Here is a 72,089-nt window from a genome sequence, read left to right as displayed (position 1 = left end):
AGTTGTTACTCGAAAGTATAAAAATGGACAATGGAGCGACAACATGACAATTTCATACATAGCAAATAATTTCTTTTAACTTCAGCCCACAACTCCAGCTTTGTTTGTTTGTTTGTTTCTTTAAACTGATTTAAAACTCTCTTGTGTGAAGTTTCAGCGAAATCCAACTGAGGTGCCCTGATTTCAAATACTGGTTGAGTTGTTTTCTGACTGTATGACCTGAGATGGTTCATTCAACCTCTTTTAAATTAAATTTTTCTCATCTCTGAAAGGAACTCGAATGAGTTCTGCAAAGGATCATGATGCAGTCTAAATGAGATAAAGTAGTAAAAGTGCTTGATGCAATAACTTAGTGATAAATCATATTATTTTTTACTAGCTTGCACAAGGTAATAATGAGCTACCCATAACATTTTTGCTAAATTTATTTTTCATATCTTAAATGGGAACAGCTTGCAGAATATGAAGCTGCTTTGGGGGGACTTCTTTCCTCCCTATGCTTTTATGTGCCTGCCTTTTTCTTCTTTCCTTTTCTTTCTTTCTTTCTTTCTTTCTTTCTTTCTTTCTTTCTTTCTTTCTTTCTTTCTTCTTTCATTTTCTTTCTTTCTTTCTTTCTTTCTTTCTTTCTTTCTTTCTTTCTTTCTTTCCTCTTCCTTTCTTCTTTCTTTCTCTCGCTCTTCATCCTCTGATTTCATCTTTTTGCACAAACACACAAACACTCATTCTTGGTCGTGCATACCCTCTTGGTGAAACAGACTCTACCCCTCCTACCAATCTTTATTTCTCTCTTTCCATCTCCGCCCGACACATAGGCATACACACACTCACTCACATCCACCCGCACCCACATTCAAGCATGGTGAAGAGACCCAACGATAGAATGACAGTTTCAGCTTACATTTTAGTCTTGGACTAGTCTTCAGCTGATAGAAAGAAGGTTCTGGTCCCCAGCCCTTGTGTATAAACAAGCCCATAGGAATTTCAAGTGAAAAAGACTCTCTGTCTTTGAACATCCAACAATTAGGATGATCTACTTCCTGGGACTGGCAGCAAGAGCAGTTTCACCTGGAAACTTGGAAATGCAGAACCTCAGGTGCTATGTCTCCTCTGTGGAATCAGAAGCTGCAAGTGGGTCCAGCAATGTGTCTTTGAACCATTCCCCCAGGTGACTAAGCATTGTAAAGTTTGAGAACTTCTGGGCTAGATTATGGCTCATCTTGCTGAAAAATGGATTTGTCAAAATGGTGACCACAATCAATGACTTATTAATTATACAATAGAGCCCTCTCGGTTGCTAATTTCTATGAGAAACTGATGAGGAGTCACATTACATTTGGTTTACCAAAACATGCAAAAAATTTAGGACAAATCCAATTAGAGGTTTTTGCTTACACAGATTGCCAAGAAAGAAACAAACATAAAGCAAACAAACGGGCAAAAGTCATTTAACTCTTTTGGCATTCAATCCAGGAAAAACAATCAAAGGAGCAAAAACTTTTTATCCTCATATTACACATTTAGTGGATTCCAACATGTACAATCATCTTTGGAAATGAAATTTTGTATAATGAGTTTTTTTTTAGACTGTTTCTTTTGAATTGAACTCCAGTCCTTAATATTCTTTCAGTAAGAACAGATGGCTCAGACTCTACACATGTACTGCACTCTTCCCAGGAAAATAGAATGTAAGCTCCATGAAGACAGAATTTTCTCTCCTCTTGTCCACTGATGTACCCCACGCACCTAAGACAGGGCTTGGCATAAGGCAGGTGGTTCGTAACTCTTCATTGAATGAGTGGTTGAAAAACTGTATTTGCATAAATTGTTTTTGTATAAATTATCTCTTGTTTTTCCACTATCCAGAAAGCTGGATTCGTGGGCTTTCCACCAGTGTCGTCCTCAGAAGGGGGACGACATGCACAGTTTCATACTCTCCTGTTACCATCTTTAAATTCTGAATAATTTATTTTTGAAAATGCGTATTGTTAAGTGAAGTTCTGTGAGATCACGGATTAGGAGCATGGCAGGCGACATTATGCGGGTATGATGCCCACTTCTATGTGCCATTCCATTGCAGTACGGTGCTCACCATGGAAGTCCCATGGACACATGAAGTGTGGGGGTTCAGCAAGACGCAAAGTACGAAGTGTATTACCTCCATCACTGATGGAGCGGGGCCCTGACAGATCTGAGAGGCCATGGTTTGTTTCTATTAAAACCCAAACTCTTCTATCAGAGAGGAGGCCGTGACGTTCTAGAAATGCAGACCATCAGGGGATGCCGTCATATCTGTTCTTACTGGTATTGCTTCCCTACCTTAGCCAACTACTTATGATGTGCAAATCATGGCATAGAAGGAAAAGGAAAATAAGGTGACCTCTGGTTTTCCCTTCAGTTCTTTCCTGTTCACCAGTGAACTGCAGGTAGTGAATATTGGTGGGATGGACATGGGTCAAACGGTGAGATAAAACCAGTTGAGTTATTTGTGTTGTGCTTCCACGGTTCTGCGTGTATGAACTACAAAACAAAGATCGTAAAATTTTGGTGATTCCGCGTACGACTTCAACGCGCTTATATTTTCATCTAGAACTGGCATTGTACAATATATGGATGACGAGAAAAATATATGCGACTCGTTTAAAATTGCAATTTTATCTTCTTAGAATAACACTCAATGGCAAATAAAAACCACCGCGCAAGTTGAGAGTGCATGGAGGAAAAGAAAAAAGTTATATTTTAATACTTTTTTTTTAAATTTTATTTATTTATGATAGTCACACACAGAGAGAGAGGCAGAGACATAGGCAGAGGGAGAAGCAGGCTCCATGCACCGGGAGCCCGACGTGGGATTCGATCCCGGGTCTCCAGGATTGCGCCCTGGGCCAAAGGCAGGCGCTAAACCGCTGCGCCACCCAGGGATCCCTATATTTTAATACTTTTAATAAAACTTTCTCCTCTTTGAACAAGGGATGACGCCTTATTATGTTTCAAACTATATTGTCGGTCCTGACTATCCATAAGGCTTACAAACAGATCCACTCAATCAGTACAACTTTCTAAACAAGCCAGGCTTTTCCTTAGTTTTTCATTTTTTTTACACGTGTGATTTCTGCTGTCTGAAAGGCCAGTGTGGGAAACACCCAGCCGTGGAGCCAAAAAGACTTGAGTTTTTATATCCTGACTGCTATTTTTAGGTATATGGCTCAACCTCTATCTCCCTATAGCTTTTACCTCCTTGACTATGAATGGGGGCTTGCTAATACCTACGCCTCAGAGTAATAAAATAAGATACTTTATGGGAAGTTAAAATGAGACAATGGGTATAGAAGTCCTCCTGTAAATGCTTCCAGGGCCAGGCAAGTCGTGCAATGGGTTTGGCATCTTAGCTTCAGCCCATAAGCACTATCGAGAGCCACGGAGCAACTAAAGTGGCAAGCCGTGCCCAAAGTAATTCCGATTTTACAGAATGCTCGAGGCATTGTGTTGGACTCTGTAATGCTTCTGCTGCACGGAAAATGTAAAACACGGACAAACCCTGGGGCTGGCAACCCTGCGGACCAAATGGAACTCTCTCGCACTCCTCGTGCAAATGTAAGATTGCCTAACCACACTGGAAAACAGATAGTTTCCCTAAAATGTCAAGAAATATGTTCACACGAAATAAATTCAAGCAGATATCCGTACAAGGGTCTGCGCACGACGTTCACAGCAGCCTTGCTCGCCATAACCCGTAACTGCAGTCGCCTCAATGTGCTGGCGACGCGTTTCCTCGATTTGAAAAAAAGGGAACAAGCCACCGATAGAGACGCACCAGGGTTAAATCTTACAGTCATTACCGATGACAGAGCCCAATATCAAAGATTGCATATTATGTGATTCCAGGTATGCAAAATCCCAGAAAGACAGATCAGCCGGACTCACCTGTGGTGACAAAATCCAGAGGCGAAGCCGTGGAGGGCGAGCGGCCGGCCAAGGGCACGAGGCAGCCTCGTGGGGACCTGAAAATGATCCCCGGACGTCCTGGTTCCGGGGCTCTGTATGGAGGCGTTTATGTCCAAGCTCAGCAGATTTAGGTTTGCCGTGTGTGCGGCCTGTGTTATGTGACCCCAACCTCAGTGGAACCCAAGGAACTGAACTGACTGAGGCCGTGGGAGGACCGAGGACTCGCCCAGGGCCCCGCTGCTGCCCAGCCGGGAGCAGAGCAAGGCCGCCGACCCTCTGCGCCCCAGGAACACGCGAGAAGGCTGTCGCAGGGGAGAGGCACACAAGCTGCACGTGTAGCAGGTGTCTGGTGCAGGTGGCAGCTACAGCCCGCCGGCGGCTGGCAAATGAGCGCAGGGGCCCTTCACGGCCCGTCTCAGGATGGCACCTCCCCTGCGACACCTCCATATGCAACGACTTCTGCAAGAGCGGCCCAGGCCTTCTCCCGACCCACCTCCTCACCTCTCTGCCTCCCCAGGGGCTGGGCCCTGGCATCCCGCTGTCCCTCTGGCCGCCGCACAGGTGTTGCCCTCACGTCCTGGGCGGGAGCCCGGCCCGACCTGCTACCCTCACCAGGCCCGAGGCAGAAGCCCTGGACTGCGACCCCTTAGGTCACCAAAGGGCAGAGTAAGGGTACCCTCTTCTCAAGGTGGCTGGGGGGTGACAGAGAGTATGCGAAGCACCGGGCAGAGGTCCTGGCACAGGGTAGACCGAATTCAGTGGATGCTGCTCTCAGGTTTTCTTTCACTGATGGGCGGAGAAAATCCGAGACCGCAGGGCCAGGCAGGGCCAGGCCGCAGGTCCGACAGTGCTTTAGTGGGGGGCACCCCGGCTGAGGTTCAAGGCTCGGAGAGGAAGCCCGACTCAGGGAGGGGAAGGCGGTGGGTTTTTTATGCCTGTGCAAGTTAAGAAGAAAAAACGGGGTGGTTAGGGACGTGTGGTTTTAGGTGATAGGGTGAGGCAGGGTGCACGGTCTTGCTTTTGGCCGATGCTGGTGTTCCTCTTCTCTTAGGCGGGTCTCGGTAGGTTTGTGACTTGGTGGGTTTTAGGGACTTATCCGGGTGACGTCTGGGGGAAGGGTGGCCCCACGCATCAGCCTGAGGTCGTCCGTTTTGGAGAGGCCCTGCCTCCGCCTGCCAACAGTTACTCCCTCGCGGCCATCAGCAGCATCAGGACCTCGGATGTCCCCGGCTGGCGCCCGCCCTCACCCATGCACGCGTCCCTCCTGGGCGCACCGGGCGCCTGGCTCCCGCCGTCCCAGCACCTGCACACAGGGGCTCTGTGGGCCCAGCAGGGGGGCTGGGTCAGCACCCCCACCCCGTCTCATTCCCCAGGTTCCCACAGCGGGGTCTCCGTTGTGCTGACCTCCACCAGTGCCCAGGAACGGTGTCTTTCTTTCCACGCTTTTCGACTGGCGTAGTCAAGCTTCACCTCCTCGTGTGAGGCTCTCTGCCAAGAAGAAGGCACCAGAGAGCGGTTGAGCTGATTTATGAAGACGTCGCAAAGGTGAGGGCCCCACGGAGGTGCTGGGGGCAGGAGGCCAGGTCGCCGGGTGCTGCACGTCTAGGAGACGCCCTGCAGGCCCCTCGGTGCACCCACGGGACACAAGCGCCGGCCCGGGGAGGAGGAGCAGAGCGCGTGGGTCCTGCCCTAGGCCCTCCGGAGGGCAGAGGGGTTCACCTTCAGGAAACTGGCTCTGCCTCACGAAATGGCATTTCCAAGACCCGACAAATCCAAGTTAGGCGAGGAAAGCGGTGTGGTCCGAGGGCAGCAGCAGTGGGTGCCACGTACCCAGAGCGGGAGTAACCTAGGTCTGGTGGTGCCTCCCCAGAGAAGGGTCAGGGTTTCAGCATTATTTTACTTAGACGTGGGTGCCTTTCAGAGACCAATTCATTCAGGGACTTCATCATATCTTTGTCGAAGTCGTCAAAGCAACACGGGCCTACGGCAAGACACTCGGGAGTCTGCTGTTGAGCATAAAGAGGATCCTCACTCAGAAACGGCCCCTGTTGAAGCTGTGGTGTGTGACGTGCGTTCCTCCAGTTTTCTGTAAATTTATGATTTATGTAACAAAGTAGAAATCACCCAGGGAGCTCTCGGAACTCGCATTTTCCATACCTGGGAGAGAGAATCCTTTCTGCGCCCACCCGTTTCTCCTTTCACCGCCCTCGCTCGGCCCTCGCGGAGCGGCCTTCGACTTCCAGGGCGGCCCTGTGGACACCAGGTGTTGGCTTGGACATAGGTTTTGGCTGGAGGAGGGGACACGTTCGAAAGGGGATTCTGGAAGATGAAGCCAGGGAAAAGCTGGGCCGCGTGTAGGAAGAGAACGCAAGAGAAAGGGAGCTTTAAAAACGCGTCGTTAAGCGGTATGACTAATCTTCACGGTGTTTGAGAAAAATATGGAAAATATTTGAGTCATCGAAAAATCTTTTTTTTTTTTTTTTTTTTTGGGGGGGGGGTTTCCAGACTGTGTTTCCTTGAGTTGTAGTCAGGGTTTATAACAGTTTCTGAGGCAGAACTGAGTGTCAGAGCCACAGCTCATTAATGATATAAAAGCAGATATCAGTGTGAATACAGAAATCAGCACAAGCGCAGGCATAGGCGTGAACATAGGATCTAGGGGAGATACATAGACAGATATAAGCATCACTATTAACACCAGTAAAGCTTGGATGGGGAAAGGTGGAAAATTGAGAGGGATTTGAAACCAAAACATATTATTTTAAAGGAGCCTTTCTCAGTAAACATAAAATGAACATGGTTCCATATCAATAAATCCTTCAGCGAAGTTTCTCTTTTTTCATTAAAGAATCAGACATCCACCTAAACCAGCACAACTGAAAAGGATCCTATTAAAATGTGTGGGAAAATAAGGGAGTAGAAACACAAAGGTCTTTTGTTAGGAGGCCCAAGCCTCGTGGAGGTTGAAATCGGAGAACCGCCTGGATTCCCAGAAGCTGGGGGTTCGCACCTGGAGCCGTGGGAGGTGGCACCGGCAGGTACGGTTCGGGACGAGGAATCGTCTTCCCCTTGCTTACTCTGGTCAACCGTACAACATACCCTCGTTTCTAATTTGAATTTCTAAGAGGTGGTGTGTGTGGGGGGGAGCGGCTAGCATAGGACCTGATTGGGCTGGGTGTTAACTGGCACCTCTCAGGTGTAAGTCACGGCCCCGGGCTGGCGGGCGAGGAGGGTACGGTCCCAGGATATCTGCATCGTTCAGAAACCTTCGTTGCCATTGAAATTAGAAAGGAGAAAAAGAGATTTCCCAGCTCACTTATATTAGGAGTTCTGGACAAAGGACAGGTATGCTGAGCGTACGCGGTCAGGTGATACCACCAGGGATGGTTTTCACTTCCCAGTTCTGCATTTACCCGACTTCCCACTGTCCCTTGTGGCTTTTCCCCTCGGGTGACAGAAAGGGGGGCCCCAGAAGTATCAGACTTTCAGCTAATGGGGGGAAGGTCCACTTAACGGGAAGAGGTCGCCTCTTCTCCCCTAACTGTGGCCGAGTTCCCACGCTCACGTCATTCAGTTTGATGGGGCAGGTTCACACCGCGACATCAGTCAACGGGGCTTGAGCAGCGAGGTGATCACGTTGGCCAAGCTGCCACCGTACACATGGGTGAGCCTCACCCACGCCAGCCTGCTTCAACGTTGGGGAGCTGCAGCTCACAGATGCTGGGCAGGCATCAGCAACAGGAGGGAAGCAGGTGCACCTGCCAGGTGTAGGGACAGCCTGATGAGGAGCCGTTGACAGAGGTGCGGACGGTACTCAGAAGTAACACATGGTGCTGTGGCGTCTGCGAGCACTCACGGGCCGCCCCTACTCCTTGTAGGTCCGAAGAGGCAAGAAAGAGGCAATTCCAGAACTGGGAGAAAGCTTTAAAAATAGGCTTGCCTTTAAGAGAGGGATACACCCCTCCACGAGGCCCTAACCGGAAACATCGGAGTGAGTACTGGACCCATCTCTCCGTATGTTCCTTCTGGGGTCTCGGTTTGTCTCCCCGGGTGACCGTGGGCCACCGGGCAAGGATGCCCATCGTCGTGGGCTTTGATTTATGTCTTTGTAGGAAGTTGAACAAGATAATCTCCCAGAGATAAACAAGCCTGAGAGTTTGATACACGAGACTTCAGACTTCTCTGCTCCTACAAAGTCCACATCTGCAGACACACACGCGTGGGTGTACCTACATTTACTTGCGTAAATAAACACGTAGCACATACGCAAAATCACATATATGAGCCCATGTATGTGCGTGTCGCACTGAGAAGGTGATTTTGTGGGTCTAGTTCTCCAGGCTGCTGTTGATGTGATCATGTTTGGGTATCTTTCCAAGTCCATAAATTTATATTTCCGTAATTATTTTATTAGGCGTAGAGCAACTTTATAACCTCATCAGAACGCATTATGCCGTATTTTCGTTGAGATTTTTAGTTTATTTCTGCATTTCTGCTGTGACACGCACAGTAACAATATATTTCCTTTTTTTTAAGATTTTATTTATTTATTTATTTATTTATTTATTTATTTATTTATTTATCTATTTATTTATTTATTTATGATAGACATAGAGAGAGAGAGAGAGAGAGAGGCAGAGACATAGGAGGAGCGAGAAGCAGGCCCCATGCCGGGAGCCCGACGTGGGACTCAATCCTGGGACTCCAGGGTCGCGCCCTGGGCCAAAGGCAGGCGCTAAATGGCTGAGCCACCCAGGGATCCCCAACCATATATTTCCATGCACACAAGTGCATGGAACTCCTGGGGCAGTGGAGCCCTGGCTTCACAGATTTTTATGGCGTTGTCTTTCCTAATTAACCTCCAGTATTCGATTTTATATATTTTAAAGAGGGAGATAGTACGCTCCCTACTTCTTTGAAAAACCTAAATGACACCCGTCGGAATTAGTTTCCTAGGGTTGCCCTAACAAATCACCACAAACCTGATGGCCTCCACGAGTTTTTCACCGATTTGAGGCCGGAGGTCCGCAATGGTAACAAATTTTTAAATGCAGTATTACTGTTGACCACAGGCAAGTGTTTTCAGCAGATCTCTGGAGCTTCCCCATCTTGCTCACCTTAACCCTTACACCCATTGATCGGCAGCCCACCTTTTCTCACTCACCTGCCCCTGGCAACTGCCCTTCCATTCTTAGGTTCTACGAATTTGACTCTTGTAGATTCCTCATAGGAACACAATCCTGCAGTATTTGTCTTCCATGATGGACTTGCTTGTGCTTTCTAAATGATTATTTCCCATTATTAATTAGGATTTAAATATATTTTAAATAGTAGATCTAAATAAATAAATAAATAAATAAATAAATAAATAAATAGTAGGTCTATGTTGTAAATTTAATTCAAAGAATTTTCTATCCTTTAGATTTTTTTTTTTAAAACATATTGACTTCTGTCACACGAAATTTCTATTTTCTGGATAATAAAGCCTGTCAATTTTCTTGATAGATTTTGGCGTTCACTACATGCTTTCAAAACCTCAGGTTTATAAAAATACTCTCCTGTTGCTCATATGAATGATTTTTGCCTCTAAACTAAATCTTGAGAGCACTAATTTATTCGGAATTTAGTTTTTGTGTATGCTGTGTAGAAACGAGTTGGCACTTTCTTCAGTAGGGACAGCATTTTGTCCCCAAAATTATTGATTATTATATTATTTTCTCACTGTTTTGAAGCATTTTTATTTCACAAAATTTTCATTATAGATTTCTCTGTTTCTGGATTATTGAATTAACTCCTAAGATTCATTTATCTATTTCTGTGTACAACTCATTTAATATTAGTTTCTCTATAGTATATAATAAATTCTAGCAGCATAATTGGTCATATTTTTCAATATTTTCTTGGCCGCTCTCTTTTTCTTTGCCTTTTATTTTATTTTATTTTATTTTATTTTATTTATTTTTTTGATATTTTTTATTGGAGTTCAATTTGCCAACATAGAGCATAACACCCAGTGCTCATCCCATCCAGTGCCCCCCTCAGTGCCCGTCACCCAGTCACCCCATCCCCCCACCCATCTCCCCTTCCACTATCTCTTGTTCGTTTTCCAGAGTTAGGAGTCTCTCCTGTTCTATCTCCCTCACTGATATTTCCCACTCATTTTTTCTCCTTTCCCCTTCATTCCCTTTCACTATTTTTTATATTCCCCAAATGAATGAGACCATAGAATGTTTGTCCTTCTCTGATTGACTTATTTCACTCAGCATCATACCCTCCAGTTCCATCCACGGTCGAAGCAAATGGTGGGTATTTGTCATTTCTAATGGCTGAGGAATATTCCACTGTATATATAGACCACATCTCCTTTATCCATTCATCTGTCGATGGACACCGAGGCTCCACTCTCTTATACTCACTCTTCTGACTGACATTTGAAATTTTTTACAAAATCATCAAAAGATGGAATTCAGATTTAAATTGAGTTAAATATGCAACTATTTTAATGGAGTGATAATCATCTCATTCCAGAGGATAATATAATTCCCCAAATCTTAAAATCTTAAAATATTTTAGTAAATTTTATAGATTTCTTAACATTGTTCTTACATAGATTTATATTGAATGTGTATCTTCATATTTTATGATTTTAGCTTAGCTTACTTTGTTTTGTATTTTAGCTTTTGAATTTGGTTTGTTTCCTGATTTTTGTTCTGATTTGTCTTCATAAACATAAATAAAATAATGTGATTTTGCTTCTTTTCCTTCTATCCAGTCACTCGATTGATTTTTTTTAAATTTGTGGTTAAAATATAAGGTAATGATAGTAATTATGATGGGTATATTAATGACTAATATGGTTAATAGCCTTATTATTAACTAATAACTGATTAAGTATCAGACATTTTGCTAATCACTTTACAAAGGTTATTAGATTGAATCCTCACGGCACTCATAAGTGAGGGAGGTCAACATCTTTTTCCCAGATGACAATTTGAAGCTTACAAGGGTTAAGGATTTACCCAAATCTTCCAGGTAATAACTCTGTCCCAGAATCAGAACTAGAGTCTGCCTTTGACTTCTGGGGTCGTATGGCTAATCATAAGGCTATAGTGCTATCTCTTTAGCTAGAAACTCAAAACCAGTGCCGAATAACAGACGCGTAGTGGTGATGGCCAGCATTCCTATTTGATCATAAAATTCAATGCAAGGTAGTAATATACTTACAATAACATTTGCTGTTGTCAAATATACATTCTTCCTCTATTTTTAAAGGCATTTTTGTTTTATTTATATTTTATTTAATATTTTTAAAAAGAGTAACCAAAGTAGGATGCTTTTAACTTATTTATCTATTGACACAATCACAGATTAAAACATTAGAAACACCAGGTGTTTCCTAAAGTTTATCACCTCACATGTTTTAAATAAACTGTACTTCCATTTGGTGCATCATATTAATATTTCTCTGAATTCTATGTGTGTATTCATCATATTTTTCTTCATTTGTATTTTCAGAATAGCTCTTTCATTGTTTAATTTTTCAATGTCATATTGGCCACATTTTGGTATGAAATTATGCAAGTTTAAAAAAATAAAAAAATAAAAAATAAAAATAAAAAAAGAAATTATGCAAGTTTAGTAAGATATCCATATTTGTCTGTGCTCTGAAATAATTTTATCACATATATATTTCTAGTCTCAAAAGGTTTGATAAAGTTTACCCATGTATTCACCTTAGTTGGTAGATATTTTAGGATTAGGCCTCAAAAGTCTTTATAATTTTTCTATAGATATTTAATCTTTTCATGCATTTTAGTTCTGAATTTATTTTGGAAATTTATAGTATCTTGCAACATTATCCTCTTCATTAAATTACTTGCATTTACTTTCATAAACTCTTACACAAAATTATTTATGGTATTTATTTTATTGGAATTTTTGTTTTATCGCTTTTTACTTTTTAAATATTTTTAGATGTATTTATTGCAGAGAGAGAGAATCTCAAGCAGACTCTTTACTGAGCACTGAGCCTGATCCAGGACTCGATCTCATGACCCTGAGATCATGACCTGAGCCAAAGTCAGATGCTTCAACCACTGAGCCACCCAAGGGCCTCTCACTTTGATTATTTTCAATGTCATAAACATTTCTTTCTTTTTTTCGAGATTATAATGACCTATTTGATTTGGCCAGCTTTTTATTTTACTAGTATTTCCTTCTTGGTATTTTTGGAGATAAAAGTTGTTGCTTAGATTTCCTTATTAATTCTTATCCTTTCTTACTTTAAAGTTTTCATAAATTTAATATTAACCCACTCCTTCATAATCTTTTTTATATATTAATAAAATTATTTAAAGCTTTAAGTTTTCTTCTGACTATAGTTTTAGATGCATTCCATATGCTTTTATATGGACCAATCTACTTTTTGTTAATCTCTAAATAATTTGGAATTATAGTTTTATTTTATGTATTTTTATTATTTAAATTATTTTTTTTGTGGAAAGTTTAAAATGTCTTTATTATTTTTTACAAGACTTTGTACTTTTTGGCTTTTAGCCCAAAATATGGCTTCTTCATTTTCCATCTTGGGGAATTTGTTAAGATTTATTGTACAGCCAGTTGCATGTTGCTTTTTCATTTGTTTATGTACCTTACTGATTCTTGGTCACATTTTATTGGATATAAAATCTGATAAATAGGAATTAAGTCACCCTTGTCAATTTTGTCATATAATCTTATATATGCTCATGGTTTTAAAATTTACCTCATCTGTTAAATTATGACTATCACTGTAAGGGTTTTGTTTTGTTTTGTTTAAGATTTTTATTTATTTGAGAGAGAAAGAGAGAGAGAGAGAACAAGCAGGGGTGAAGGGATGAGAGAGGGAGAAACAGGCTCCCCATCGAGCAGGGAGCCTCACTGGGGCTCGATCCCAGGACCCTGGGGTCATGACATGAGCCAAAGTTGGATACTTAACCATCTGAGGCACCCAGGTGCCCCCAACTTTTTTGTTCCAACTGTAAGTTTTACTTTACTAATTTTCTTTACCCTGATTTTAAGTACCAAATGTTCATAGATGACTTACATTCTTTATGGGTTTTCCTCCATTTTTTAAAATGCAACATATTCATCTCTATGCTGATTAAGGCTTTAATCCTTCAATTTTACTTTACTGATACTATCATTAACTCTGGTATTTTATTTCTGTGTTTCTATTTACTTACCATATCACCTCTCTCTCTCTCTCTCTCTCTCTCTCTCTTTACTTACAAGCATCATGTGGCATTTTATTTTAGATACATCTCTTGTAAACCATATATATCGCTAGATTATTACCCTAATTTGAGTGGATTCCTCAATTTTAGTATAAAAAACTCAATTCTGGAATGTTCATCTTATAATTTAATTCTAAGGAAATCATCAAGCATAAGGGAGCTTCATAGATACTATATTAAAAACTCTTTTTATAGATATTTGAATGTTACCTCCCTCATTTTTATATTTTGATTACTTTCGGCAATCTTGCATCAAATGCCTTAAGACCCATACAGTAATAAAAGGCAGTGTATGGATCCTTATAACCTTTTTCTTGTGCCATCACAGTCTGTCTCCATAGAAATATTTGTTTTCTATTAGGAAAAAACTCCACATAATATTTGGATGTCTTCCTCTAAAGAACTATTTAAATATAGTCACCCTCAAAACTGCACCAGGATTGTAAATGTTAAGGAAGATTTCCACACAGAAATAAATGCCACCCCATGTTCAGTCTTTCCCTCCAGCTTTACTTCCTGGTGAGCTGAAATGTGCTTCAAGGAAACTTTCATTTTCTCTAACTTCGACAAGATCAGATCAGGAGAGGGAAACAAAATGATGTAAATGGGAAAGAAAAACGTGTCCATACAGCAGGAAAATAAGAGTGTTCAGGACTCAGAGTAATCCTTGGCAACATGCATTGGCCTCTGTGATTTTACTGATGTGGAAATGAAGTCTGGACGAGGGTGGACAGCTTGTCTGAAGTTACGTTGTTTCAGTAAGATCAGTAAGGCCAGAGCCAGGAAGAGACGAACTTGGCATAGGAAAGAGATTCACAGGTTTCTCGTGGGTGGGGCGCGTGTTCACACACCAACCCGAAGACAGACGTACCTGGCATTGAATCCCGTCTCTTTATTTATTAGTGGTGAAAACTTGGTAAGGACACTGCACTTCTAAACCTGAGTCTTCTCCAAAAATGAGTCGGACGGGCTCCGTTATCACGCATGACCGTGTTCCAAGGGGCACACGAGCTGCAGGCACCGAGTGTCTAGCAGCGTGTGGGTCACCTAACCACTTCCCGACGAATGCCCCTTTCCTTCCCTCTCTCGTTGACTGACTTGCTTCCTACTGGCTTCCCAAGGGTTAGGTCAACTGGTAGGAGCAAGGCCTGCATGCCAGCGTCGGGATCCAAGGCACCACGGCTGGGCACAGCTGAGGCTCTGGAATGATGACACCGTGAACTTGGAAAGTGGGCTGACCACGATGAGGAGACGTTAGAGAGTTAAGGACTGTGCTTCTCAACCAGTTTCTAGGAAACACTTTCACTTTTCCCCCGCAGGCGTGTAGCTCAAAGATAACTTTCCATTTTTCATAACTCCCAGAAAAGCCTAGGGGTACCAGTGGGAACCATCAAAAAGAATTAAATTGTTATGTTTCCCAGGGCTGGTGTGTGTGTGTGGGGGGGGGGGGGGAGTTGGGAAATGAAGGAAAAAGTCTACACCAAAGTCTGTTTCGTGCAATCCTGCCGTAGCATCATTTTCAAACAATCACTTAAGGTCTCATTAGTACGACCTGGGAATAGAGTCTGGCATTGCCGGTGCCTAACCCTCAGGTTAGACATCCACGGATGCTTAGCGGCCGTTGCTCTGTGAAACACATCTGGGTTCTTAATTAATAATTCGCTAAGTTGGAGACGATTTCGCTATTGCTTGAACACGCCTGATGGAAAGCACAGACATAATGCTCATAAAATGCTGGGGGAAAAAAGTAATTGAAAGTAAGATTATAAATTACTCTTGGCTTTAGGCTCCCCTCGAGCTATGGAAAGCAAAAGGCAATTATTTATCTTTGGAGATGGTATTAGTGCCCCACCCCCCAGTATCTAATCAATGCTTGTTATTCTTCCCTGCCTGGCTCTCTCGTTGGTTAGGGAAGTTAAAAGGAGATCGTAGTTTGCTCACCCACATTTCTTCATTTCTTTCTTTTTAAAAATTCTTCTAACCATCGCCGTCGTTCAGCACACCAGGGCTTGCGGATATCCCGCAAAACAGTTCAATACTTGTAATTAGTGGCCTTGTTTTCAGTCTCTGTCACAAACGAGACTTGATTTATTCACGCCCCTGTTCCATCAAACGACTGATGAATAAGAGGCATCTGCATTAACCGTTTTACAAGACATTCGGAAAATCCGGCCAGGCCCATAGGGGCGGTTGCGTGGAAACGCGCAGACAGTTGGCACTGCACATTTTGCAGTCATGTTTGGGGTTTTGCTTCTGCGGCCTGAACAGGCATTTGTTTCGTGGGCCTGCTCCTCCCCGTCCAGCCTGAGGCTGGGTGAGCCGAGAGCGCGCTCTCTGCAGGTAGGCACTGCCTCAGAGAAGGCCTCTGGGTACAGCCTCACTGGTATCTGTCAAGGTTTGGCAGCAAACGGAATCCACTCCAAGTGCTCAAACCAACAGAAGGACATCCTCTAGGGGATGTCGGAGAAGGGACTATTTTTAGGAGTGAGGTCAGGGTTCAAGAAACAGGATGGAGAGACAGCAAGAGACCAGCAAGAGGTAGAAGCTGTTAACAACCATTAGGGCTTAAGGGATAATAGGGAAGAAAACTACGAGTCCGGAGCCGTGAGCACGGGGCCCTCAGGGAAGCGCCAGCGGTTACAGCTGTGACTGCGGACCATGCAGCTCCTCCCCGGGAGGGATTTGGGAAGAGGAGGGAAATCCTGTGCCGCCTCCCTCCCTGCCCTCCCGTCCCTGCTGGTGGATGTCACGGGTCACAGCCAACGAGAGGTCGGAGGGTGACCCCGGGGTCAATCAGCCACGCCACCTCTACCCACCCTGGCCCTGGCAGGCTGCTGGTGTGGGGATTGGCCTAACGGGAAAGTCGTGGCTAATCGGATCACTGAGCCGGACAATTGGCCAGAAGCAATGCAATTCCCTCTGGAAGGAGTGGGAAAGGGTGAAGAGGAGGAAGACGGGAGGGGGCCGGTATTTGAATGGATTTTTATTTTTCCGATTTTTTTAACAAGAAGAACGTGGGGCAACCTTGAGTCATACAGACCCGTACACCCACTGCCTCAATCTTCCCTGGTCAACGCGACTCACACGGCTCGTCGCTCCCCGTCCCGGAGCCTTCGGTGGCCCAGTCTGCCCTGGAGGCCTCCCTGCGTCCGGGCCCGGGGACCGCTCCCTTTCTCCCTAAGCCGCTCCTTCTCCCCATACCATTTCAAGAAGCACCCCGTGCTGGGGGGCGCCGGGAGCCTTGCCCTTTCTTTCTGGGCCTAGGCAGGGCTCTTTGCTCCAGATCTGCTCCTTCCCAGCCCGTCTCACATCGAGCCACTTTCATCATTCAGTGGGATAACGTGGCGGCGAGGAGAATGGACAAAACAGCCAAAGGTAGACGCTCTCCATAAATGTACCTGTAGGGTCTCTGGCCGTCTAGGCCTCCCGAGACATTTATCTATTCATCAGGGGTAATCCCTCTGTGGCGAGGTTGTCATGTGGACCAAATACGATAATTTTTAGATAACGTGTCAGATTCTTAGCAGGGGACCTGGCGCAGAGTAAGGCCCCAACATCTGGTAGCCACGGTCCCTCCCCAACCGGTGTGTGGGGTGTGTCCTTCCTGCCGCAGCCACATCTCCTTCTCTTCCTTGTCAAGTCATCCCCTGAAGAGTGAGATGCAGGCTAGGGAGGGTCACTGCATTAACCGTGGCTCAGTCAAAATGTTCTGTGACTTTTTCTCTTTTTCTTTCTTTCTTTCTTTCTTTCTTTCTTTCTTTCTTTCTTTCTTTCTTCTTTCTTTCTTTCTTCTTTCTTTCTTTCTTTCTTTCTTTCTTTCTTTCTTTCTTTCTTTTCTTTTCTTTTTTTTAATAAAGACAGATGGATGTATCAGAAGTTCTGTGCTTAGTATTGTATTAGATCTTTACTTAGGAAACCAGCTTAAAGTTCAAAACAAACTCACTTTTCTTCATTGTCCGTTAACCTTTGACAAACTGCAAACCCCACAGTTTCTATAGGCGTGAACGTGGCCAGTCAGGCCATTACCCAGGCCTGTTAAAATATGGCCTTACAGGCAGCTTCCTGTGTGCACTCACCCCAGCCAGAAATTCTTTTGATAGAACTTATCATGCATTATTTATGTTTCTCTGAACCTCTAATGCAAATTTATGGAATATAATGGAAACATCCTGTACATCACAGTGTTCCCCATCCTTCTACGTCTGCCACAAGAGACTTACAAAATTACTTCTGTGGACTAATCCTATATAAACTATCATAGCTCAGCTGTAATTCCTGGGAACATTTCAATTCTTAGCTATTCCTTCATCGTGCAGATTTTATTTCTTCTTTCACTGTCCAAAGTATTTATTGCCCATCTCATCACAGCACATGTAAAAGAACATATCCCCCTGGGAGCAGGAAAAGTGTGGTACATTACCAGTTTCCTTTCATTTAGTGAAGCTTATAATGGGAGGGAGAGGTTCAAGAAATTTTGTCTATGGTCTATATAATCTGTAAATCCCCTTGGCTTTATGTGGGTTGGGAATCTTGTCGTTCTAACCACGACAGCCAGGTGACATGAAGGAAGAGTTGGGGACAAACTTGATTGTAAGTATATCCAACCCAACCATCTTCAAATTCAGATTTACTGATATCAAGAGCATACCCAGAGTTAGGCTTATCTCAATCTTTAAATTTGTGGTTGAGAAAGGGATTTAGGCAGGAGATAATCTCAGGAACACTTTATTTGTCAATTTTTTTTTCCAGCAGATTTTATCAGTTGTCCATCCATCTGACCTTTATTAAGACCCGCAAACGGCACTGCATTTATCAGAAACAAGACGTACTTTATACATTAAAGACAAAGGTAGGGAGTCAAAGAGACCCATGAGGAATAATGTGTTGGTTCTTCACCAAGATAGAAGTCATTTTGTACAATCAGGCAATCTGTTACATCTACACGGAACATGTGAATTATTGATGGTCCCATTCATCATTTCATTTCTTTGTGGCAGCCACGTAGGTCTTCCTTGTTACATGCTTTTGTTGGCTTTAAAATTAAGTGCATTTCTCTGACTGAGGACACATAAGAGCAAATAGAAAGTTAATATGTTTTCTAAAGTCTACAACAAGGCACCATATGTTGCAGGCAAAAGTCAAGAAAGGAAATCTTACAAAGAGTAGCCATTTATAGGTTCAACTGAAAAGACTCTTCACGATCAAACTCCATATGGCATGAAAGATACAGTTCTGTTCTTTTTTTTTCCCTCCCACAAATTTCAGGGATTTCTTTATTCTCTTCATCTTTGTCTTTTTTTTTTTTAAAGTAACTTTATTGTCCTCTGTTTATTTCTTCAGATTTCTCAACTATTATTGGTCTTAAAGGTAAATTGTAATACCTGGAAAATTAGCTGAGGGGCCTTTCACCTCCCACAGGCTCATTGTGTAGCTTTTCTTCTGTCTATTTAAACTCTCATGTTCTCTTGTGTCATTTGTCCGCTCATGTCTGCTTGAGGGATAACAAAAAATAGACTAACTATGCAAGGTACATCACAATTCCTCATGGGCTTCTAATAACAACCTTATGATAGATACAACTAAATGTTACCATTTTGATTTTCAAATAAGAAAATTGAGGTTATTTTTTCAAAACCAGAAAAAATTTTCTTCTCTCTCTTTCTCTGTCTCTCTCTGTCTCTGTCTCTCTGTCTCTGTCTCTCTCTCTTTTGGTTTAATCTTCCAGCTCTTTTTTTTTTTTTAATGACAATTCTTTTTTATTTTTTTTATTTATTTATGATAGTCACACAGAGAGAGAGAGAGAGAGAGGCAGAGACACAGGCAGAGGGAGAAGCAGGCTCCATGCACCGGGAGCCCGACGTGGGATTCGATCCCGGGTCTCCAGGATCGCGCCCTGGGCCAAAGGCAGGCACCAAACCGCTGCGCCACCCAGGGATCCCATCTTCCAGCTCTTGATGTAATCTTGACCTAAGGTCATTAAACACCCACTGGAGACATAGCAAAAACTGGCTTTTAATGCCTAGTGTTGAAACTGCTGGTGGAGAGAGTGGAGAAAAGGCCATATTCTGGCTTAAGAATGCTTTTAATTTCCTCTTCTATTCAAAATTCTATCTCTAACCTAATTTGCCAGCATATAATGACGAAAATCATATTTAAAATAGGTTGGATTATAGTCAGAATGCTCCTTCTAGACTTTTGTTTGTTTATTTAATCTTTGACCTGTCATTCCAACTCACCTCAACATGTGTTTGTCAGACGGGTATTAGATGCTAACCACCAAGGATAATAAAGATGATTAAATAATGACCTTGTCCCAGAGATGTCACTGTGAGGATGATAGGCAGAGTGACCAACCCTTGAACTGGCCTGTTAAGACTGAAGAGGACCTCACTGATGAATGTGGAGGAGATGGTGTTTTTGAGCAGAAGGAGGACCTATCAGGCAAAGGACAAGATTTGTGCAAAGTATATGAGGCAGAAAACAGTATGACAGCTTGAAGGAACTGAATCAACTAATTCTGTATAGCAGGAGTGTAAAGTCCAGAATAGAAATGGCTTCAGAAGTGACCGGGTTTCACATTGTGCTTGGCCTTATCAATAGGGGTAACTAGATTTAGGGGATCCATGGTGAATGAACTGAATTAGGTGGAGGGGAATGGGAGAAGAAAGTAAAACCAAGGACAACAAAACCAAAGACACTGATGTCCTGAAAGGGGAGGTAGCCAGTTTACATATCTTGTTTTCATGATGGGGATATATTGCTCTTTTTCGTTTGTCAACTTAAACCCATCTTTTCTCAACTGATTTTATTCCAAAACAGTTCATTTTCTGAAATTCTGTAGAACACTTTTATAGTCAATGTTCAATAGCTTGTCCTGCATAACAAATGATGCCAAAATCTTAGGGACTCTCAAGAACAAATATTTGCTTTTGACTTACACATGGGCAGGTCTTGCCTGGGTCTCCGCTCTAAGTTGACTGCTGGGTTGGGTCTGCTGCACACGTCTTCATTCTGAAGGTGCAGCTCTGAGCTGAAACAGCACATTCTCATGGCAGAGGGATGAGAGAGAGTTGTAGGTGTCCGTTTGGGAGGGCATATGCCATGCTACATCTGCTCACATGACATTGGACATAATATATGACCAAACCCAACAACGGGGTAGATATATGTAATAATTTTGTGGTGTAGGTGAAAGTATCACATTTATTTTAATAGTTGTCACTTATGGAACCCCTCCATGCCTGCTGTCACTGTGCAGTGTGCTTTACTTATTTTACACTAACAATCTAAGAAAATTATTATTTATATTATTTTACAAATGAAAAAATGGAGGGCCTAAAAAGAAAACCCAAGATCACACATCTCAGAATTAGGAAATTTACTCATTTGATTGTTCACTCATTTACTCACTCGTTCATTTATCTGCTATGTGCTATGAACTATTCTAGGCTGTAGAGATGATACTACAGTGAAAAAATATAGACAGAGCCCTTGTTTTCATGGAGCTTTTCCATTAGTAGAAGAAGAGAGACCACAAATTAATAAAAAAGAAAAAAAGTTGAATTATTATAAGTATCATACAGCAGATTAGAATAGGTTAATATTTTAGATAATGACCGTGACAAAGAACTTTAGGAATCCCATCCTGGTGTCTTTCATTCCACAGTCCACATTTTTCTGAATATGATGCAGTGAGATCTACCTTGTAATATCTGCTGTGTTATGTTTCAGAATTGTTATTTTTATTAATTATTATTTTATATTTCTAGTCTTCACGTTTTGTTTCCCCAACTGATTACCATCAAAATACAGAAATCCCACATTTGATGTAAATATTTGTTATACAGCAGTCCCACTTATCCTCAGCTTTGCTTTCTGTGGTTTCAGCTATCCATGGTCAACCACAGTCCAGAGGCAGATGCATCATCAGAAGGTTGATAGAAGCATAATGCTACGTCACAATGGCTGCGTCATTCACCGCCCTTCATCTCCGATCACGCAGGCATTTTAGCCTCTCACATCATCACAAAAGAATGGGTGAGTTTAGTATGGTAATATATTTTGAGAGAAAAAGACCCCATTCACATAATTTTTATTAAAGCATATTGTTATAATTTGATCAGTTGTTAATCTCTTGCTGTGCCCAATTTATCAGCTAAATCTTATCAGAGATCTGTATTATAAGAAGAAACTTAGAATATATAGGGTTTGATATTAATATGCAGTGTCAGGCATCCACTGGGGGTCTTGAAATATACCCCCACAGATAAGGGGGTGACCCCCTAGAGTCCCTTTTATTTAATGTATTGCAATCTCCTAATTTGTTTCAAGGTAGTTTCCTAGGTAATCCTTAAATAAGGCTATCATCTCATAAATAATTCAGATATTAAGATAAAGCACCATGCTTTCAACTTGCTTTTATTCGCTGATAACAGTTAATGCATTAACAGTGACAATGAGGTAAAATAGCTTTCATGATGTAGTATGTACCTCCTCATGTCTACAACTCTGATCTTGCTTCTGAGAGAGCACCGTTGAATATGAGCAGATATACCAAGTGTTCTTAATTTCACAATTTTCAAACCTCTATTAAAAGATGTACATGGGCCAATTTCTCATCTGGATGAAAAAGAAATTGTGCAAACATAAAGAAGGAATAGCTCTTCCTTTTTTCATTCTCTAGTTATCTTTTCGTTAAGTCTGGAAAAAGGGAAGACTAGGCCAACTGCAGTATGGCCTAGAGGGAAAGGACTTACTTTTTGAGTTATATAGACATAGTTTCTGACCAAGAATTCCATTTCTGATGTTGTCTATTTATAGGATGGAGGATAAATCACTTAATCTCCCTGAATCTTTGTTTATAAAATAGCACTAAAAAATGGCTAGTCATTCAGAGCTTAAAGGATTGCTGAGTTAAGAGGATTTAAATAGGAATATATATATATATATATACATATACATATATATGCTCATTAGATAATCATAGTAATAGCAGCAAGTATAGTAACAACAGTAATCCAAGCTAATATAAAACTAATAACACATGTATACATGCCAGTCAGCTAATCTTTATCAGGTTTTGTAACAATATACATATGGTATGTTTATGAAAGTTGAAATAATGCAAACATATGAATAAATGTGCAAAACCAAGATCAAAGTATATACCATATGCATTCTTAAATTTTTTATAAATAACAAAAGTGAATATTGAAGTTCCTTAAAGTTGGTCCTAATTTTTCATAAATAAAACTTGGGGTTAGAATAGAAATAATATAATAAATCAACAGACAAAAAATTATATTTCCTAGAGGCTTTCAATTATTTGAATATATTGCCAATTCTTATTATGTGATTAACTTTTATGCATGTTTTGAACTTTCTATTATTTTTTATCTTTCTGGCTACTATACTTAACACCTCTCATCCTTCCTCCATAAAATAAAAAGACACATAGACTATATATATGTATGCATATTATATATAAGGTATTATAAATTATATTATTATATATAATGTAGGTATATTATATATATTTTATATAAATTCAAAAATACTAATATCATTGCAGTGAGGCTACAAAGAGAGTACCCATCTAAAAAAAGATTGAAGACACACCCTGCCCCGTTCGTCACAGGAAAGTGATTCTTTTTAACGTTGATAAGTATGGACATAGATATGCCCCTCTGGGGACCATACATCACACATAAATCGCATGAAGAAAGATGTTTTTTTTTCAAAGCACAGCTTTTCTTTTTCTCACAGCACAAGTAAAACACTTTCTCGATGGAGGATGTGCCCACAGCCTGGGTTGAGAATCACTGTCAGAGTAAATACTGATGGAAAAGGTTGTATAGCCCTTCAAAAGGCTATATTCTAGATGTTGGCCAAGGATTCTGTGGCGTAGATAGTAATGACCTTCATGAAGGAGATAGGATTGCCACAGATATTAATTCACTCATTGTTTATCTAAAACTTGATTTTAAGAGGGTATCATATTTCCATTTGTTAAATCTGGCTACCCAAGGATTAAGAGAAAGGAGACATATATTATCATATGAGGTTTACCTTAGTATTCTTAGCTTCTCTCAGGTCCTTGCAATATATCTTGACATCATGGAATAGATAAAGGAGCTACTACCTACTATCAGGCACAGGTGAAAGGATCTGTATATGTAATTACAGAGGCACATGTATATCACAAGTTCCTCCCATTGCGACACTGAGCAACCCTCTCTTGTGTTGGTCTTGCTACTATCACTCTCACCCATCCCATCCCATTATGAGCAGAGTAAACATTTCCAAAGCAATGGGAGAAGTAAACCTGCAACTAAGACTTTCACCCTCCATTCAGAAATGCATATTCACTCATTCTCGCAGAACATACTTAGTAACTCTCACATCAGACAGTAATATTTCCCTATTTTCTCATTTCTTTTTCTACTGCCTGCTGGGCATTTGGCAAGTATGTGTTAAATGAATGACTGATTGAACAATAAGCCTTTAGCATATCAACTAGGAAAATGGTAAAAGCAGAACATTGGAAAGGAAAGGGAACACAAATTATCACCATATCTCTGTCCAGTTGCAATATAACTCACCACAGCTATTTTTAGCAATTTAAGATCCCTGTGACCAATAAAAGTATAATTTTCTCAGGAGAGTTCACTAGTTTAGAATGGACTCCATACCAAAAAACCTGTGCGTAATGTAATATTAAATGTAACGTGAAACATACTCTCAGTCTTGAATCTCAAACCATTTGGGTAACATTAACACAAGGATTGGTTTTTACAAAAATCCTCCTTTCCCTTAAAAGCCAAACCTATTTCCTTGAATTTTCACCATGTTGTGAGACCCTCTCCCAAGAAGATGGATTGCCTAGGCTTGTCAAGAGCTTGCTATACCCTACACACCAGGTCAAAGACCATCCTGATTGACCACTAGTCTAGGAAGTCTACATTAGTCTCAGACATGGAGCCTCCTCTTTTCATAGCCGCAGTTGCTCTCAGCATTTGAAAAGCAAATAACTCAATTGACCAGGTATTTTTCCAGGTCATCTTCTCCATTCTAGCTGCTGGGCCTTCCTCACATTACTGAAGTCCATTCTGCTCAGTAGCCAGATATGGTCAAGACACCTCATTATAGAAAATCCATCACTACTTGATTGGTCTAGGTGCACACTAGGGATTTTTATTCCTGACTTTCATTTCTGCAACTAAACTTTTCATAAACCTATAAAGCTTTGATATCTGTATTATTTTTTCCTATACTACTGAAGTCTTAAATTTATTGGTCAATAAATATACAGGCAATAGTCTGATCCTGATGCAAGAACTGTCTTCGTGAACGATTACCACTATTCCTAGTAGAATTTATCAACAAATTGTCCCATGTTGAAAAATTCACAACATTATATATTATAATTAATTAGCCAGATGTATTGTCTTCAAATATGATATTAATTTTGGGGGAAAAAAACAGCACGGCAACATAATGATAATTATATTGCTCAATGGATAAAATCAGAGAATATTTAGAGAAGTACTTGTAAAAACGTCTCTCTGTGCAAAATAAAATAAAATGTACACATCATATCCCCAAAATATTGTAGTTCAAAATACTAAGAATATTTTAATTAAACGGTACTTAGAAAAAAAACTTAATTTACAAAATCCTTTAAAATAAACTTACTTTTTTTAAAGAATTCATTTATTTGAGAGAGTGAGAGAGAGCACGAGCAGGGGGAGGGGCAGGCTTGTCCCTGAGCAGAGGGCCCAGCACGGGGCTCAATCCCAAGACCCCGGGATCATGACCTGAGCCAGAGGCAGATGCCCAGCTGACTGAGCACTCAGATGCCCCTAAAATAAAGAGAACTTTAAAATAAAAGGAACACTTGTCAGTAGGTAACTCTGTTCAGTGACAATGCAGCTTACCGCAGTAAGTAGTATATATTTTATGCGTATCCCAAAGTGCAAATTATTAAGTACTACACTGAACGTATGCATCTGAGCTGAAAACTGCTCTGCATAGAATTGCAAACAAGCAATGATTGGTTGTGCCCGCTATGAGAATGTCAATTGCTTTTATTTTTTGGTGTGCACGAGCGACAAAAACTTCAGTTTCTAACAGCAGAGCCAGGAGTATTGTTAAGGTGAGAGAAGGGTCACGTAAAGAAACAACAATATATTTTTTAAAGTTTTCCAATTCAAATGCATGGATTTATTTACCTCAAGAAATCCATTTGTTAGTAGCTGACTCACATTTTCCCAGACCTTTTTAAAATACGATTATTTCAAACTGAAATCCACAAGCTGACTGAATTTTCACTGTCCTTTGATCCGCTTTAGCTGTTGGTACCGGGCGGGACACGCGGTAGACATTTAATTATTTATTGAATTGGTAACATGAAAGCTGTGTTCTTAGCTTCATCACAGATTGTGGTGGAACTAAGGACTCACAGTCGTTTCTATTTGTTCTAGTTTGCTTGGGCTGTCATAACAAAATACCACAGACTGGCTCACACAATAAAAATGTATTGTCTCAGAGGCCTAGGGGCTAAGCCCATAATCAGGGTGTCCTCGGGGTGGGGCCTCCTGAGGGCTCTGAAGGGAACGTCTGCTCCCGGTCTCTCTCCTTGGCTCACAGATGGTCACCTTCTCCCTGTTTCTCTTCACATCGTATCCTTTAGATGCGTGTCTGTCTCTGATTTCCCATTTTTATAAGGACACGAGTCCTACCCTAATGACCTCTCTATCTCTGTCTTCAAATAAGGTAACATTCTGAGGCACAGGGGTTAGAATTTCAACTTATGAATTTTAGGGGACACAACTGAATCCATAACAGTCTGACTTTTGACTTCCCCCCCCCAAAAAAAATTCACGTCCTCTTCACATGCAGAGTATATTCATTTTCTTCTAACATCTCATCCCATTCCATTTATCAACTCCAAGTCCAAAATCTTATCCAAAACATAATCTAATTCAGGTATGGGTGAGATGTAGGGTGTGATTCATTCTGGGGAAAATTTTCCCTCTATCTTTAAATCCATCACTAGCAACTATATCCAATCCTAAATCCAATCCTAGCAACTCTAGGAACAGACTAATTACGTGCTCCCAAAATACAAAGTGGAATAAGCATAGGACAGACTTCCCATCCCCCAAAAAAAGAGAGAAGGAAAAATGGGATCATGGACCCGACAGAAGTCTGAAATTTGGCAAGACAAACTCCATTACATTTTTAGCCTTGAAAATAATCTTCTTCTGTGGATGCTCTGTCCTTTGGGCCCATTAGGGTGGCTTAGGGTGGCAGATCTACTTCCTCAGTGGCGGGTCCACCCTCTGAAACCGCAGAGATCTCTGCTTCCAGAATCCAGACAAAGGCCTTGCTCCTGGGCCTGTGCCTCCTGGGTCCACGCTGGTGGTGGCAACCTTGCCAGCTGCTGCACTGTGGCTTTGCCCACAAAGTCACTCTTCCCTCATTATATCCCGTATCTATCCCTTTGAATCCAGGCTGATAATGTTTCTGCTGATACAAATTTCTAAAAGTCCTAGTTGGCCTTGCCTGCAATTCATGTGAGTCCAAGCCATCAGAAAAAAAAAAAAAAAAGGGTGCTCTACAGATATTTTCTGAATAAATGCATCTCTATTCCCAGCTTCTCTGAGATGGTTGATTGGATCCATGAGTCACACACCTAATCTCTTTAGCAAACAGTTGTCCAGCCACACACTTGGCCCTGTTTCCAGAACAGCCTGTCTGGATAAGCTGAGAATCTTCCAAAGCATCAAGCGCTGTTTCCCTTTTGCTTCAGAATTGCCTTGCCAACCCCTTTGTGCTCTACTGTTGCACACTAGTGTTACACAGCAAGGAGAAGCCAGGCTGTGTGCTTCACATTTTGCTTAGAAATCTCCTCCACCAAATACCCAAGCTCATCATTTGTAAGTTCTACTTTCCACGAAGCGCTGGAGCGCAATTGTGCCAAGTTGTCTGCCAGCGTCCTTTCTTATAAGCGTTTCGATTTGTTTTTAATGTATTGCAATATTTTCTTTCCCCTCAAGGCTCCATGAGGTGAATGGACTACTCTCCTATGAGAGTCTAAGGATAAGAGGCTCCAAAGAGATCCTTCTCAAGCCGCTGCAGGGCTGGGGAGAGGGAGCCCATCGTCAAATTCCCACACAGATCTATGGGACACGAGGGTGCCCCGCGCCCCGACTTTGCCAGCCAGACTCAGTCTGAAGGCGCAGTGGAGTTGACGAGAGTGATGTCCAGCTCAGCCCAGCTCGCTTCCAGCCGGAGCAGCCTAGGGATGTAGTTACCACTTTTCCCTAAATAACCCCTGATTTGACCACAGAGTACACAGGCGAGTCATGCAGTGATTGTTTTCTGTGAGGCACACGTGGATGTGCCCGCCTGGCAAGCTGCATGGCCAGGCTCAGCTGACTCTGAATCCGTCACCTACCTGTCAAGGAGGTTTCTTAGGGAGAAATCCACAGCAAAATCAAGCTTCTCAGTGGGTCCTTTAATTACTGCTCAAAAAAGCACTAACATCTCCTGATTTTCTGAAATTGCTGCTTTATGAGCAGTGCAATTTCTTAAGAAGAACACCTGGGGACTGTGTTCTGTGTTCCGTGTTCACCTGGGATCACACCTGGTCTTTATTCCTGTCCTCAAATCCATAGGTGACATTTTTATCCTCATTAATCAAACCTGAACAGGTTAAGCATTAAGCTTTCCCTAGCATTTGGTTTAAAATAAAATTGGGGTATGAAAACAGCTCAGCATTCTGCTCTTCAGCACAGAGAATATGCTTTGTTGTTTATCCAGAAATTTGTCTTCCTGCATATTGGAAAAGTGGGGGTGCCCACATAAGTATTGAGTTAGGAGATGGGGAAGTTGAAGGTTCAAGTGGCGCAGGTCGCCCAGCTAAGTGTGTCTCCCACCAGCCATCACAGTATAATAATAGCCCAACCTTGTCCTCTAAGGCTTCCAAGGCATCCTATATGCTAAGGGGAGGGGAGAACCATTTGGAAAATGATAGGACAAGGAAGATGATAATACTTACACTGGTTACATGAATCTTGAAATAAATATATGATGTGTCACACTTACATTATAAAAACAAAAACAGGGACACTTGGGTGGTTCAACGGTTGAGCATCTGCCTTTGGCTCAGGGCGTGATCCCAGAGACCCGGGATTGAGCCCCACCTCGGGCACATTGGGCTCCCTGCTTGGAGCCTGCTTCTCCCTCTACCTCTTGTCTCTGTCTTTCATGAATAAATAAACAAAAATCTTTAAAAAAATAGGAGTTACCATTTTTTCCATAACTGAGATGTCACCAAATAATCCTTTTTCCAAATATTTTTATTCCTTTGTTTCCTTTTTACTCTGCATCTGTCGGTATCAGACACCAGAGATTTACACTTAGAAGGAATTAGCTGATCTGGAGTTCTTTGTAGTTTCTCTTTTGCTCTTCCTCATAATTCCTGGAAACGAATTAAATCTTAATTATCAGCATATAGAACATCATCTTCTTTGAATAGGCCTCGTGTGATAGGGAACTGTCTTTTGCTTATTACTTTATAAAACATCAGGCTATCGTGCAAGTACTAAATTCACCTAATATATATTTCCTGACAAGATACTAGATGGCAAATACTGCCTTAAGGACTGATGAGGTTTCGAGATGTTTAAAGGTTTGGCTTCAGCATCTGTCCCAACCGTGCAATGGAGAGCTTGTGAGGTAGACAAAATCTACCACGAACGAGCCGGCCTGGGATGGGCGCCCTCTAATCTGCAATTGCTTGAATAAGGAAGTGATTTCATTTAATCCACTGCCAGTCAGAATGAGGGGTAAATTATATTTCCTTCCTGGGGAGGTACTACAGGGTCTCATCAGCTAAACCCAATAATAAAGGCCCTGCACTCGCCTGCCCTTCTGTGTGGAGTGCTCCGCCCTAACGTCTGGCTCCTTCTGGGCATTCAGCCGCAATTCAAATACCACTCCTTGAAAGAGATCCTGTCTGTGAGTTTCTAGAGGCCAATGATGTTTGCTGCAGTATTGTTTCAATGGCCAACCAAAACAAAAGGGGGGGGGGGGGAGAGAGAGAGAGAGAGAGAGAGAGAGAGAGGCCTAAAATATTCAATAATAGTTTGTTAGAAGAATTATGGCGTAGCCATGTGATAATATATTATGCAATTACTATAATTGTCTTTTGGGAAAGTATTAATAATTTACATAAAAGGTCATGATGTACTAGTCATGCAAAAAGGGTATACAGAAAGAACACAAACAATACGCAGTATGATCTCAATGTTAAAAATTTGGCATTACACCTATCCGTCTAAATATCTTCATCTGTATAAATATATTCATGAGCAAAGATAAAACATTGAAAAGCTACTTAACAAAATAACCACAGGGCATAGGTTTTTTTTTTTTTTCAATTCTCTCTATTTTAAAGCAAATTATCTTTATGTACATGTAATATTTCTTGACTGGGGAAACCAGGGCATGGGAGAAATATCAGTATTGGGGCTTTCTTGCTGTTAAAGAATCACATACTTCGATCTTAACAATACTTTTTTTTTTTTTTAATCATTGCTTTTCAGTTAGCTGTTCTGTTGTCACAGAGATGCCCTTCAGTTGCTGTGGTAACAAATGAATAATAACCCACACTTGTGTAGCACTTCACAGCTCACACATTCCTTTCTCATGCGGCACCTCATTTATGATCAACAAAAACTCAGAATAGGTTCCGAGGGAGGCAGACCTGCTATGCTCCCCAGTTTACAGATGAGAAATTAGGGACTCAAAGAGGGTAACCAAGTGGCATATGGTCACATCACTAATAACTTAAAGAGCTGGTCAAAAATCCAAGCTCTCCCAGCTTCTTCATGCATTTCAATGTAGGTTTCATTCCTCTGTCTACATGTCTATCATATATGTATGCACATCAAATAAAAGCCTTTATAAAACCCAGCATATAACAAAGTGGAGTGGGTCCACGTTCATCAGAAGTGAGGTCCTAAAAAAAAAAAAAAAAAAAAAAAAAAAAAAAAAAAAAAAAGTGAGGTCCTATGCGCTCATCCATTTGTCATGTGTAGGTTTTCTAGATCCAGACGTATTTTGCAAATCACTGTCCCCTCTCTGGGAGCCCATACTTATTATCCCTCTCACAGAGGCAGAGAGAAATACAGCTTCAACAGATCCATATTCACATGCTGTTCTTCTAAACAGAATCAACGTGTGTGTGTGTGTGTGTGTGTGCGTGTGTGCTTCCCTTTGTGCTTACAAATGCCCAAGAAGTGTGAACTCTCTCTAAAGCAACAGCAACTGTCTCACACATCTAATGATCCATGGAAATTTGGAAGTGGTGGGCAGGTGAAGCTGTCTAGAGCAGGGCTGCCCAATATAGCAGCCGCTTCCCAGATATGTAGCTATTTGAATCTAAATTAATTTAGATAAATGCAATCAAAAATTTACTTCTTCCATCACACGAGCCACATTTCAAGTGCACTGAATTGCCACATGTACCTTGTAGGTATCATATTGGATGGCTCACGTAAAGAATATTGATATGATTGCAGAAAATTCTTTTGAAAGGTACCAAATTGTAACTTCTAAAGCTGAGATGTGAAGTGTTTTTGTTTTTTGTTTTTGTTTTTTGTTTTGAGGAGACTCTATGCCCAATGCAGAGCCCAATATAGAGTTTGAACTTAGGACCATGAGATCAAGATCTGAGCTGGAGACCTAACCAACAGGTGCCCCACCGAGACATTAGATTTAAATAAACCTAGTCAAATCTCAGTTCCTCAGTGGCTCCCAAAAGCCTCAGAATCTTTATTTGTAAAGGAAGGATGGATGATATCTACCCTAGAAGGTTATCACGGGGATTAAATGAGATACATGCAGTGAATGTAACGAGGAAAAATTTGATTAAAGTGGGAAAAGAATGACCACCTTTTTCCATCATGTTCCTCAGCTATACTGTGTCAATTCTCTGTCTATATTATAATTTGGACTGATATCGTGGCTCACATCATGCTGGCTACCAAAAATCAAAAAGCAACCAGTTTTCACAGTTATGATTCATTTTCAGGATTTACAATTTTGGTTAAAATTTTTACCTCATATCAATGCTACAATTTCACAGACAATTAATTATTTTTCATGACGGCAACTGAGGCATAATCTTTCCTATTGGCAAAATGCACTTGAGAGGGAGTTGTATTTTTTTGTCACCGTTTTGCCATCTTCAAGTACCTTCAGAGACAGAGGCATTAGAGTGGATTGTTGTAGAAGAAAAGGAACACATATCACATAGCCGGGTGTTACTATTGCCATTTTTTTTTCTTGGCCATTATGCTTCCATGACAGAAGGCTTCCAAATCCAGGCTCTATTACAAATTTTCAAAGCCACTGTGGATTTCAGTGTGTCTCTTATAAACCATCTCCCCTTCCCCTGATAGTGCTTTCCAGACATTGCCATATGCTCCTAGAAACTCTTGCCTTAAAATCACATAGTTGAGAAGCAAGGTGGCAATGGCCACAGTCACATATATCCCTGAACTTCAGGGTACCTATGTCGACTTCTCCCAAGAACTTTGTCACGTTTGCTCTGGCCCCTTGGCAGAACGAGGGTCTTACGTTCCACAACTCCATGAAGATTCAACTAGCACCCAGGACATTAGCATCACGTATCTCAGAACCCTGCTTCCCTGCCTGGAGATAAGGTGGAATGATATTTTCTCTTCCTCCATGACCAGATACTAAAGAGAAACACCACAGACTTCTCTCATAGGTAAAAGAAGTCCCTACTTCCCTCATTTTTTACTTATAATTTTAAATTTCAAAAATTCTCTTATCAAGCCTGGCAGCAAGTAAGAGGAGCTGATAATGTGTGGATCAGTCTTACCATCTTGGGAAGCACTGCATAGATGGGTCTATAACCTCTCTGTTGCCCTTTGTCCTCCACCGGCAGGCCTCCGCCAAACTTCAGAGACAATGAAAAACACCCCATTCAATGTCTACTAGGAGGCATACTATTATTTCCAAAATTGTCAGTAAATGTTTTGTTTGTAGAATCACTGGCAAGAAATATCTGGTCTCAGAGGCATATATGTCATTACTATGATGTAAAGTCTATACAGATAGATGTAATTTCCCAAATGTGTGGTGGCACGCTCAAAAAAAAAAAAAAGTGACACTTCTTCTGATTCTGAAGCCTTTCCTCTTGCTTAAGACTAAATCGATGTTAAAGAGGATGAATGTCTGGAATGTAGTACCAAATATTTTTGCCTTTCCAGTGATCGGACTAAAAACCTTACTGTGGAATCTTGCTATGTCCCAGCCATGTGACATCCCACAAATCTCTTACCTGCCCTTGGCTTCTGAGAAAATGGGTGAGTTGAGCAACATCTGCTCTCTGACAAACTCATTCAAAGTATCCAGCAAAACATGTATGTGATTTGCCCAAATATAAGGGGTACTGGCAAAGAAACGAAAAATATCACAGAAAAACAATATTTGTTTCATTTTTGTACGAAGTCTAATATTTCAGCCAGCATCCCCCTAAATGCAACAAGTTTTGTCCAGCTGTGATAGATGGTCATTTAGTAATTTCACATCAGATATGGCTATTTTCTTTTTGAGTAAATAGAAAACTCCTATTAATATTCATGGGATTATTAATAACAGACATTTCTAGGTGAGGAACACTGCCAGAAACTGCACTTTTGTAAGGCCAGTGGTTTCTTGTTGATCCCGCTAACCTATATACTTTCTTCAATAGGATTTCATTTTTTTTAGTAGCTGTATTACTAACCTGTTTACTTTTTAAGAAAACTCTTTAATCTAGAGTTAACATTATTTCCAGACTTCTTAAAATATGCAATAGCATTCGAAGAAAATACAGACCACATTCAGCTTGAACACAGAATGACTTATTTAGGGGGCAGAAGAAGCATCCCCAGAGAAAACAGTTATTAATAATTGTAATTAATTTTGGTGTAGCAATATCCACAAAGATATGCAACAGTGAGCTCACTAATTTCTTTCCAGATAATTCTTTCTGACAAATAATTCATTTGGCTTCCTAAGATATGTAAATGAGCTAAATAAAGTGCCCTACATAGATTTCCCGACTGGTATAGAAAATTAAAAATGGCTACCCCATCCAATCCTCGTGTTTACTTCCCCAAACTTTTAATCACTAATCAGTTCTCCTATACTATTTAATTCTTATGATTCTTTCCCAAAGTGTTTGTGTGTTTTGAAACAGTGCCTTAACTGATCTAAAGAACTGTGTAAGACACCGACTTCTAATCCGGTGCAGTTTTTTTTTTTTTTCTTTTCAACATATGTATTTATCTGCCTTAGATTTGCTCCTCTTTTTGTATTTGGATACAGCATGGTGAATGGTGTACGGGAAATGTGTTTATGACTACTGACAAAGAAGAGTCAAATGTTTCCTTTGTAGAGGGGGGCGCATTTTGTGCTGTATCTTGAAAGATAGATTTCATGAAAGGAATCAGAGAGCCTGTGTTTGACTTTAACCTTCTCCACTAACTAGAGATATGCCTCTGGGTAAATCAACACGTCCTCAGGAAGCCTGCTATAACTTCCATAAAATAGAGATAATTGACCTCATCCTAACTGCTTTCAAAACTTCTGTGAGGATAGAGTGTATTTATAGACATAAAACATTATGCAAAATATTAAAAAGTATTTTTATTTTTCTAATATACAACCCAGAAAGGCATCCACTTTTTAAAAATACATGTTCCTATCCTATGGCTATAACATGAAGTTGGCAGGAGGCCCTTCCATTGTTACTCAGTGTTGGGCAAAACACACAATGATTAGTGTTTTTCAATGAAGGAAGTCCACCAATTTTGCAGATTCAGCTAACATTAGGATTGGTTCACTCAAAAGTGTATCTATATGCACTGCGTAGATCTCAAAATGCTTGCTAAATAATTTCCTGATCTGGGTTCTGCAATATTAGACATTAGGTATGCTTCAATTCAACAAAATCATTATCTGGATATTATTTGAATTCTCTAATTAAATTTCTCTAAATTTTAAAAAATATACCACGTTAATAACATTATCCTTCTACCTCAACACAAAGATCAATTGTATTTATATAGATTATCTATTCTGTTTTCTTGAACCTCTTTGTGATTCTCTTTGACATTATTTTCAGTGACCTACTAGAACTTTTTGGCAAACTAAGGAATCGGAAGGCCACTATGAACTTGAAAATCAGTTTGTGCATGAAATTAAAAATCCAGAAACAAACAAACAAAAATAATAAAAATCCAGAAACAATTTATTCTCCATTGTCAAGTAGATAATAGACTTAAATTCTTGTCTTAATTTTTGCAGATTACTGACATGCAAAATACCCTTCATAGTATTTCACGGGTCCTAGCACATAGCTATCACTCACTTTAGACGTAGTTCTCTCATTCTGATGTGCTAGACCTCTAAAATTTCTGTTTTTGCTTATTTGATTTAGAAATGACTCTTTCCTTTGAAATCTTTTCCCTAATTCCTCAGTTTCTTGAAGTTTATAAAATCAAATTTTTCCCCAAAAATCATCCACTCTGCTGGAAATATAATCTATTTCAACGTTCAGAGTCAGAAGATAAGGTCATTTACATATCATATTCAGTCTGAACATGGATTCTTTCAAAAGGTATACATTTTTCTTCCCCTAATAACACCTCGACTATCTCAGAAATTTCAATTCTCTTTCATGCTCTAGTGTCATGTACTTATTTCACCTGTGGGTATAAAGACTATTTCTCAGAAGAGGACTAAACATTTTTAATGTTTTATATAAAATTCTATTCACCCTTTCGGAAAACTATAATTGACAGTCAATGTGTACTTGAATTTTTCTATGCTTCCATTATCTTGGACAGAGAAATTGACCTTGTAGAGACATATCTGATAACAGCATGGAAGGGTAATTCTCAATAAATTCTCAATCTCACTAGTCAAAATAATTTCCTGCTTGGGTATTGACCTTTCTAATGTTATCCATTATTTTCCAAGACTATTTGAGTGATTATAGTCATTTGGACATGGATTTCATAGTTTGTTAAAAGATAATTTATAAATAAGTAAATAAGATGTCATATGCATTGCAAGTGTCAGATCAATTCAAGCAGTGGAATTGCAATTAATGTGAAGAGATTCTCTAATGGAGAAATGCCAAACAATATCAGAAAGAAGCCAAATGAAATAAAGTCATCTTTATTATACAAATGAATACAGTTTCAATAATTGTCCACCTGTCAAAAGAACAGTGTAATAACTATCAATACGTGTAGTCTTGGATTTTGGTCTCGTCTATATTTTACCCATTCTATATTCTCAAACCATAAAAAAAGCCATAATTAAATACGAATTTGTGATTGATGGCAGTATTCCAGGAAAGCTTCCATCTTACCTTTATTTTTTTGAAGCCAAGGATCTGATTAATATTTATGGCCAATTTTATGCTGTCTTCCCACCCATGTCTTAAATTGAGTCAAGGTGATTTAACCAAAGTATCTTCTGTACTCCTTTTGATTCCACAGAGACCATTGTCATCCTTTTTTTTTCAAAGCTATGCATAAACTGATTTTAAGACTACACTATACAAATTTTAAGAACATGCATTAGGTTTGCAATCGTTTGGCTGGTGATCAGAAAAATTTCTAATTATAATTGTAACTTTGCACTTTGAAATACTAATTCCATGATAAATTTATATTCTCATATAGATTATATATATATATATATATATATATATATATATATGTCATATTGTCATATTTTGGGATCAAAGCAAAAGTCTCCAGGTACCAAAATCAGAACACAAAATTGCATGAGACTAAAGTACACATTTGATGAGCTCTATATCTATAAGAAATACAAGAGGGGAGGCTAACAGTGCCCTATGTGAGCAGACAGGCTGATTTGATTTAGATTTGTTGCTAGAAACCAGAGGCTGGAGAAAAGCTCATAAGATGTAGCTGAAGAAATCACTTCATTCCTTGATTGCTGGCCATAGGTAGCAAGCTGAAGCTGTACAAAATCAGAAAAATTTAGGCATCTCTATCCACTAGTTTGATATCTTCAATATCACTTTTGGGTAAGACTTTTGACTCAGAATTACAGGTTTTATAAAACTAGTGGACAATTGTGATAGTCTCCAAGGAGCTCCCCAGCCATTGGCTCCTCCTCAGATATTGAATAGAGCTGCTTCTATAACCAATAAGATATTATGGAAATACTTGTGCATGATTTCTATTCTAGATCATATGAAATATATGACTTCCATCTTGTTTTCTTACATTGCTCATTCTGGAGAAGCCAGCTGCTCTGTTAGAGATTTCTCAAGTAGCCCTATAGAGATGTATAGGATATACATTATATATATATATATATATATATATATATATATATATATATACACACTATATATAGTTCTATATAGAACTAATATGCTGGTAGGAGAATTAGTAAATAAATCATATGAGATACAATTAGGGACATGAAATAAACATAATAAATAAATGGTTAATTATATTGGAGACTGACATTTTAGATAAGGATATCAAGGAAGTTCTCCATGAAGAGGTTGCATTTGAATAGTATTTAAGTAAAATATGTGATATGCTAAAGGGAAAAAAAACACACAAGTACAAAGGCCATGAATTTTGAACCAGGGTTAGTGTGTTTTAGGAAGGAAGAAAGGATGTCTATGTGGAGGTTGTGTAGTGAGCTAAGAGGAGAATGGTTAAAAGGAAGTTAGACAGGTAGCCAAGGGCAAATCATGTAGGGTCTTAAAAGCCATTGTAAGGACTTTGGATTCTATTCTATGTTTAATGTAAAATAATTAGAAGATTTGGGAAAGGCTGTGACTGATTTATCTTTGAAAGATTTACTCTCTAGTTGCTTTGTAGAAAGTGAACTTGCAAGTAGCAATCAGGGAAAAAGTGGAAGCAAGGAGATCACTTAGGAAGTAATTTCACTAGTCAAAATGAAAGTGTTGATTTTCATGAGGGTGATAGGAATGGAGGTGGTGAGAAGTGGCCAGATTTGATATATTTGTATGAGATAAGTTTAGAAGAAGGTCTCCACAAACTGGATACAGAATATAAGAAAAAGAGAGGAGTCAAGGGTAATGCTAATGTGCAGCATATCAGCAACCAGATAGAGAAGTAACATACTAAGATGAGAAATTAATGGGTCAGGAACAAATTTGGAGACTTAAAGTCTGGGGCATGTTAATCTTGAAATGCCCTCTATATCCAAATGGAGAAGCTGAATAAGTTTCTGCATATATGTGATGGCATCTATGCAGATGACAAGAGCTCCTGCACTAAATTCAATAGCCACCTACAATAGACAGACATATTAGACTAGGGTATAAGATAAAATAAAGTCACATAGAGATTAAGAGTAAATAAAGAAGCAACATCCAAGAAAGGTGCTTTGGGGAACACCACTATTTTTTAGGCTACGAACATGAGGGAAAGACTATAGAAGAAATAACTAAGGATAAACTGTAAATAGGAACAGCATCAAGAAAATTATGCTGATTGAAATAAGTCAATCGGAGAAGGACATACATTATATGGTCTCATTCATTTGGGGAATATAAATAATAGTGAAAGGGAATAGAGGGGAAGGAGAAGAAATGGGTAGGAAATATCAGAAAGGGAGACAGAACATGGAAGACCCCTAACTCTGGGAAACGAACTAGGGGTGGTGGAAGGGGAGGAGGGTAGAGGGTGGGGGTGACTGGGTGGTGGGCACTGATGGGGGCACTTGACGGGATGAGCACTGGGTGTTATTCTGTATGTTGGCAAATTGAACACCAATAAAAAATAAATTTATTATTTATAAAAAAATAAAAGAAAAGAAAAGACTACCAAAGAAGGTACTTTTAGGAAGAAATGATTAATTAGGACAAATGCTCCTGAAAGGTAAAGTGAGACAAGGACTGAGAATTGACCATTAGTTATGACAATATGGATGTCAATAATGACTTTAATAAGAATGATTAGGGAATGGACCCCAAAAGGATCATGGAAAGCAGACAAAATTATAAATACACATGAACACAGTAAAAAGATATGGAAGAAAGATTGTGGAGCTAAAACATATATTTATAAAACTTATGGAGAATGGGGCAGCCCAGGTGGCTCAGCGGTTTAGCCCAGGGCATAATCCTGGATATCTGGGATCGAGTCCCACATCAGGTTCCCTGCATGGAGCCTGCTTCTCCCTCTGCCTGTGCCTATGTCTCTGCCTCTCTCTGTGTGTCTCCCATAAATAAATAAAATCTTAAAAAAAAGACTTATCTTATGGAGAATGGGCAAGAAAGAATGATGGAAGTATTATTTGAATATCTTATTACTGAAATTCAGATTGACTGGAAATGCTAAGTATTAAGACAAAGAACTAAAAATAAATCCATAGGCAGGAAAACTACAATCAAATTTGAAAGCCACAGAAAAAGATAAAATCTCAAAAACTACCAGGAAGAAAACACAGATTGCCTACAAAAGAATGGTAATCAGATTGATAGCAGACTTCCTTTCTTAGGAAAATTGACAAATATTTTCAAAATTTGAGATAAAATAAAAGTCAACCTAGAGTTTTATACCCTTCTAAAATATTATGCAATATTTAGGGCAAAATCAACGTTTTCAGACACAGAGTAATGATGTATATTAGAAAAGCACAAACCTAGTGAGAATGTATAGAAAATAAGATAAAAAACCTTGCAAATGAGAAATTTTAAAATACGGTAAATTTATTTTTTTATTTTTTTAAATATGGTAAATTTAATTATTTACTATAAAATAGCTTTGTGGAGAGTCTAATACCTTATGCACCTAGGAGAAATTATAGTTAATGTTGTATATTAAAATTTTAATAACTAAATATGTGAAATATAAATAATAGCTTCCAAACTAAGGAAGAAAATTTAAATGAATTGGTTAAACCTTCCTTAATTTAATATGAAGCATAAAAAGAGGAGATAACAATAAAATACAGTGTGATCAGGAAAATTAAAAAAAAAAAAACTAAGCTAGTAGTATTTGGCTAACTCTCAAAACATAATATTGAACAAGTCAGTTGTTAAAAATGTACCACATGACAACATTTAAATAAAGTTTTAGAACATGAAAGACAAAATGATAGACTTCATATACATATATGTGATAAAGCTGTAGAAACTATAAGAAATAAATGCCAAATACAAGAGCATAGAGATAAATGCCATCATGGAAGAATGCACAGAGGGGCTTCACCTCTCTTTATAAATTGCTAATACTTAAAATAAAAGAAATTTAGATGGATGTTAAATAATTATAATACTTATCATTATATAATTCTTTCATATAATTTCATATAATTGTCTTTTATAATTCCAATTATTTGGAATGTTGCATAATATGGCAAAACATGCTATAGAAATACCACCATAAAATATATATTTCGAAAAAAAGTACACCCAACAAAAAACAAAAATATGTCATTCATCCTCTGTTAGTGTTAAAGATATCTTCCTTTAGAGTTTCATCCATCAGACTTACTCTGCTTCTCTAGGTTATAAATTATTTAATCTTTGAATCTAATGCTGAGGTGCATTTGGGTTTCTTCCTGAAACTACATGATAGTGATAAAAATGTGAATGAGACCAAAAACACTTTTCCCTTGGAGACATTACATAAATACATAAAAAACATAACAATACATAAAATAAAAGAGTTAGTAGTAAGATACATGCATTTTTGGAGGAAGTATAATGTGTGATTAGGCAACCAATGTAGGTATGTGAGGATAGAGGAAGGGTTTGGGAAGGAGATGTTGGAGGAGCCAAGATCTAAAAAAGCAGGAGTTGGTTGGCCTTGCAAAGAGGGGCTTGTGTTGGATACACAGCGGGAACTGAGAAAATCAATCAGTGAATAGAAGGCATAAAAATGAAAAGAGCACTGAAGGCATTCACTGACTGGAAAAGAGAGGATCCAGAGGGAAAAAAGACTCTTACAGAAAAATTTGGGTAGGGATGTAATTAGTCAAAGAGAAAACTATAGGAAGAACCTCATAGGAAGCAGAGATCCATGGAAGAGCTTGGGCACAATGAAGTGCTTAAAGGTTGAATTGTCACCAGAATAAGTGGAATGTCCAGCAAGATGACTTCAGAAATAGTTCCAGAACTTTTCTGGTGGGCAACTACGCTAGGATTGGCTTCACAACAGCCAGAATAAGAGGACTTCAGCTTAAGAAAGGAGTCCTGTCCTCTGCAGATAGACAGGTTAACTCTGCCTATGGACATACCCCCCATGAAAGTAGTAGTCTGGATTCATTAACATCACAACAGCCGTGTCTACCCTTCAGCAGTTGTCACAGTTCACACTCTTTCCCATTTTTATGTTTAAAAGCAAATCTTAGTGGAGATCAATGCCTTTAATACTTCGATATTTGATGCGTGTCACATTTGGGACATTTTGGCTGTACCTAAACATGCATGCTTTGAATGGATTCACAGATCATAAATTATTGATTCATAGATTTTAAACACGGTTAAGGGACACAATGCATGGGTGATTTGTGAGGAATCATGGAGAAGTCCAGAGGCATCAGAAATCTAGAAAGAGTAAACATTTGACTGTCAAAACAAAGTTTAACTTTGATGCCAGGAAAAATTTTAGAATAAATTATTTGACTTCCAGATGGTCCTGAAATATTTAGAAAATAAACGTGTATTGGGACCCAGCGAGCCACAATTGAGAGAAGGATGTGGTGAGAGGCCTGGCATTGTATAGTAAGAAGACACAGGGGTGACACCTGATTCTATCATTTACTGTCCCTGTGATATAAGATTCAAGGAGGATAAAAGTGGCAGGCGTCGGAGCCAGAGATGTGACAGGGATCTGGTCATGGAGAGCTTTGTAAGTCATGAAATGGATTTGGATTTTGTTTTGAAAGAGATGCCAAGTCACTGGTGGACTTTGAGCAAAATGGTAACATAACATCGGTTGTATTTTACAAGGATCAAACTGTGGAGATTGATTTTTCTTGCTACATATCTTTCTGCCTTTAATACCCCCCCTTCCCCAAACTAGGCTCTCATTGTGCTTAAGAATTTAGTGGAAACATAAAAATAAGTTAGTCCTCTGTTAGGGTTTCAACCAGAGGGTTCAGACAATGGGTTTGTACACATGTTACTCCAGCACTGACATTTAACTCCAGAGACACTGGGATTAGTGCGGGTCTGCCCTGGAACCCAGCTGTATTTATTGTCTGCATTTAATAGAGTGATCCTTCTTTTCTCTCAGACCCCTGGCTCATCTATTGACTTCATCCCTGATTTTCAAGAGATTTCTACAACCAAGACCTCAATTCCTTTCAGAGAATCTTGCTGCTTATAGACCATCTATCTTCCGGGATTTGCTTTCCAGTAGTGGCCCTGTTCAGCCTGATTCAAAAGGGCAAGGATATTTTCTTCAGGCTGCATTCAAACTCACCTTTTTTTTTTTTTTTTTTTCTGCAGCTGTAACAACTTCCAGCCCCTTCGAGACTTTTAAGAGCAAATTGAAAATGCTCTTATTTGTCTAGGCTTAGCTGTCAGCTAATATGCTCAGAGTGTATTTTATATTGTATTTTCATCATAGCCCTTTGATTGCTTTGCATAAAAGACCCTTTATAACTGTCTCTGCCATTCCCCTCTTGCCTATAGAAGGGAGGTCTGTGCCGGCGAGAAGGACTATTTATTTCACCTCCTCCTGTTATCGCTGCCCCCCTTTCGAGTTCTCCATTGTTGCTAACAGGCACTTGATTTAGGCAGACTTGCCAGCAGCAGTCTCTTTTAACTCCTTCACCACTGCCTCCTGCCAGCTGTCTGGATTTTAGGAAGAGCTAGCCAAGATGAATTTCCTACTTGGTTATAACGATGCTGTATGAGTGTACGGTCTTTGAGCACATAATTCTTTCAGCTATGTTGAGACTGATACCATTAAAAACCAGTGTCGCGTTCAAAGACTTGCGTAGGACAAACAAAAAAGACTCTACAGCATTGTTGAAATTGCTCATTCTGTCATTGTGAAGCTCGTATAAAGAATATGTACATCCCATTACCCTTGCCATATCCTATAGGTTCCATCAACACTCAAGATGGGGATGAACTACCTGAGGCATGGATCATGGGGACAATCCTGAGAGCCTATCAGCTACATAAGTGAAGAGGAATTTTAGCAATTCATTTGATTGTAATGACAGTCATTGTGGCATTATGGGACTCCTGGTAAGTGATCAGTATATTGGAGCTGCCTTTCTATTAGGGGATAAGACATTTTTTACTAAAAGTATAATCAAAAGTTCAAAGTGCAACAAGAAATACAGAAAGAATCACCTCTTCATTGTAAAATAATAAGAACAATAATCATAATAAAGCAAGAACTTTCTTCACCACTGACTCCTCTACAAGCAATGACTTATTTCTTCATAATCAATCTTCTCGAAACCCTTTCTTGATAGGTCACTCAACAAATTGCAGTCTGATTTTCTTTTCCCCTTCAGCCCGTTGTACCTACAAAACCTCAAATGCCAACCCCACTGGCCTCCATCTGATGTATCACATTGAATAACTGCATATCTTTGAATGCTGTTTGCCACTCTCTGTTCCACTGCCATATCTTATTTCTTTTTTTTTCTTTTGCATATAATTCTTTGGCTTCTATTGTCTGTTTTCCATCCTTCCATATTAGAATTTATGTCCCATGCGAATAAGAAGCCTGTTTTATATACTGCTGTGTTTGCAGAGTTAGAGCACAGCCTCTTGTAGTGTAATAATTGATTTTTGAATGAATGAGTGAGTGAAAGAAAACATAGCTCCTTCACAAAACTACTCGTGAGTCTAGTGGGTGGGGGTGAATGACACCCACCATCATGATTCATCAGAACCATTCAGTCAGCCACACACGCATAGGAACCCTTCTTGCTACAACATGATAGAATTTGTGAACAGTCTAAGTTTTTATCTTTATTTGGTATAAGCTCTTTTGTCACTAACTGATATGGAGAGGACTTGTTTTCACTGAACCCTTCGATTAGGATTCTGTTTACAGAAGGAAGGAAAAAAGAGAGAGAGAAAGCCATGGTTAATGTTTGAATTTTTCGGCTACATAAAAGTGCTAAAAACAGAAATTTATTGTTTTTAAGATACTATCCTACAACATTCACAATATGGTGGGTTCTTTCCTCCTCCCACTTTTTTTGTCATTAGTAAACTCACATGAACCATATGCGATACCATTTATCTTAAAACTTTCATTGAAGAAGAGCCAAATAAATTACTGGCAAATCTGCATATGTCATGAAAAATTATCCTTAGTCTTGAAGATTAAATTAGGGTAATTTATTTCAAAATTAGCTTCTTTAATTGGTGTAACACAAGTATTTTTTGATCAATAAATATCCATTTGCTCCCTCACATTTCCTAACCTTCGTTCCTTGTTTCTTGGAGTCATGTGACTAATTCTAGCCAAAGAACCAAAGATCTGTGAGCAGAACCAACAAATGTCACTCTAAGGATGAGGCATTTGAGAACTGGTTTACCAGCTCCATGCTCTCCCTTCCCTTCCATTCCAGCCCAGAGCGTCCACTTCCAGATGGTGTGGCTACACCATGCACAGCTTCTTCCAACCTGAGTCACTAAGTGATTATGTCTAGTAGATTCTACTTTCCACCTCAACTCCCATTTTTCTACCCCAAAATGGCCCACTTTAGATACATAACCTATAACAAATAATTTACTTTCTTTGGCTGCTAGAACATAAAGATTCATGGACTCATTGTTCCTGATTTACCTTGACTCATATAAATAATTTTGGAAAAATAAAATTTTGGAAGATACTTCTTCTCTCTTTGTGGGTAGAAAAATTCTAAATATTTCAATTTGAATATTTCAACTCAAAATAATAGAGAAATTTATTGCCAGCAAGCAAGCTTCAAGAACATGACTGAAATATCTTTCTTATACTTGCGTTTATATTAGTGAAATCTTTAAAGTGAAATTCCTGAAAGTATAAATATAAAGGCATCCTTGTTGTTTGGATGTAGAATTAAAAAGGAATGCAGTGAACAGTTGAATGAACAGTTTTCAATTACAAACATAGTGCGGGGTCTGAAAAGCACACGCTCATAGCAAAAAATGGGGTAACACTATCCTTTGTACTCTCTATAGACTGAATTCTGTGATTCCATGAGCCTAAAAGGACTTCATAGCCAATGCCTTTTGTTAGGCTACCGCTATATTGTCAATAGGAAAAAAATAAGTAAATACTCAAAAAAGGTAACTATGTGACAAATATGTTAATTAGCTTGATTGTGATAATCATTTCACATTGTGTGTATATATATATTAAAACATCACATTGTACACGTAACTTATATTTGTCAAACCTCAGTAAAGCTGGTTTGGGGGGAAGAAAAAAATAACCAGGTTCTTGATCAGGGTAGGATTTCAGAACCTTGAAACTGTAAAGTGCATCCAGGACCTAAAGGAAGAAGATACTTCACAGTGCCTCTGTTGAAATTCTGGAAAAGGTCAAACACAAAGATAAGCAACCCACGATTTTTGTACGGTTGTTTTGACTGGGATTGATTGGTAACTGGAAATAATCTCGTGGAGAATGCACATACTTGGACACAGAAGATCTTATTTTGAAGTTCAGCTTGGTCACTAATCATTTGTGATGCCCTGGGAAAGTAATGTAAATGCTTTAATAGGCCCAGATGGAAGAGTCTTCACAGGTTTGAAGTCAGCACACAGGGTTTTGTATCCTGCAGTGTCCTGGGCCCTGGGGAGGAGGCACCAAACCAGACAAACCAGGCCCTTCAGGGAGACTAAATGTAAGTGGAATCTGTTTGCATAGGAATGAGAATCTCAGGGTCCCAAAACTTCCACTTGCAGAAATAATCTCTTCTTGGGAGAAAAGAATTTATCGCCCCACTGGGTGACCAGCAATGGAGGCCATGAACAATAGTAGACACATCTACTGGAAATAATTTCCCTTATATATTATGGTTGAGTCTATTTACCTGGTTTGGACAAGCTCACCTTATTAATGTCTTCATTCATTTATTCAGTAAATATCTATTGAGCAAATGCTTTGTGCTTGGCACTGTGGTGGGAACTAAGGATTGACGTTTTTTGTCCTTAGTCTAACATGGTCAAACTTCTTTAAATGTACAAGACAATGTAATCAGATAACTGTGCTAATAAAAATAATCTTAAAACGCTATTGGAACAACAAAGAAGAAATATTTAAGAGTTCTGATGTTGAGGAGATGCAGTGATCAGTGGTAGAAGGGAAAGACTTCACAGATCTTTTATTTTTTTATTATTAATTTTTACAAATCTCTGAATAAAGCTCTTTTTAAGGATGATGTAGAAGTTTCTCAGGTCGATGTCAACTTCCGGTTAGCAAGTTTGAGTCTAAGGAGAGAAGAAGATGTCTCAGGACAAGGATATAATTATGTGCAAATATACAGAGACTTATATTTGGAGAATTTTGCGTAATTAGGTTTTTATTATTTTTTATGAAGTATGAAATATAGGGTGGGTGGATTATTTCCTGGAACTCAGCCATTCATTTGCCAGGGTTTAAAAATGTCCTTAAAACAGCTAACCTAAAAATGTTAGCAAAGGAAGGAAGAGGTGTCTTTCCTTTCACATTCTTATTTAAAATTCAATTTGAAAGTTGGTTTTCTAGGTTATATTTAGACATTTTAGTGTAATGGAGAGAGAAGCCTTATCATCTCAGCACATCGGCATGCACCTTGGGTTTGTACTTTTTAAAGTAATTACAGGGAAATGTGTGTATTTATAGTTGACTTTGACTTTCTTACAATTATTTAATAAGGCAGGCTCGCAATACTGCTCTCATGATCTAAGAGCCTGTAATCTCTCTGGGGTCTAATTATCTCCCGATAACCTTGCCCCTTGACGACATCTGTATTGCTATTATAAAACATGTTTATTTTGGGAAAGAACATATATTTTGTAGTGTAATAGCATTAAACTGTCAGACCTGAGTGTTAGCAATTTGCCCAAAGAGCTTTCAGAAAAGATTAGCTCAGGCATTATACATGGCTTATCAGACAATCTAAGAGGATCAGAAGTCATTTTTATAACAACTACATTTTTTTTCTTGGAAAAGGAAGCCTTGCAGCACTAAAACCTGGCTCGCAACATCCACAATTAGGACTATCTACATTTTTACTGAAGGATGCAGCCAATTAGGATGATACACAAAAGAAATAGAACTGGCAGGAAAAGGGAATAGAGATCATGTCCAAAGCAATGTTACTGAAATTTAAGAGCTAGGTTCTAGAATCAGAAATATCTTGAATCAAGTCCCATCTCTGTGCTTATGAGCTCTGTAAGTTTATGAAACATATTATTTAATTTCTTTCAGCTTCAGTTTTCTCAGTTGTAAGATTGGGATAACAATATGAACACGGGTAGATGATAACACTATTCAACTCACGTTATTATGTTAAAAATTAAAATAGGTGTTAGTTAAAATGTTTATCATAATTATAAGAACATAATAACTTCTTAAGAAAGTTACGATTCAACAGATACGTGTTCTCCAGCTTTGTGCTAGTCACTGCCATGATGTAATGTAGGTGTGCAATAGTGAGCAAAACGGAAGTGTTCTCTGCCATCAAAAGCTAATAAAAACTAGGATTGTATAAATAAACAATGAACATGATTGTATTTCATTATCACTCCAAAAAGAATTCTTTGAATCTTCAATAGAAATTGTTCTCCAGGACTGGCATTTAGTGTTGAAATAGGAGAGACTCTCAAGGACCCAGACCAGCCAGGAACCCTATCAAGAGGTATGTTGTGCCCAGAGCCTTGTTGACTGTGCCTTCTTTAAAGGTAAAGAAAGAGGAGAAGAAGGAGAAGTGGAGAAGTTAGTGTACTGGGCATTGTGACAGTTATTCCAAAATTGCTGCTTTGGGGAGCTACTTTGAAGTTGATAGTCATTAAAATTTACCCAAGCATTCACCCCTGTGCTCTAGGTCTCAAGCAGTTAATATGGAACTACACCCTAGTAGGAGGACATAGAAAACAAACAGCAACAAAACACATCTAGCATCTCAGATGGCGGTGAATCTTACAGAGCAAAATAAAGTGGGAAACATGGAGACAGTGTGGAAGGTAGGTGCCATCTTTTAAAAGGTCATCAAGAAAAGCCTCAATAATCAGAGACACCCGAGAGGAGGAGAGATGCCTCAGTTGAAGAAACATACGCTAAGAAAAATGGTTTTACTCATTTATATACTTCCATACTTATTCATGCCCTTTGTGTGTGAATTGTTTTTAGGTAGCTTAAAAGCAAATGTAAAATATAGCCAAAGAAGATAAAAAAGGAGTAAGAAAATCCAGGCCAAGGAAAGATAATGTAGGGAAATAAAACAACAACAAAGGACAACAGAGGGTTTACCTACAAATTTTACTTTCCAAATGCGAAATATTGTCTTTGGGCTTTCTACTAGCCAAGATAAAAAGATACTAATCAATTATAAAATTCGAATAAATCCCTAACACAACCACTCAACTGATAATTCAGGAGCTGCTCCACTACAGCTGGTATTGAGATCACAGAGGAGTTTGAACCAGACATTCCACAATATCAATACAGTAAATACAGCCACAGATCTCCTAGTGTCATTTATTATAATATTCCTCCAGTGTGAGCAAAAAGCCAAATGCCAAAGTGCAATTCCATTAAGAGCACTCCACAAAAGCAAAAACAACGCAGTCCAATTACTTCTCACCCAGGTGAGACCCAAAAAAGATTTTAGATTATCTCAGCAAATGATGCAATGAATTTTCTTCAGAAAACAACATTTTACTCAACTAAAGAAACCCCACCATGTCCTATTAATGCAGCTATTCTATGAGGAATGGGACAATGTCATTTTATAGTGTGAGGAACATAACAAAGGCGTTTTCTGAAAAGTTGACTCTTACATTGAGATGAAGATAAATCAAATTGTGAAAAAATACACAGGGAAGGGCATGGAACAAGGTTCAAACCCTGATACCTCTTACAACCTTACAACTCTTACAACTCTTACAACCCAATTGAATCTATTTCTTCATCTTTATTTAAAATTAGACTTTTATTTTATTTTATTATGCCATTAGTTGGATGCATATAGAACAGAAACAATATACTATGTAATAAATAATAAATGAAAATCATAAATCAATAACTAAATAAAAAATAAGTAATAAAAAATTAAAGTGATCTATATCTATAACAAAATTACTTGTTACAATTCAATAACAATCTTCTTTTACCTGTCTGGTAAAATAATTTTAAATTTATTTAGGATATCCCATACCTGAGACTAGCCAATAGAAGTATGAAAGGGAAAAAGTGTGAGTAGGTATATGCCAACTAGGAGAACTTACTCGAAAACTGTTGTGATCTAAGCACAATATCATCGGTACGAGAGGAGAAATTGATCAGTAGAAGAGAGAGGAGTCTAAGAATAGATTGAAATATATATTTGAGGAGCTCCTGGGTGGCTCATTCCGTTGAGCGTATGCCTTCAGCTCAGGTCATGACCTCAGGGTCCTGGGATCAAGTCCCGCATCAGGATCTCTGCTCAGTGGGGAGCCTTCTTCTCTCTCTGCTGCTCCCCTGCTCATGCTCTCTTTCACTCAAGTAAATAAATAAATAAATAAAATCTTTAAATATAGATAGATAGATAGATAGATAGATAGATGATAGATTCATTGATTTAAACTTGAAAAGGGCCAACTATTAGTATTTCTATTCAATGTAAAAACAATGGTTTACTGAATAAATGATGATGTGATATTGTTTTCTATATATAATATATATAAATATACAATAAATATATACTAATAGTAAATAGGTGGTCTTGATTAAGGAGTGCACTTGTGACGAGCACTGGGTAGTGTACGGAAGTGTTGAATCACTAAATTGTACACCAGAAACTAATATTACACCGTATGTTAACTGGAATTTAAATAAAAAACTTAAAAGAAAAAAAAAAGTAGGACAAAGAAAAATCCTTATATCACACAATATAAAAACTAAGATGGGTTATGGACTTTTTTTAAGTAAGGGAAATGGGGTTTTGAAAATTCTGTTGACTTCACATCTACTGGAAAGTATCATTGTTCTACAATATCTGACTGAAAGAGGTAAGGATGAGAGATTCCTTCCGTCCAACAAGGCCCATCATTCTTATTGCTCCTGAATCTATTCTCTTCATAATCCCTTAATGGAAATTCAGAGAGAGACGGTAGGAGAGATGTAAATACACATATAGTCAGTCTCCATTTGTAACTGGAGTTTTCCCATCGTAGTTCACTTTCATATTAGAGTAGAACTATTATGCTCATATTCAAATAGAATAGAATTAATTCTGGTCATGGTGGGCTTCATCATTATTGTATTTTTCTGGGCTTGGAAGGGATTGTGTCCAGTGTTTCATCATTTAGCATGACATTTACTTGGGATTGTTTTTTGTGCGTGTATTAATATATGCTTATATACATTGGGACTTCATCAAGATAAGAAGCTTTTGCACAGCCAAAGAAACAGCCAACAAAACTAAAAGACAACCTACAGAATGGGAGAAGATATTTGCAAATAACCTATCAGATAAAGGGCTAGTTTCCAAGATCTATAAAGAACTTATTAAACTCAACAGCAAAGAAACAAACAATCCAGTCATGAAATGGGCAAAAGACATGAAGAGAAATCTCACAGACGAAGACATAGACATGACCAACACGCACATGAGAAAATGCTCCGCATCACTTGTCATCAGGGAAATACAAATCCAAACCACAATGAGATCCCACCTCACACCAGTGAGAATGGGGAAAATTAACAAGGCAGGAAACCACAAATGTTGGAGAGGATGCGGAGAAAAGGGGAACCCTCTTATGCTGTTGGTGGGAATGGGACCTGGTGCAGCCACTCTGGAAAACTGTGTGGAGGTTCCTCAAAGAGTTAAAAATAGACCTGCCCTATGATCCAGCAACGGCACTGCTGGGGATTTACCCCAAAAATACAGATGCAGTGAAAGGCCGGGACACCCGCACCCCGATGTTTCTAGCAGCAATGTCCACAATAGCCACACTGTGGAAGGAGCCTCGGTGTCCATCGAAAGATGATGGATAAAGAAGCTGTGGTCTATGTATACAGTGGGATATTCCTCAGCCATTAGAAATGACAAATACCCACCATTTGCTTCGACGTGGATGGAACTGGAGGGGATTATGCTGAGTGAAGTAAGTCAGTCGGAGAAGGACAAACATTATATGGTCTCATTCATTTGGGGAATATAAAAAATAGTGAGAGGGAATAAAAGGGAAAGGAGAAAAAATGAGTGGGAAACATCAGAAAGGGAGACAGACCATGAAAGACTCTTAACTCTGGGAAACGAACTAGGGTGGTGGAAGGGGAGGTGGGCAGGGGGTGGGGGTGACTGGGTGACGGGCACTGAGAGGGTCACTTGATGGGATGAGCACTGGGTGTTATTCTATATGTTGGCAAATTGAACACCAATAAAAAATAAATTTACAAAAAAATTAAAAATTAAAAAATTAAAAAAATCTAACCACTACTACATTAGTACAATTTTTGCCTATGATATTTTTCTTTTATTTACATTTATTTTCCTAGAATATCCCTTTAGTTCTTTTACAAAAGAGTATCAAGTTCTTTTTAAAAATATATATATATATATCATTGGTAAGCATGAGAGGCTCAGTGGTTGAGCGTCTGCCTTCGGCTTAGGTCATGACCCCAGGGTCCTGGAATCGAGTCCCACATAGGGCTCCCCGCAGGGAGCCTGCTTCTCCCTCTGCCTGTGTCTCTGCCTCTCTCTCTGTGTCTCTCGAGAATAAGTAAATAAAATCTTTAAAACAAAATAAAAAATACATAAAATTGTATACCGTTCTCACTTTAGGAGTATAAATTATGGTCTTATGTTGTTTTGTAATCCTAATGTACTTATTTTAAATTTCCTTTCAGAGTGCCCATAGCTTTATTTCTGCTATCATCTTTAGTTCCCATCCAGAATCAGATGACAATCTCTGGTTGTGGGTTTTCTTGGGTGCATAGTTATTTTGTCTGTTATTTCATTCAGTGGAAGTTCCCCCCATAAGAATCCCATTTTTTTCTCAGCTTCTGGAGATATTCTCAAGAAGTGCTTTTTTATTTGCCTCTGCAAAGTCCCTACGGGGATTTCTGTAGGATTTTCAGGCCAATTTTAGATTAGTTTCCAGGCTTGAGGTTTTCACACTGCACGAATGATTTCAGGTTCCACACACATGTGTGGTTTTTCTGGGTGTTCTGATTTCTCCTCGGGATGGTTTCCATTAGTGACTCAGGGGTAGAGGGCTTACTACCAGGCCAGCATCCTAAGCTGATAAGTGGAGATTTTTGGATTCCAATGAGGGAAGAAATAACATCCTCCTAGATTTGAGGGCTATGTACAGATTCCACATCAAATTCCATACATACATCAGAATCAATCAACACTCCAGCTTCCTTTCTTGTGAACACTGAGGAAAGTATATGCAAGGTTGGTGACCAACCATAGCATATAGGACCAGTTGTTACAACATTCAAATGTTCCTACGTCTTTTAGCCACTCCGATCAACCCCATCCCTTCATTCTGATACCTCTTTAGGTCTCCACACTATGTTCTAGCAAATAACCATTCATTCTCCGAGACTCAACTCCCAGAGTAAAGTCTGGCGTCCGGTTCAGCGCTGCATTTGTTATTAAATATTTGTAATATTCTCAGTATAATCAACCACAAATCTCCACAAATATTATGACTCTTACTTTGATTATGGATTCCCTTTTTGTTTACAGCTTCTAATCTTCCTACCTTCAAAACTCCATGATTATCTTTATATCCTCTCAAATACACGTGGCATTGTGGCTCATGAATTATTTGAGATATAACGTCCATACTCAGCATTGCATATGAGGCTTAAAAATTCTAGACAAAAGAAAGATAGACACGTTCACCTTCTTGTTCTTTAGCCAGAGATAATATCACAATCTGGGGAAGCAAGTTGGATATTCTTTTTATCTCATTTTCTAAAATACAAGGAAGTTTCATTAGTTTAGCGACTCTCAGCATCACATCTCAAAAGGCTGAGGTGATTCTGAAGTTTCATCAATGTCAAGCCCAACTGAGACAATTTTCGTGGAAAGTCTGTTCAATTCACTTTACATGCACAGTACAAATGCACGACTTCCTTGCCGTGTTTCCTCATCCTGGTGTAAGAATTATAGGAAGAATTAAATGAGTTCTCCACTAACACTGCTTATTTCTGCTCATTTGCGTATTTTCTTTTTATTCCATATTAATTAAGTGGTACACTAGCTGTGCCATAACTTTGGCAGTAATTAAGTTGAGTTTAATATCTTGGAGACCCCTGGGGTTCTCTCACTTTCTGTGAGGATGGTAAAAATAACTGGCAACAATTTTTTTTTCAGTTTCCTAGGACTTACCCTGTAACCTCTGAGTCTCCCTCATGTTGTCTGAGTAACATCAATGCTCTGCCTACATTTCCAGGAATAACCTTTGCTTAATTAAGGCACATAGTACATATATATATATATATATATATATATAGAGAGAGAGAGAGAGAGAGAGAGAGAGAGAGAGATCATAAATATATGTTTTGTTGTTGTCCTTCTGTGCGTGTGCGTGTGCACACATGCATATGTGTTAAGGAAGAACAGTACAAAGCTACAGAATCATATATGTTGACTCTAACAACCGTCAACCTTCTTCTATGCCATAGAATAAAATTACAGGGTTAAATAAAGTTCATTTGCCTTTTTGAATCATTGGGAAAAATATACCTTTTTAAAATAAGTAATGACTAGAAAAAACAGAAAACTAGTACTGTTGTCTCCACTTACCTCTGAGGCTGCGGAGTACCTTTGGGGAGTTATGATCATAAATGAGAAATATCAGGTTCTACTGAGCACCTAATATCCTGGCACTACAAATGCACTTACTTTTATCACTTAATCCTTCAAACTGCCTAACAGGTTGGGAACTATTATGTTAATTTTACAAATAAGAAATATGAGACTCCAAGAGATTAATTAACTTATGTAAGGTCATATCATTTAATTTGACTATAACGGGATTTGAACCCCAGTTTCAAAATGCGTCCTTTTTCCATTACACTCAACTGCCTATAAATTAGGTATCAGCCTCACTAATTTCTGGGCACATTCCACTTTTATGAGAAATTTTGGCCTTTAGGTTGCTTTTTCTGGGAGGAATATTCTCATCTCCTTCACTACCTGTTTGATATTCTATTGAGAATACTAAATCAAGCCCTTTGACTTTGGACATAATAACCCCATATTATTCCCATGATCCACTAATTTAAATAGGGTGTGGATCAAGTTTTCAAATTTTCCACATAAATCATTCCATCCTGGCACATATCTCCTGCCTAAACTGATTGGACAGCCTCTTTCTGGCAAGATTGCTATTACAACGTTTTCCCCATGGCCTGTGGTTTCCAACTTATTTGACATGTTTTCTTTAATTTGATCAGAATGTCTTGGAATCTACACTGGCTCATTATGACTGACACTATTTCTTCCACAGACTGCTTTTCTTCTGCTGTTTGAAACTTGCCACCTTTTTTAAAAGCTCTTAACCCAAGCTCAAGGTTATTCAAGTTTAGATCATTTACATGCATGTAAACTATTGCAAGGAAGATGACACATCTACGCCCTTCACCAGACAGCACTGGTTCTATCCGAATGCACCAGGCCTGATTTTGTAAATGCTTTGCTGCTTCAGAAAAATAACAGAGAAGAAAATCCCCTCTATTGTTCAACACTATTTTTTCCCATCCAATAGACATGTGCTGGGTACGGTGAGCACATGTCCTGAGCCCTGGATACGGTGCTAGAATCAAGGCATACGAAGGCATGATTCTGATACTCAAGAAATTGAATTCTTGTGAAGGAGAGAAATAAATTCATACAGAGCTATAATAAATATTATATGTCAAAGAAGCTTCCCCAACACCATTCTCCTCCAGGTTTCCTTGTACCTCTTTGCTGGCTCCTGCTCTTTTGTCTTTCCTGGAACTTCGCTACGAAATTTTTGGTGTGTTCCCGGCCAGCTTCTCTCTTCAGCCTTCACATGCTCGTTGAGCGCTCATTCCCACTGCTGTGTCTTGACAGGTGAATTCAAGATGACGTTTTCTTGGGGCTCATCATCCTTCCACAGGTGATGTGGAATCCCCAGCAATATGCTCTCCAGCAAAAGGCCCAATTTTGGTGACTGGCGCCATCTCTTCTGGATTCATCCCTCTTAGTAATGTGCTATCATCTAACTTGAAGGCCACCTAAGAAACCATTTTTGATGCCTTTCTGTCTCTAGTCACCAGTGTCCAGTTACCCTATCCTTCCAATTGTACTTCTTCAATCTTGAGAATCCATCCCCATTGCCCTATTTTAGGAGAGTCACCATCATCTCACGATCATATCCCTACAACAGCCAAAACACTTTTCCTTCTCTGAATATTTTCCCCTCCCCAATACAAAATCTATACTTAAATATAAAAATATTTAAGACCCCAAATCAAATAGCTTCTCTGCTTCAAACCCTTCAGTGTCTCCTCACCACTCTTAGTCTTTACCAAACCTCTGAACAGAGATTTGATAAGGTTTTGAATGATCTGACCTTAGATTACCTCTCCAGGGTTCGTTCATGAGTTTTTCTATCCTACAAAAAATGTGCAACTTTTAACTCCCTTTGTATTTTATCCCTTCACGTCATAATTCCTGATACATTTTGTGCTGAGACATTCTCTCCACTCTTGTCATTTTATTGCTCTTTTCTATTAGATAAGTTTCATTCTAGATTTCGGTTTGAATGCTGCTGATATTCTCCAGGAAACATTGTTTGACCTCTCCATACTGTTTAAATTTCCCCCTTACTTCCTTCCCTTCCACCCAAAGTGCTCTGATAGCACTCGATTCTTGCTGTCTAAGGATAACACTAAAAATAGTGAGTTACAATTGCTACTTTTCTCTTTTCTCCAGCAGACTTTAAATCGATATAAGCCAGCAATTGTTCTCTATTTACTATTCATTGCTAGAAGATTGTTGTGAATATTGCAAGCATTCTGATAATAGATGTTGAGGAAAAATGGATGGACAGATGGATGGATGGATGGATGGATGGATGGATGGATGGAAGGACAAATGCATGAACAAACAGATGGATGGGTGGATGGATGAGTCAATGAATGATAGAAGGATGGATGGATGGATGGATGGATGGATCATAGATGGACAGATGGATGGATGGTGAATCTTCTGAACAGTAGAATTGAAAAAGGTAAGGAAGTATCAGAAGAATCAGCAACTAAGGTGTCCCTTGAAGAATGAAGTTTCTAGAGGTAAGAAAGGGAGAGGGCTTATCAAAAAATTAGCAGGAAATCTGATGATGAGTGAAGAATGAAGAGTAAAATTTTTGTGCCACTAAAGTTTTTACTTCACTCTTTTAGGTGAAAAGAAAAAACTGTGTGACCAGATTGTGGATGGTCTTAAATATGCCAATAAGATTAGACTTTGTCTTTATATAGTAAATATAAGGAGGTATCATTAGTATTTAATTTTAGTAATATTTTGGGCATTTACCATATGTAAGGTCCTCTTCCAAGTACTTTAGATGTTAGTTCATTTTAACCCTTCCAGAATCCCCATCGACAATATAAAATAGGCAAGACACTGGGGTGAGTCTGCCTCTTGATATAGACAATAAAGAGATGCATTGTGTATAGAGCATTTAAAAACAATGATAGAACAGAGTATGATTACCACCATGAGTTAAAAATCATGAATAATATCAGTGTGATAAAATACTCTTTCCTAAGAAATATAATTTATTATTTTAAATCCTATAATTACTGGTTGCTGTGATCTTGACTGGCTTTCATTATGTCATTTTATACCATCATTTGAAGAGTTATTTAATTGCAAATTGAGAATAATTGAACAATGCAAAACGCAAAATATAATTTTTGTCTGGTAGGTGCTAGCTTTAGTTCACACATAAAATATTTTACTGATTTGGGGCATCTTTGTGCCTCAGTCAGTTAATCATCTGCCTTAATCTTAGATAATGATCTCAGGATCCTGGGATTGAGCCCCACATCTGGCTTCCTGTTCAGGGGAAGTCTGCTTCTCCCCCTCCCTCTGTTGCTAACTCCTCCTGCTTGTGCCTTCTCTCTCTCTCTCTGTCAAATAAATAAATAAAATCTTCAAAAAATATATATTTTACTGATTTGAATAACATTTTTAGAATTAAAATTTCTTAATCTTATTTGTTATTCGATTGGTCACACCAAAACTATTTCTCTTTAATCAAAAATTGTTTCTATTTTATCAAAAATATGTATTTATAAAATATATAATTAAATTGCGAATCTATTAATTTGCTATTTATTTCATTTTTTTAGTGTTCAGTTTTGCTGGCATAAGTATCCAAAGTTCAACAAAAGACAACTATCACTGTGTTCCTTTTCTAGCCATTATTATTATTACATTTTTTATTTTATGGCTATGACTGAAAATAATTTTATAATAATATGGTCATGAAATGGTTCACTCTGGTTATCAGAGTGAAATGGTTCACTCTGGTTATCAAGGATGCTAAGTGTACCACTGACAAACTCTGCAAGCGAGGTGCAAGTATTACCCTCATTTTTACAGATCAGAAGAACTGAGTGAGAACTGGCAAGTGAGAGTCATATTTTCACACCAAGTAGATTATTCTAGATAAGGGCAGCCTGGAGGCAGGGAGACCAGTTGGAAACAGCCTTAAAAGCCTGTCCCGGTGGCCACGGGTGGAGAGATCATTTCTTTGAAGGGACTCAGCAGCTTCTGCCTAGAAGAATGACCTAGGCATTGTTCCTTGGATGATTCCTACTCATGCTTACACACAAGGTTCTAGTGTACTGGTCCCTCTAGGATATATATGGTTGATGAAAAAAAAAAAAAATCTCATCTCTGGGGAAAGAATTGCTTTTCAGTGATTATGAGGCCAAAGTGATAAAAATGAAATATTGTCATTTCATAGTCACAACACTGGCTTTCTAACTGCATTCCCATTCCTGATTTGATATAAACTTAATGAGGCAACTTTCAGAACATAACGTGATGTGCAGGGAAATATTAGTAGTTCCCGCGCTGACCTGTGCTACACCATTAAGGAAAAAGACTCCACATCGAGTCAAGGATAACAGATTTCACCGCCTCTCTCTGGATGGCTGGTAGCACAACACAAAATAACCAGTTAAGGTTCTTTCCACTCTGATACTGTTCTCATCCTGCATTCATGAGGTATTCGTCACTATTATTATCCAAATAGTTCCTGCAGGTTCCCACAGCATCCCAGCCCCCATTCTCTGCAAGCTGGATAGGAGCCTGAGGCAAAGAAAAAAAATGGGACTTAACCATTTAAGATTCAGATCACTCGGTCAATTTGGAAACTCTGCTCTACCTCTGATTCTGGTGTGTTTGCATTTCTTATCCATGAAAGAATGCATTATGCTGCCTTTTTCTTTGGTTTTTCTGTTGTTATAAATCTAGGAGGCAAAGCCCGCTATTTTCACTCACAATGTATATGTTTTACTTGAATTCCAAATAACTAATACATGGACAGTTTCAGTGAGCAGGGGAAGAAATAATCTTTCATTGACAGAGAAGATATCATCCAGACTGTTGAAGCCTAAGATTGGCTGAGTATTTACCCAGAGATCATTGCTCTTTGGCATGTCTCAGGCCTCGAGGTCCATTCAGCATCAGAATTTCCAGTGATAATAGAGAACAAAAAACACACGGGGGTCAAAGGCAGAGATGAGTCCTGTACGAGCTAAGACCATCAATTTATTTTAAATAAGCTAAAGTATAGATTTTCATTTGCTGGTAATTATTCTGGGTGATTGCTCTTTAACAATTAATTCCACACTACTTTAAACATAAAGGTGTCATTCTGAAGAAAGGGTGATAGGGACAGCTCGTCTCAGGGGATACATCAAGAGAAAATGAACATGAGTACCGCGAGAAAAAGCAATTTGATTCAGATTCCAGAGTTTGTATTTGGCGTGTCTGTGTCTGTCATCATTGGAAAACTGCCTAAGGAAGTGTTACGAACAAGTTGATCATAAGGTATGGATTTTAGTCCCATTCTTCCATAATTCTGTAAGTAAAAGTAAGATAAGTATAATGTTCTCTCCTTAGAGGAAGGAGAAAATGTTGAAAAAAAAAAAAAAAAGCAACAGCTATCTACAATCATGACTTTTTTTTTTTTTTTTTTAACCAAAATGGAAGCAATTTTTGAAGGTCACAGAATCTGGCCTAGCCAGCAGAGCAAAACTTAATATTGAAAATCAGGTACTTTATGAAAAATCAGCGTATAGCCTTATGGAGTTTCCTTTATATATAACTACTTGTTTCTCTCTTGCTACTTTTAAGATTCTCTCTTTGATCCTTGGTGTTTTGGTCATTATGTCTCTTGGACTATTACTCAGCCATAAGGAAAAATGACATTTTGTCATTTGTGACAATAAAGATGCCAAATGAAACAAGTCAGACAGAGATGGACAAATACTATATGATTTCACTTACATAGAGAATATTAAAAAAAAAAAAAAAACAAGGCAAGCAAACAAAAAACAGAATCATGAATACAAAGGACAAACTGGGGGTTGCCAGAGGCGAGGGGATGGGGGAATGGGTGAAACAGATAGCTAAAGGGAACTAATAGGTACAAACCTCTAGTTACGAAATAAGTCACAAGGATGAAAAGTACAGCACAGGGAACATAGCCAATAATATTGTAATAACGTTGTATGGGAACAAACGATGACTGTGCTTATCAACGTGAGCACGACGTATTGCATATAGTTGTCAAATCTCTAATGTTGTACACTTGAAACTAATATAACATATGTTAACTGTACTGCAATAAAAAAAAAGGAAGAAAATTAGATATTTTAGCCAAGGCATATCTGCAATGCAAACCTTCAAATAATAATGGAGCCACCCACAGCTGAGCATTTTTAAGTTTGTGATATGTATCTAGCACACTGTTGACACTTAATCCCCTGCAAATTTCAATTTAATGACTTTACCATCCCTGTGAGAGATATCCACAGAAGCCATCTAATGCGGTGATTTTCCCTGAGTTGAAGAGAGAACAGGGCAAGGTGAATTAGAATTCCCTGAAAGGTGTTTTCCAACTACATACCCCCAGCGTAATCCAATATTCTCCTCCTCAGGTGCTCGAGGCATGTGGGCCACCGGAGGCCTGAATCAATACAGGAAAAGTGAGGGCCTAGAGAGATGAGATGATGATGACTAATGTAATTCTCCGAGCCGGACATGTATCCAGACGTGCTACCCACAACTCCTGGGGCAGTAGAGGGTGATTCTTACAAAGACGGGCCGCGGAGCCAGGTATCTTCGGTTCAAATCCCGGTTCTGCCTTAATGTGCACTGCGTGATGTTTGGCAATTTATTTAGATTCTCAATAATTCAGCTATCTTGTCTTTTGCTGAAGATAATAATAGAAGTTATTCATCATAAAGCTCTTGCCAAGACCATGTGTGACCATAAGTGATAGATAGAAAGACAGGTAGATAGATTTTAGAGAAATGGAACAATGTCTTCCACATCTAGGGAAGAAATAGACTGACTTCTGCTCCTTGGTGATCTCTCAGGGGCTACCTCCAAGTGATTGGATATAATACACTGTTTCATCCAAGTCCAGAAGTGGAGCGATGTTCCAACACAGGCAGGCAACAGCTAAGAATAAGGAAGAAGGAAGAAGGAAGAAGGCTTTTGATGGCATCTAAAAATGTACATGTTTGGCCTCCAATAGATCCTCTTTTTTTTTTTTGATTGTATTTATTTTAGAGAGAGAGAGAGAAAGAGAGGAGGGGCAGAGGGAGAGAGAGAGAGACAATCTCAAGCAGACTTTGCCCTCAGCGTGGACTCTGATGCAGGGCTCAGTCTCATGACCCTGAGATCATGACCTGAACCAAAACTAAGAGTCTGACACTTCCCAAAGGAGCCACGTAGGTGCTCCTAGATCATCTTTATTTTTTTTTCCCAGATCATCTTTTTTTTTTTTTTTTAAATCTTTATTTTATTTTTATTTATTTATGATAGTCACAGAGAGAGAGAGGCACAGAGACACAGGCAGAGGGAGAAGCAGGCTCCATGCACCGGGAGCCCAATGTGGGATTCGATCCCGGATCTCCAGGATCGTGCCCTGGGCCAAAGGCAGGCACCAAACCGCTGCGCCACCCAGGGATCCCTCCCAGATCATCTTTAAATCAACCTGCCCAAAGCTATCTTCCCTCTTGAAGTGCCCCTCCTTCAAATGCCTACTCTGTGTAAAACCTTGGTGTCATGTTTATTTCCTTTCTTTCTGGCACACTCCATACATAGTCTCAGGCTGACGATCCCAATTCTTCCTTCAGAACACAACTAAGACCTGGATGCCTAACCTGGGGCCCCAGTCCAACTGGGGCTGGGACTGGAGCTGCGTTGCTGGCTCTCCCAAATCTCCAGCTTGCACGCAGCAGATCATGGAACTGCTCGGCCTCCAGAATCGAGTGAGCCAACCCCTCATAATAAACCTCTTTCCATGTATCTCTATATATTCTGTTGATTCAGTTCTTACTGGAGAGCCCTGATTAATATGTGTTCAAAAAAAAAAAAACAATCAAGTGAATGATTTACTTCTGTTTTATTCTTTAAAAACATAGGAAATACCTTACACATATTAAAGAATGTGGAGAGTTGAGTGATATTCTGGAATACGAAGCTGATCTTATTCCCCTGTGCTTAACATCTTTTCATGGCACTTCACTTCCAAAGCCTAAAAGCTAACTCCTCAGTCTAGCACATAAAATCTTATCGACCTTTCTAAAGTCATCTCTCTACTCTCCCAGATGCTCCTTTCTTCTGGTCTAAGATTTCTCCTAAGTGCTCACATAAAGTGACATTTTCTTCTCTTTATCCTTCTCGAAATGCTCTTCACTTCCCTTTATCAACCTGGGAAGTTTCCACTTCCAGAAGGAACTCAAAGTTTACCTCTTTCCATGAGTCTTTCTCTGGACTCCCAAGTGAGCAAAACTGGACGCTGTCACCTCCATGTTTCCAGAACTGCTTACGTATTTCTGTTTTGTAGCTTATAACTATTAGTTTAAAAGTCCTTCCCCCTTCTCAGTCTTCTGCAGATACAGGGTCATGGTTTGCTTGTACATTCCTAGAACATGTGCAAAATCAATCAAGTTATTTGAATCATGGGACAAAGTGAATGAAAACTAGCATTCTTGCATGTACATAGATGCTTTGTCCAAAAAATAATTTTTAAAAAGGATGCTATTACCAATAACAAAAGGATACTATTAGAATATTAACTAAGTAATTTTCCCCTCTATGCAAAATCCTCTTAAAATGCACTGTCAGGAAAGTATCACATCTTCTAAGAGGCGGCTTGAAATGCTTCAATCCTGTCAGTGAGAGAGACTCCATAAATTATTCTGGTTCTTGAGGTGCACTGGGATATTTATTCCCAATGATGAAAATGATTTTCATTTGAAATATATTTTCCTCCTTTTCATAATTCTGATTTCTTTTTGTTGTTGTTGTTATTTTGTCTCATTCACTCTGTTATGTTTATATGTTCATCTATTTTTTTTTTCTTAGTGGTAATCTCTAATCGTCTTGAGAAAGAGAGGAATAAGAAAGAAATAAAGTTCTAAGATTACTAAAGCTCCTTCAAATTCTGCCGTTATATAAGGGAATGAAACTAAAAGGTTTCTTGGGTTGGAGATAATATGAATAAATTAAAGGTGACAATTACAAAGTGGAAAAAAAATCCCTCCTTAGGAAGAAGTTCTCCTAGGCATATGCATTCCTTAGAGAATATATCCACATTCTCTCTGCTTTGAATATACTTATGACTTACTCTACCTCCCTAACTTTATAGTTGCCTGTTTTTACAGATTCATACATTATACTTTTCCCTTAACCAAGCTTCCTTCTCCCTCCAAAGGCTTCACTAAGTGAGTAATGCAAAAAGGCATTCAGATCACACCAAAAAGCAAAAAAAAAAAAAAAAAAAAAAAAAAAACATATTTCATACAAGATATGTTTTGTACTTTTGTAATCATGTGACTTTGGGGAAGTTGTTTAATCCATTTTAGCTTGTTTCCTCTGATGTATGGAAGCATGGCTTTTATCCTACTTCAGAAGACTATGAAGGATAATAATGACAGTTGTGTTATATAATAATGATACATGATAATAGTAATATATAAATGTAAGTTTAAAATCTTTTTTTTTATTTTTTTTTATTTTTTTTTTATTTATTATTTATGGTAGTCACACAGAGAGAGGGAGAGGCAGAGACACAGGCAGAGGGAGAAGCAGGCTCCAGGCACCGGGAGCCCGACGTGGGATTCGATCCCGGGTCTCCAGGATCGCGCCCTGGGCCAAAGGCAGGCGCTAAACCGCTGCGCCACCCAGGGATCCCTTTTTTTTTTTAATCTTTTTTATATTTTTTTTATTTAAATGTAAGTTTAAATGTAAATTGTGTCATTGCTTAATTGCAGGACTCTAACTAATTAACTTTATCAGCTACTAACAATAGACAAAACTACTTCTATCCACAGGATGTGCATTATCTCTAACACTTAGTCCATCTAGCGGCCCCTGGGTCATTATAGAAGCAATATTCTGGTCATCTCCAGAGTTTTATGCTAAGTTCCAGATACAGTCATTTACTTCTTATCTTCTTTTTTTTATTTTTTATTTATTCATGAGAGACAGAGAGAGAGAGAGAGAGAGAGGCAGAGACACAGGCAGAGCGAGAAGCAGGCTCCATGCAGGGAGCCCAACGCGGGACTCAATCCTGGGTCTTCAGGATCAGGCCCTGGGCTGAAGGTGGTGCTGAACCACTGGGCCACCCAGGCTGCCCCGACTACTTATCTTCTTAACCTCCTTCCTTTGTGCTCACCGCATCATTGCTGGGTGTCTACTTGTCTTCTTTTCTACTTCTACTCAGGCTCTCTTATACATTATTTTCTGTATTCACTTTTCCACAAGCTTTATGAAGATAAGATTACATTATGATACATTATGTTTGTGGCTAGAGGAGTAGTTGGCTTATAACAGCACTTGATAAATGTTTACTGAATAAATAGAACATATGGAATGTTCACTGAGCACCTGTTATAAGCTTTGAGGGAGGTGTAGTGGTGAGAAAGAAGGTAAAGCGCTTTCCTTTTCAAAAACGTTCACTCTCAGTTGAATTGGTGAGGGGTAAACATTTAACAGTTAAATTAGCAAAAAGGATTATTTCAGGCAGTGAAAACAGTCATGTGAGAGAAAATGGCTCAAGATGACAAGGACAAATCCAACGGGGTGGACAGGGGAGGATCGATCATCGCAAAGAGATGTGAGTTGACATCATTGTGCCAAGAAAGGATGAGCCACGGGAAGAAGGGGAAGAGCGTTCCTGCTGGAGGGAACCACAGATGCAGTCTCGATTGCTGGTTGACTTATGGTTACCATTCTGGATGCCATTTCAGGCCTAATACCACCTCAGTAGGTAAAGCAACCACAGAAATGTGACCTCAACAACGCCCGTGTCGGCATGGCTGGGAAGGCCTTCCACCCACCACACATCCTGACCTTCAGGGCCGCTTCTTTTGGAGGCAGCCCTGCCATTCCGTGGGTGACTACACAACTATACGTGTCTATAGGTACGAGTTCTCTGTACCCTGGAGAATGACAACTCAGACACTTGCTGTTGAAGCCTAGTGTAACCTGGTCTTTGTTGTCTGGATGATGGTCTAGGGCAGAGTTTCTCAATCTTGTCACAGTTGACATTTAGAGCTCTTGGAAATGTTTAGAAGCTTCTCCAGACTCTACTACTAGATGCTGGTGGCACCTCCTACATCCCCTCCCCAGGGACGCATCAAACATGTACAGACAGCTAGCTATACATCCCAAGGGACTAAATTGCAGCTTGTTGAGATCCCATACTCTAAGGGAATAAATAGCAGAGGCATCCCCTGCCTTAAAAAAAAAAAAAAAAAAAACCTTTCTCAGTAATGTGAGAAGTTTGCTTCTCCTATTTTGTAGAGGTGACTTATTAGCTCTCCAGTCATCAGGGATTCTATGGATTTGACAACTCAGTGTCTGAATTCCTCTTCCTGTGTCCAGGAGCTAATCTTTGCAGATTGCATCCAATCTCAGCTTTTTATACCTAAACTAAAAGGCAGGATTAGTTGATATTCAGGAAGCCACCTACCTTTTTCTTTTTCTTTTTAAGGTTTATTTATTTGAGAGAGAGAGAGAGAGAGAGAGAGAGAGAGGAGCACATGCTTGGGGAGGGCAAGAGGGAGAGAAAGACAAACTTTAGCAGACCCAGTGCTGAGGGGGAAGCCCAATGCAAGGCTCCACCTCAAGACCCTGAGACCATAACCTGAGCCCAAATTGAAAGTCAGATTCTTAACCAACTAGGCTACCTAGGTGGCCCGGAACTCACCTCTTTAAACATTTAATAATTTATAGAAAACAAAATCCTAAAATCTTTAGCAACATAGACAGTCTTATGATTTTCATGATGTAACTTATTGAGATTTTAGGGCCTTGGGTCACTGGTATGTGTATGGACTAAAATGTGTGCTTTGTCTCCTTTAACTACTGGGTTCAGCCTCTCCCCCTCCCCAGCGCTGTTTAGGAAGACTTTAACTGTTTTTATTTTGTTCTTTTGATCATCATTTAGAACATTTTGTACTTGAAGCTCAAGAATCTAGTAATACAAGGTTTAAGGCATGTCTTTCATATGTTTTTTTTCCCCAAATGATAAAAATAGTTTACTGTTTCAAGTGGAGGTAGATATCAGATTTTTTTTCCCCTTCTGTCCTTAACCCACTCAACTATTTAATATGCACTATCGAGTACTTAAGATCCAGAGAACTGATGGAGGGGAGATACAGAAACATATTGGCCTGTTATTAAGGAGCCGATACTGTGTACTACACACATGGGTGATGCATGTGATGAGTGCTGTGGACAAGGAAGTGCAGAGTGTTAAGGAAGCAGAAAGAAGATGCATGTAACCAAACCTACCAGAGGGACAGATTTAGTGAAGACATGGTATGACTTTCAGCACGTTTACATATGCGTTCAGACTCAAAGATGCTAAATATTCTCTCCACAGTCTCAAACTCGAATTTCAGGGCCGTGTGTGCACAGTAGTCAAACCAGAACTTGGGACGGACGTGTGAGTATGCAGCTAAAACCTTTCACATGTTATGTCTGAGTGCACTTGTTCAAGCACTCTTGCTGGGCATAGCATCTCCATGACATTTAGACAAAAGTAAAAAAAAAGAAAGCAAACAACAACAACAAAAAAAGCGTGGCAATCACCTGAGTGTTTATTCTGTGCAGCGATGCACATCAAGGAATTCGAGAGCATGAAGCTCAATAAGATAGTTTTGTTTTTTGGGGATATTTTTTTTTTTTGTTTTGTTTTTTTTCCAAGGGGCAGCAAGAGGGGAGACCAAAGCCAGAACAAAGAGATCTGGGCGTCAGTAAAACCGTGAAACCCTTTAAAGTGGAATTGTATTTCCTAACAACATATGTATTCAATAAAGTAAAGATATTTGATTGCAATTTGTCCGCATCCCATTTGAAAGTTAATAATTAGCCATCAGGAGAAATGACTCTTTTCAAAATTATAACACAATAGAATGTGTCATACTAAAACCTCTGAGGAGTGGATGAGTAGTTTCATTTTGTTTCAGGATGGCAACCGGCTTCAATGTATAACCTCACTAAGCATTACGGCGGAGAAGCTTTTGTGCAAAATGAGTGTAGCACCAGGTCAGCACCAGTCAATCACTGTTCAATAGGCTTCCTTCAGATAATACAATGGGCCTCAAAATAATCCAAGAAAAACAGTGTGAGGCCATTTCAGCTGCAGGATTATCCCATTGAGAGCTTAAATTTCACTCCTCTCTACACTCATTTTCACGTTTTAATTTACACGCAGTCCATACATTCCCCCAAATAATGATTTAGCTGTTGGGTAATATTATTGCTCAGATGCTTTCATTGCATATAATATCCCCTTTGTATTTAAGAAGGTCCACCTCCTCTCTCAAGCTATTAGTGTTCCACCAGGTAAAATACAGCTCAATTGAAATAAAGATCTGATAAGTCCAGTCTATCACTCATTGATTCCTTCATTCAGCCCAATAGCCAGTTGACCGTGTTTCTGCAGGACGATGGCATACGTTGTATCCAAACATATTTTCTGATGGATAGAAATTTCATCCTATTGGCGAGGATGAAATTAAGGTGGTGCTCTCGAACACTGACCGGGGAAATGATCATGAGGACTGTTGATTCCCCTGCATCTCCTCCATTCTAAGTAACTAGTCAAGTCAATCATGGTAATCCCTACAGAGACTGATTGGGAATAAGTACGTGGCCAATCTGACCAATGACTTGTGAAGCCTGCAAAGGTTTCCGTGTTGCCATAAAGGAGTCACTGGGTCTTACTGTGTCCAGAATAAATATTTGAAGCTGTTATGGACACTGCCAGCTGCCTGCCTATGATACTGACACCAAGAGAAGACAAGGGAAGGACGTGGTACCTTAGCAATTTGGAGCCGTCTTGTCAAGCAGCTTTAAAGACTGCCCTATGTAGGGAATTTCTGATATATTTTTTTCTTATTTATTCAAGCCACTTTGAAATTGTACTTTACTTGGAAATTGAAACGTCGTAATTGAAATGGTATAATTTGGTATTATTTCTCTGCAGAACAATGCGTCTGCATATGAAGAATCCTAAAATGCTTGTATACTTCAGCACACTTATCTGCCATTCAGTGGATTTTTTTTCTGACTAAATAATCAAAAAGGCCTATTGAGTTTTAAATATAGAAGCTTGCCATCATCTTTTATAAGTAGTTAAAATTTGAAACAACATAAATGGCCAAAAAATGGAAAACACAGTTAAATTAAGCATATGGCCCAATAGATATTCATTAAAAACTAAGTATTCAGAGAATATTCAGTGATATAGGAGACTATATCTATGTTATAATATCAAGTGGATATAAAAACAGTAAGGACATCGAATACAAAATGATATGCTAATACTGGAGCTGTCAGCTAGTTTCTATAGAGTTCTGGCCACTTGCCAGGCACAAGACTGTGACTTAACGTAGATCATTGAACATAATTTTCTGAGCAAAATTATACAGGAGGTGCTCTCATCATTTTAGTGTTGTAGGTAAGCAAGTGGATTTTGGAAATTATATAACTTGTCAAATATTTTATAGGTACTAAATAGTAACCCGGAATCTGAGCCTTGAGAATTATCTCTCTTTTTTTTTTTGTAATATGTTTAGGATATTAACAATAATTAATTAATACATCAATGTGTCCTAAATATATATTTAGGATACATAGGGTATGGCCCATGTCCATCTCTAAATTCACTTGCGTGTGGCCCGCTTTCCCTGGTCTTTGGGTCCTTCCCCGGGACTCGGAGATGCTCCTCAGGTCACCTCTCTCTTCCCTGGGAACCATCACCTTCGATCCCCAAGGCCAGATGATAGATAGTAAGGCGGCAAGCACTTCCTATCTCATTTAAGTCACTTACTTTCCACAGTCCCATTGACACAAGGCCGTTGTAAATAAAGGACTTTTAATAAAATGTTGGCATAAACTAAAAAATACATGCCACAGAGTCATAAATTTATATTCTAAAGACACAAATTTATATTTTGAAGCTACACATTTCTGTTCCTCTGAGTCCCTGCCGCGGGAATTCCCCATAGCTGCCTCTCTCCCTCTGACTGGGCATCCTGCCATGTTGCTAGGGTTCTTCTTCCCTCTACCTCCTGTCTCCCCAGCTGTCAGGATCCAACCAAATCTAAGTTCCTATTAGTTTTCTATGCAAAGCATCACAAGCTAGGTCCTGGGTGCATTTTTGCATATCCCAAACTCCTTAAGGTATCTTTTTATTTTTTAAGAGGAAGAGGACAGCATCTTCTAGTATCAACATTTAGAACCTACAGAAGTAAAAAAAAAAAAAAAAAAAAAAAAAAAAAACGAACCTACAGAAGTTTGGAATCCTTATCATAACATAATTGTCCTTGATACGTTTCGGGCAGAACTTTCTAAAGAACAAACATTTATCATTTGCACATTTTCTAGATTTCCAAAGTAAAGGTTTATTTTAAACAATAAAAAAAAACTTTTATTATTTCAACAAATTAAGCCAGTTAGTTTATTTTACTACTTTTTTTAACAATATTTTTACAAAAGAGAATTTAATTATTATCCTGTATTTGCACTTTACTTTACACAGGACTTAGGTGAATGCACTCGTCTCTTTGATCTCAGCCTCCTCCCCTACAAAAAGAAGGTCTTTCTCTATCTTTCCCATACTTTCCCCTTGCTTGTCCACCTTTGGGTTTTGTGCTGCTGCTCAGGTGGCCCCCGAATGAAGCTCCTTACAATCCAGAACTGCCAGAGACATACCCTATCTCCAGAAATTTCCAAGTCGTGACACTCAAATCTCCAATTAAATACATCTTATTAATAAGATTATCATTTAGTTTATCATTCAAATTAAGACGATTTTGAGAATGTAAATCAATGCTATTAATAATGACATTTCATAAACCAAGGCTGTCTAGGCAACTAGAGACCTATGGTCAACCTTTACTAAGGGAAGTTCATGCTTTGGGGTTTTCCAATTTAGGAAAACCGGGTTTTAAATGTTAGCCTTCAAAATGAACATTTGAATTTTATGCAGAGCCCTCCATGATCTCAGGAGAAAGACGGGGGAAAAGAATATTAATGGAGATGTTGCCCACATGTTGGATATGCCATGCTGTGCTGGATGCATCGCTTGTTCCCACAAGAACCTTCCAAAGGAGGGTTATCATTATTTCATGACTGCCTGGTTGACAAAAGAGACAGAGGAGACTTTCAGCATCTGTTACATAACCTTTTGGCAGTTGTTGACTCTGTCCAATGAGGCCAGTTGTCTAGAGGCACAATTAATCCCACCCTATTCATTTTTATCTACTGGAGTAAAATACCTGGCCTCTTTCTCTGTTCTCTAATGAGATCGGTGTCTTTGATCTAAATTCTGCGATTCTTATTCATATTTAATATCTGTTTCAGAAGCTTCTTTTTAAATGCATATTCAATATTCAAGTGACTCAAGTACAAGTAGCACATAAAAATCTTATTTTTATGCTTATACAGTAATTCTTTGTTTCTTGTACGTGACTCCTTGAAAAGGGAGAATGAGGAAAAAGGAGATTTGCTTCATTCTTTCCAGGAGTTCACAATTTATAAAAAGAGTTTTTTGTTCTTGAAAATTTCTTTAAGGTATCCACTACCCATCACTACAACAGCAGGAAGTGGCTTGTATCCATCAAAGGAAATAACTTTGGTCCAAATGGAAGAACCTGAGGGACTCGCAGTAGCTCACTTGTTTTCTTAAGCTTTTCCATTTTGTATTTCAATTAATTTTCCCACTGACAAAAATCTACCAAGGAAACAGAATAGTAAGGCCATTTTATTTAAACAGAAGTATCTAGGGAAAGGGGGAAAGAAAAGGTACAGATGTAAAAGTAAGTAGACCATATACTTAATTAATATTTTAAAAATACAATATGCTTCAATTAGAGCAGAAAAATATCCATAGACTGTACAATCTGATATTAAGAATCCCAGAAAAATATTCCTCCAAACTGGGGCAAAAAAAAATCCCAGAATAAAAGGACATACACATACGCACTTCCATACACACACATATATACAGTCACTAAATATAGTGCGAGTGCAATTTTAGCTTAAAGAGACATAATGTAAAAAAAAAAGAGAGAGAGAGAGAAACATAATGTTTTTGCCTTATACACACACACATATGTAGACAAATCAATTATTTAATATATATTTAGTAAGTGCCTACTTGTACTGTGTACTATGTGAGGTTCTAGGGATTCAAAAATATGTAAAAGCTAGTCTTGCCCTCTGAGAATTTAAAATTAAGTGAAAGATACAGAGACAGCACTCTATTTCTATCAATTTATGGTGTTTTGGTTTGTTTCTTTATAAAGGTCTTTTAAAGAGAAAGAATTTAACCCTGTCTGATTTAAACTAAATTCCAAAGAAAACAATTGGCAATTTTTATTGCAAGCACACAAAAGCATTTTGAAAATGTATTCTTTAAACGACATTCTATCCGCAGTCCATACTTATTTATTACCCCCTGGGAACTTCTATCAGGCTTTAGAAGATGTGTGAAAAAAACACTTAGGAGCAAATAGACCAGAAATATTAGAGCATTAAGGAGTTCACCTAAATTAAATATTTATGCAGGAACAATATAATCTGAATTCAGTATATGTCAAGAAAATTTAAGTAGTTAATATGAAATTATGAACAAAAGTCTTGCAGTTCTACTAGTCTGTGAAATTGAATGATGCAAAATATTAGAAATGTGAGCAGTTTTAGTAGCATCCATTAAATCTACAGTCTCTTGTCGTGCACGTGGCTGAAGACTTTGGTGTATTTTAGGCTGGCATTTTACATACCGAAAACTGAAAAAAAAATTTCTGAGCAACATTTTACAGCACTTTAAAATGTTATAAGGATTTCCAGTCATGAATGAAAAAGGAAATTTATAGTTCCCTCTGTCTGAGAAAATGTCTCAATTCTCTTCTGGATTTTGACGAAGCTACTCCACAGCAACTGTTGATTACCTAAGTAAGAAGTTGAGAGAATCTGCTCTTGAAGTTTGTGAAAACTGAGAATCTGCCATCTTGCATTAAGAATTTAGTGGCTTTTTTTTTTTTTTTTTTTTTGTCCCCTACCATCAACCCTTCTAACTATGGTTGAAGTAGAACCAAGGGGCTAGTTGTTGTGTCAACAACAAAGATGAGTGACTGGTGTTGCCCGTTACATCACACAAAGTCCAGTCCGTGCCTTGCAAAGACATTTCCTTATGATCTTAACCATTCTTCCCCTTAACAATCTGTTTGGTTTTATTAAGCAGCTATTTTGTATTCTAGCCCTGAGATTTCCTTTTTGCAGTAGCTGCAAGAAGGTTCAGATTTGACTCTACAACCTGCTATGAGGAATTACCATGGGGTTACAGAGTATTGTGCTGCCCAGGGGATTTTAATTTGTCTTATAAAGGTGTTTTAGGTTTTTTTTTGGGGGGGTTGCTTTTGGCTTTTCAGGCAGTTTTCACAAAGATATGCACAGAGTAACACATTCACACAACTCTAGCAATAATAGACCCACCTTCTAGCCACAGGTCGCTAGACTCAGTTTCTATTAAAATGAATAATTGACCAAAGTCCCCACTGCCCATGTTACCTTATCCAGGCTCGTGTCACCCCTTGACACCATCTACCTGCTTCCCCTTAGTTATTTGTTCTGTGTCCTGTGCTTTTGGCCATTATTACCCTCATTTCTACCTTCAGTTCACGTTATTTCTCTTGTTTATTGTCTTTTTCCTTCTCACTTTTATCTAATTTATAATAATTTCCTGGTTTTTAGTGGTTTTCAAGCCTAGTAAATGCTGAGGTTATGAGTAAAGGAAACGAATGCTAATTAAGTTTGACTTAATGTATTAACTGGTGAAGT

General features: G+C 38.9%; 2 long non-coding RNA genes across 7 annotated transcripts; one reads left to right on the top strand and one right to left on the bottom strand.

The window, feature by feature from the left end:
• Positions 1-17,936: 17,936 nt before the first annotated feature.
• On the bottom strand, positions 17,937-21,142 carry LOC144291370 (uncharacterized). 2 transcript variants are annotated; one of them, XR_013358632.1, is made up of 4 exons: positions 20,156-21,142; positions 19,454-19,651; positions 18,599-18,705; positions 17,937-18,275 (listed from the first exon to the last, which is right to left on the bottom strand). It is a non-coding gene; the product is annotated as an uncharacterized LOC144291370 (long non-coding RNA). The 2 variants fall into 2 exon arrangements; XR_013358633.1 differs by lacking the exon at positions 19,454-19,651.
• Positions 21,143-21,185: 43 nt separating this feature from the next.
• On the top strand, positions 21,186-61,015 carry LOC144291349 (uncharacterized). 5 transcript variants are annotated; one of them, XR_013358629.1, is made up of 7 exons: positions 21,186-21,254; positions 42,393-42,540; positions 47,065-47,147; positions 47,334-47,472; positions 58,361-58,544; positions 59,657-59,834; positions 60,098-60,445. It is a non-coding gene; the product is annotated as an uncharacterized LOC144291349 (long non-coding RNA). The 5 variants fall into 5 exon arrangements; XR_013358628.1 differs by lacking the exons at positions 21,186-21,254; positions 60,098-60,445 and adding exons at positions 32,506-32,623; positions 60,863-61,015; XR_013358626.1 differs by lacking the exon at positions 21,186-21,254 and adding an exon at positions 32,506-32,623 and having other exon boundaries at positions 60,098-60,444.
• Positions 61,016-72,089: the final 11,074 nt, after the last annotated feature.

This window comes from Canis aureus, chromosome 2, assembly GCF_053574225.1.
Source record: "Canis aureus isolate CA01 chromosome 2, VMU_Caureus_v.1.0, whole genome shotgun sequence".
NCBI lineage: Eukaryota > Metazoa > Chordata > Mammalia > Carnivora > Canidae > Canis > Canis aureus.
This window is presented reverse-complemented; position numbering and strand designations above follow the sequence as displayed.